General features: G+C 43.1%; 2 protein-coding genes across 2 annotated transcripts; both read right to left on the reverse strand.

Annotated features, from left to right (window-relative positions):
* Positions 1 to 948: 948 nt before the first annotated feature.
* Positions 949 to 35,603, reverse strand: si:ch1073-13h15.3 (all-trans-retinol 13,14-reductase). The gene is given in 9 exon segments (XM_067969160.1): positions 949 to 1,094; positions 4,390 to 4,549; positions 16,078 to 16,176; positions 16,178 to 16,245; positions 17,746 to 17,891; positions 20,873 to 21,011; positions 25,694 to 25,731; positions 25,877 to 26,018; positions 35,456 to 35,603. Coding segments are annotated over 9 exon segments (1,086 nt in total).
* A 21,900-nt stretch (positions 35,604 to 57,503) lies between these two features.
* On the reverse strand, positions 57,504 to 62,275 carry LOC137300150 (galactoside alpha-(1,2)-fucosyltransferase 2-like). The gene is made up of 2 exons (XM_067969233.1): positions 62,253 to 62,275; positions 57,504 to 58,648 (listed from the first exon to the last, which is right to left on the reverse strand). Exon 2 carries the CDS (start codon positions 58,587 to 58,589, stop codon positions 57,504 to 57,506), a length of 1,086 nt encoding a protein of 361 aa, XP_067825334.1. The 5' UTR covers positions 58,590 to 58,648; positions 62,253 to 62,275.
* Between the last annotated feature and the right edge of the window lie 9,814 nt (positions 62,276 to 72,089).

A 72,089-nucleotide genomic window follows, 5' to 3' on the forward strand; every position in this document is an offset into this window, starting at 1 on the left:
CTTCTGGTGGACATTCCACTCAAAGCTAGTGAAGGCTGGAGGTGTTGGAAGGGAGTTAAGAATATTATAATGGCTTTTCAAATGGGAAGACCATGACCAGAAAAGAATGCAAATGGGATTTTTTGATTAAGCCGATCCAATGTAAACTTGAGAGAGAGCAAGTGTGATTACCCTTTGAGATTAGTCTTCAGTAGGTGTGACAGTTTATTGGTACTGATTCTTATTTCCAGCCAAAACAGGAGTGTCCAAAGAGAGATAATGCAGCAACGTGGCAAGCACTGCATGCAATCTCCTTTATCTCCTAAGACGTGGTAGAGTATTAATTTATCCACTTCAGAAGGATGAAAGGCCGAGTTGAATCGTGCTGGGATTCAAACCAGCCCCACATCCGCCTCTCAACCAACTGAGTGAGTTTATCCTGCTAATCTCACTCTGATCTTTGGGGACTATTCCCTAACCCGGGACCAGTCCAGCTCCAGTTTTGACATTACTTTAGTCTCCAGAGTGTGCTATCCTGGCACACAAAAATGAGCTGTATTCAAATAGAGAAGCTGGTAGAAAAAGGTTTGGAAATGAATAGGCTCTAAAAATGTCAATAGAGAGTCATGATGTGGAGATGCCGGTGATGGACTGGGGTTGACAATTGTAAACAATTTTACAACACCAAGTTATAGTCCAGCAATTTTATTTTAAATTCACAAGCTTTCGGAGATTTTCTCCTTCATTCACAAGCTTTCGGAGATTTTCTCCTTCATTTGCCTGAGGAAGGAGAAAATCTCCGAAAGCTTGTGAATTTAAAATAAAATTGCTGGACTATAACTTGGTGTTGCAAAATTGTTTACAATAGAGAGTCAAGCAGAGAACAATCATCCTTTATTTTGTTTTACAATGCACAGAGCCATAAACATGTCCAGACAAAGGGTATTAATTAAGCCCAGAGCCAGAGTTTCACATCTCTTTTTTCATTTGTATTTTCTTAAGTCTCCTTTTAAGAAGAATAAGGTCCACATACAGAATTCGACCCAAAATAGCAGATGTGCAAATGAATTCTCTGTGCATAGCTCCAGCTAATCGATTGGAGGAAACAAACTGATCTGCACAGGGATAAGAGAATGTTACAGACTACAGGTCTGGAAATCCCCTAGAAATATTAACCAGGGCCTGAGAAACTGTTTGAGATAATTTTGGAATTTCTGTTAGGTTTTTTAGAAAATGAATAACATTTTAAATGCCCTGTAACAATGGAGATAGCCGTGGAAGAGTTTGGACATGCCATGGCTATTATTTCTTCGAAGATAATCTTGATTTAAAATGTCAGAGTTTGAACACGAAATGGTCATCTGAATAGGGTCCATGCAGTGAGAATAATTGCCGAAGCCTAATAGTGTAGCAGCCCCGACCTCTCCCTGTCGAACATTGTTAAATCAGCAATCTGATGAAATTGGTTTGTCTCGTGCTGAGAGCACATTTTTGTGAAGAAGTCTAAACTTTGCACTAGAGCTGAGACTGAAGAGATAAAAATGACAAGCAATAAACTACAAATTTTACTGCACGTCCTATTGCCTAGGAGAGCCAGTCTTGGCCAAGAATTGCTTGTGTCAGGCAGAAGGTATAAAAGGAGAAACATGAACAGTCGAACAGAAAGAGGCAAACTCAACTAGGAAAAGGATTTAATCCAGCCCATGTCCTCAGACAGTTTACAGCTCCAGTATACTGAGCTCTAGAAGTTGAGACATGGCCAATTCATTTTTGTTTCCTTATTACTCATGACTCAATGACCGTTTCATCATTCCAGAGAAAAAAGGTACAATATTGTGCAAGATGTGATGATCAAGGCATAAAGGTAAACTGCCGCTGAACAGAGTCCAGGGGGGTAATTTTAACACCAAAGAACTGGTGGTCTGGGGGTGGGTGGGTAGTCAAAATTGTAGATTTTACCAGCGAGACCTCAACCTGGCTCCAATGCACCCACTTCCGGGTTTAACCCAGGCACGTTTGGATCAGCGCGCATCCAAAACCCGGAAGTCCCGTCCCCACTTAAAGCCCGCGGGCAATTGTTAAAGGAGCAATCCACCTCATTGAAATCGTTGAGGTACTCAATTTTGGTTGATTCTAATTCTGAAACTAATTTAACCTCATCTGCACGGGTTTCCCGAGATTTGTGAATCTTGGCTGGTGAGAGGAGGCGAGAAGGGCCGGATCCATTAGTTAAATGTCTTTATAGTTCTGTTTGTGGGCCAGGAGGAGCAAGAGTGATCCTCCAGGCCCAACAAGCCTACCTGCCATGCTCAGACACCCCCCCCTCACATGTGCGAGACCCCTCCCAATGGTAGACCCCCTGATGGGAGATCACTTCCAATGGGAGACCCCCATGTCCGAGACCCCCCTGATGGGAGACCCCCCAAAGAGAGATCACCCCCGATGGGAGTTCTCCCCAATGTCTGAGACTCGCCCCGAGGGAGATCCTCCGATGGCCGAGACCCCCTGATGGCCAAGAATCCCCTCCCTCTCTCCAACTCTTCTGATGGTTCCCGATCGACTCTTCCGATGACTCCCAATCTCCAACTCTTCCGATGATTCCCGATCGACTCTTCCGATGACTCCCAATCTCCAACTCTTCCGATGATTTCCGATCGACTCTTCCGATGACTCCCAATCTTCAACTCTTCCGATAACTCGATCATCTCCCGCCGCACGATCTTCTCCATGGCACGCCCCCCCTTCCCCGATCTGCACCTCCGACATCAGACACCTCCCCCATGTCCTCCACAGCATCAGACCTCCCCTCCCCCACCCCCGCTGATGTCCTCCAGGGCCCATGATCTCCCTCTCCCCCATCTCTCCGATTTCTGGCTCCTTTCCCCTTCGACAGGCAGCCAGCTTGTCAATGTGGCTGAGAAGCCCGAAAGCAAAAATAATTACCTTTAATTGAGTTGCGATCGTAGATTCCAACGCACTCAACTCACTTCCGGGTATCCCACGTGAGTATCTACCCACCTGCTCGGTTCCCAGCTCCAGGCCAAAATCATGCCCCAAATGTCATATTCATTCTTCCCTGTAATGGTGACATAATGGGTTACCAGAGTAAATACAAATACTTAAATAGAGAGACATAGAGGAGAAAGAAATGGTAAAGAGGGAGAAGGAGAAGAGGAGCAGAGAAATTTAAAATCATAGAGGGTGAATGGGGTGGGGTTGTGTAGTTGGTGACATCTCCTCTCATTATGTGTCCTTGTTGACAAAGCCAGGACGAGCAGGGGTTATAGCCCTTTGCTACAAAAAAAACTCTGCGAGTGGCTCCACATTTTATAGAAGAAGTCTTGCTAGATGTATGCACATTCCAGACATATGGTCCCGTGAATTGTGAACATTGGGTTTCTCTCTGATATCAGGATACGTTTCAGGGCAATGAGAGCATATTAAAGTATTAGCTAAGACAACGGAAGCAGTCCCTGTCCTAGTGAGATACTGAAGGCAGCCACATGACTGGAGCACCCATGACTTGATGGATAAGCTGTAGTATCCTGCCCCAAAAGTCTCACACTAAAGTAATCCCAGATATATACTCGTGATCGCTACTTAACACATTCCAGCCAACATTCTGGAGTGAGCTGAGGATACACCCAGCTCAGCAACATTTGGGCCCTTAAATATAGTAAAGCGATTGAAATTGGGTCTTTTTCAATTGCTTTAAACCCAAAGTTTATCTTTACCATGACACTACATGACACTACAATACCAAAAAAAAGTGCAATTCCATATTTTGGTGTGCCAAATTTTGAATGAAAATCATTCATTAATTATAACACAAAGAAAATCTAATAAGCACATTTGACATAAAGGCAAACAAATACCAGCAGAGTGAGAAAGCCCATGTAATATTCATAGGGATAACCTCAGAACAAAATTCTTTTCCACATGTACCATTAAAAAAATCAGGAACACATCTCTTATCAATTCAATTTAATAATTTTTTTTGGCCTTCTAGTGATCCATTATTTTGTGCCTCCTTTCTCACTCAAGAGCTGCTACGATGATGTCCGTTATGGATACAAACTCAATGGCTTTCACACTGGCTCCATGTACTCAGACCTTCCCAGATATCCATTTGGAGGCATCCAAGCCATTAAAATGTAGGGATTCTATATCCTGTTGTGCAACAATATGTTTGAAGTGTGGCAATCAGGGTAGTGACTATAGCTGCTCTGAGAAGCCTCCATCGCTGAAGTCACTGGCTGCTCCAGGTACAAGAAGAGTTCCAAAATTAGGAGAAAAGTACTTGACTAAACTCTTCCCATTTGGTTTATTTCTGCTTTTCAAATTGGAAATCTGGAGAGTTCTTCATATTGAAAGTACTCCTACTTGGCATTGCTTCTACAAACTCCTTACCTGTTAGGTAGAGGCTTTTCACTGGAGTTGTTGCTCTGATAGAAGCAACAACTTCAGGAGTGAACCTGGTGAGATTCTGGTCCATGCCATAAATCTCTCCACGAGGTGCTGCAAAGTAGTATTGATTAGTGAGCAGGGGTGCAGCTTCAAGGTATTCAATCTAGAATTTTCACACATACACAATAAACAGTTACTTCTCATAATACCATTGACATGATTGTGTTGATTTCCATTGTCAGTCAGCCCTGTTACAATAACATCACATCACAGCTGGTCAGGCTGAAGCACAGATTATGAATATGGGGTAACAGTGTTTGCTCTTTAAAGAAACATTCTCATTTGGGTAATTGTCTTGCAGTAGATTTGTCGATTGACTTGTAAGACCATTTATAATGAGACAGAAATTACTGTCGTCGGGACGCAGTTCCATAATGGCGTCCTCTTTCCCCGCTGGCGAATTGATGGAGTGAGTTCATGAATGTGCACATGCGCACTGAAACCCGGAAATCGTGAACTTGCTCCCATTGGTTCGCCAGCAGTTTCACGGCTGCGAATGAAAGGGGCATGATATGCTACAATCACTCAAATCAATGAACATTCATAAACGTACCCATCTGGAACGAAAATACTTACGCCACCAAAAGGTATGCTGAAAAATACCAGCTCGACATTACTTTCTAAAAGTGCGATGATTGTGAAAAAACTAAAAATTAAATTTTAAAAATGTGGAATGTCATATTACTCTTATTTTAATATCTTTTGATCATTAAAATTTTTTTAAACATTAAAATTTGAAAAATAAATTTTTACTTTTTACTTCTGTCTGTTTCATTTAATGAAACAGACAGAAGTAAAAAGTGAAAATTTTTATTTGCTTGGCTTTTTATAAGAAGATTGTAAAGGAAAATTGATCGGGGTGATGGGCTGCCGATCTAACATTGCCCATTTTACGTCACTGCCAAAAGCTAAAAATACCCCCATGTATCAAATCACTGAGAAAAGTGGTTTTGTACATTTCTATGAACATCTGGTTCTGCTGTGGCAAATCCACACTATTCAAGATCCTAATTTCTCCCTCTTAGTTTTAAAACTAAACATGGAAATGTAGGAACATCCCCCACTGGGGGATATGCTTTTAAACTGTTCCTTTCTTTAAGCTTTGGCAGGGAAATGGGGAACAGCATGAAATAATTCTACCTGTGTGGTAAAATTACAGTTTTAAGCTTATTCTTAAAATTTAACACTTAAAAGAAAACCCATTATTTCTGAGGTCAAGGCTTTGAGCTAATGCACCTTTTCTGTCAGTCCGGCAATAATTCTCCATCAGGATACTGGGAGAGATGGGCTGATGCCAGGAGTAAAATGTAGTCATTGATGGCAATAATACTGCTTACCACCAGTTGGAAAAATTTAGCAATTCCCCACTTCCCCATTCATAAGCAAGGGGAACATTTTCACTTTCCTTCTTACACTGTTACTAGTAAGGGGTTAAAACCTCCTTTTAATTGAGCAATATTACATTTGAAGGACAGAGTTAACTGTGTCCCTTTTCAACATTAAACTAGTCATTGGAAAAGCTTTCAGGACTTTATAACAGGGCTTGTAAAAATAACCAAAAAATTATTGAAGAATGAAACAGGATATGCAAGGTCATAAATAAAGATAATAAAGAGGCCTCCCACGTTCCAATGGTTTCAGCTCACTGCATATAAGAACATAAGAAATAGGAGCAGGAGTATGCCAATCGGCCCCATGAGCCTGCTCCGCCATTCAATAAGATCATGGCTGATCTGATCCTAACCTCAAATCTAAATTCATGTCCAATTTCCTGCCCGCTCCCCGTAACCCCTAATTCCCTTTACTTCTAGGAAACTGTCTATTTCTGTTTTAAATTTATTTAATGATGTGGCTTCCACAGCTTCCTGGGGCAGCAAATTCCACAGACCTACTACCCTCTGAGTGAAGAAGTTTCTCCTCATCTCAGTTTTGAAAGAGCAGCCCCTTATTCTAAGATTATGCCCCCTAGTTCTAGTTTCACCCATCCTTGGGAACATCCTTACCGCATCCACCCGATCAAGCCCCTTCACAATCTTATATGTTTCAATAAGATCGCCTCTCATTCTTCTGAACTCCAATGAGTAGAGTCCCAATCTACTCAACCTCTCCTCATATGTCCGCCCCCTCATCCCCGCAATTAACCGAGCGAACCTTCTTTGTACTGCCTCGAGAGCAAGTATGTCTTTTCTTAAGTATGGACACCAAAACTGTATGCAGTATTCCAGGTGCGGTCTCACCAATACCTTATATAACTGCAGCAATACCTCCCTGTTTTTATATTCTATCCCCCTAGCAATAAAAGCCAACATTCCATTGGCCTTCTTGATCACCTGCTGCACCTGCATACTAACGTTTTGATTTTCTTGCACTGGGACCCCCAGATCCCTTTGTACTGCAGTACTTTCCAGTTTCTCATCATTAAGATAATAACTTGCTCTCCGATTTTTCCTGCCAAAGTGCATAACCTCACATTTTCCAATATTGTATTGCATCTGCCAAATCTCCGCCCACTCACCCAGCCTGTCTATATCCCCTTGTAGGTTTTTTATTTCCTCCTCACTCTCTACTTTCCCTCCCATCTTTGTATCATCTGCAAACTTTGATATGTTATACTCGGTCCCCTCCTCCAAATCGTTAATATAGATTGTAAAGAGTTGGGGACCCAGCACTGACCCCTGCGGAACACCACTGGCTACTGGTTGCCAGTCCGAGAATGAACCATTTATCCCAACTCTCTGCTTCCCGTTAGATAACCAATCCTCCACCCATGCCAGAATATTACCCCCAATCCAGTGATTCTTGATCTTGAGCAATAATCTTTTATGTGGCACCTTGTCGAATGCCTTCTGGAAGTCTAAATACACTACGTCCACTGGTTCCCCTTTATCCACCCTGTACATTATGTCCTCAAAGAACTCAAGCAAATTTGTCAGACATGACTTCCCCTTCGTAAAGCCATGCTGACTTTGTCCTATTAAATTATGTTTATCCAAATGTTCCGCTACTGTCTCCTTAATAATAGACTCCAAAATTTTACCCACCACAGATGTTAGGCTAACTGGTCTATAATTTCCAGCCTTCTGCCTACTACCCTTTTTAAATAAGGGTGTTACATTAGCAGTTTTCCAATCTGCTGGGACCTTTGCCGAGTCCAGAGAATTTTGGAAAATTATTACCAAAGCATCCACAATCCCTACTGCCACTTCCCTCAAGACTCTAGGATGTAAGCCATCAGGTCCAGGGGATTTATCCGCCTTGAGTCCCGTTAATTTACTGAGTACCAATTCCTTAGTGATTTTAATCGTATTCAGCTCCTCCCCCCCTAGAGCCCCCTGTTTGTCCAGTGTTGGGATATTCTTAGTGTCCTCTACTGTAAAGACTGAAACAAAATATTTGTTCAGCATTTTTGCCATCTCCATGTTTCCCACCATTAATTTCCCGGTCTCATCCTCTAAGGGACCTATGTTTGCGTTAGCCACCCTTTTACTTTTTAAAAACTATAGACACTCTTGCTATCTATTTTTATATTTTTTGCTAATTTATTTTCATAATCTATCTTCCCTTTCTTAATCAATCCTTTAGTTACTTTTTGCGGTCTTTTGATGACTTCCCAATCTTCTATCCTCCCACTAAGTTTGGCTACCTTATATGTCCTTGTTTTTAGTCAGATACTATCCTTAATTTCTTTACTTAGCCATGGATGGCTGTCATTTCTTTTACACCCTTTATTCCTCAGTGGAATATTTTTTTTTTGAAAGTTGTAAAATAACTCCTCAAATGAACACCACTGCTCATGTACCGTCTTACCCTTTAATCTATTTTCCCAGTCCACTTTAATCAATTCCACTCTCATACCATCATAGACTCCTTTATTCAAGCTCAGTACGCTTGTTTGAGAACCAACCTTCTCACCCTCTAATTGGATATGGAATGTAACCATGTTATGGTCACTCATTCCAAGGGGATCCTTAACTAGGACATTATTAATTAATCCTGGCTCATTACATAGGACCAGGTCCAAGGTTGCTTGCCCCCTTGTAGGATCAGTTACATACTGCTCAAGAAATCCATCCCTAATACACTCAATAAACTCTTCCTCAAGGCTGCCCTGCCCAATTTGATTTGTTCAGTTAATATGATAGTTAAAATCCCCCATGATTATAGCTGTTCCCTGATTTCATGCCCCAACTATTTCCTGATTAATACTTCTTCCAGCAGAGTTGCAACTATTAGGAGGCCTATATACTACGCCCACTAGTGTTTTTTTCCCCTTATTATTCCTTAACTCTACCCAAGCTGTTTCATTATCCTGATCCTTTGTCCCAATATCATTTCTCTGTATTACAGTGATTCCTTCCTTTATTAACATAGCCACCCCACCTCCCCTTCCTTCCTGCCTGTCCTTCCTGAATGTTAAATACCCTGGCATATTTAATTCCCAGTCGTTGTCACCCTGCAGCCATGTTTCTGTAATGGCCACAAGATCATACCCATACGTAGTTATTTGTGCCATGAACTCGTCCATTTTGTTATGAATGCTACGTGCATTCAGATAAAGAACTTTCAAATATGTTTTGTGACACTTAGTTCCTGCTTTTTCCTTTTTTAACACTTTACCTTTTACTCCATACCTTCTGTCCCTTCCTGACACGCTTTCCTCTGTCTCCCTGCTCAGGTTCCCAACCCCCTGCCACAGCTTTGATGCTGGGTTAATCGCCTTATGCCTTCTAGTTTTTATTTTATCTGTCGTGCCTAAAGTACACTTTCTTTCCGCTGCTCTACGCTTTTCCCTTTCACTTGTTCTTGAACAACTGTTTGTACTATTTGTATTGTAGATTTCCCCTGGGTCTTCCCTTCTCTTGCTGCTCTCAACTTTATTCCCTTCTGACTCCCCGCTCAGGTTCCCATCCCCCTGCCACTCTAGTTTAAACCTTCCCCAACAGCACTAGCAAACACCCCCGCGAGGACATCGGTCCCGGTCCTGCTCGGGTGTAACCTGTCACGCTTGTACAGGTCCCACCTTCCCCAGAACCGGTCCCAATGTCCCAGGAATCTAAATCCCTCCCTCCTACACCATCCCTGCAGCCACACATTCATCCTGTCTATTCTCCTGTTCCTATACTCACTAGCACGTGGCACCGGTAGTAATCCTGAGATCACTACCTTTGAAGTCCTGCTTTTTAATTTATCTCCTAACTCCTTAAATTCACCTTGCAGGACCTCATCCCTTTTTTTACCTATGTCGTTGGTACCAATATGGACCACGACTACTGGCTGTTCACCCTCCCCCTTCAGAATGCCCTGCAGCCGCTCCGTGACATCCTTGACCCTAGCACCAGGGAGGCAACATACCATCCTGGAGTCACATTTGCGGCCGCAGAAACGCCTATCTGTTCCCCTTACAATTGAATCCCCTATCACTATAGCCCTGCCACTCTTCTTCCTCCCCTCCTGTGTAGCAGAGCCACCATTGGTGCTCCGAACCTGGCTCTTGCTGCTTTCCCCTGATAAGCCATCTCCCCCAACAGCATCCAAAGCAGAATATCTGTTTGAGAGGGAGATGGCCCCAGGGGACTCCTGCTCTACCTGCCTAGTCCTTTTACTCTGCCTGGCAGTCACCCATTTCCTTTCTGACTGTGTAATCTTTACCTGGGGTGTGACCACCTCACTGAACGTGCTATCCACAATAGTCTCAGCATCGCGGATGCTCCACAGTGAATCCACCCGCAGCTCCAGCTCCGAAATACGATTCGTTGGTAGCTGCAGCTGGACATACTTCCTGCACACATGGTCGCCAGGGACACTGGTAGTGTCCATGACTTCCCATATAGTGCAGGAGGAGCATATCATGGGTGCGAGCAGTGCTGCCATGACTTGCCTTAGACTCTCAGACTCTCCTCCCGCTCTTGGATTTTATGGTCTTAACTACATAAAAGAGATCTAGTAATGGATGAAGCCGAGTAATAAAGGGAGCAATTAGACAAAAGGAATGCCATTTTCTCCCAATCCTATGTCCCATTGGTCCAAAACAACATAAAAGACTTTGCAATGTAAACAGTCTCTCTCTCACTGCAGTTGAAGAGCTTCCAGGAAGTTCCAACAACTGGAAGAAGAAAAGAACCTCAAGTGCCAAAGAGCTGATCACCCTTCGGGCCTCGATGAATAAAGTCCTTGGTTTAAGGTTGTATATATTACGTGATTTGCCTGATGTTTGTATTAATTGTTAAATTATTAAATAATAATGTTGTGAACTACCAAGTGTATAGCAGGTAGAGTAAGGTCATATGTATGGTTTATTTTTGCTTCCTGCATGCTTATGTGAATTAGAACATCATTAAATAATTACTTTTGATCAACAAAACTAACATGAGTGTGACTTCCTTTGACTGACTGTTATCCAGCTTCAAGAATCACTGGAAATCGTATTTTCCTTACACTAGTGGTAGAATCCATCCTTTTATTGGCCTGTCCTGAATTATTGTACACAACAGGTTTCCACTTCAGTACAAAAGTATTTCCATCGTACTCCAAGTTTCAATCCATATCGGCAATTAGTTTTGAATTACAGTTCCCCAATTTCTTTGTTCCAAGGTCCCCTAATCTTACCCCCATCCATCATTCTTCCTACTTCATTCAAGCCTGGGGTTACAGAATTTTCCATGATTGTCACTAATCTGTGACCTTCTATCTGAAGATGCCCTTGTGAGGGACAGGACTATCCTGCTAGTACATCCTGTCACAGAGATGGAAGGATAAATTCAGCAATTCCATGCTCCCAGCGAAGTGAGTGCAGGTCAGAGATAAGGCTACACTATTGCAGCACTGATTCTCTGAACTACACACCCTTTGAACATGAATCCCTGCTGGGAGTGTTAAATTTGCCCTGCAGTTTCAAACCGCCAGAACTGGTAAAGTTTCCCAAAAGGGGTAGTCAAGTTTGAATATCAGTTGATGGCTGAGATTAAAAAGCCCTCTGGGTGAGAGCCCAATGTTTTACTAGCCTTTAGAATCATAGAAGTTTACAACATGGAAACAGGCCCTTCGGCCCAACGTGTCCATGTCACCCAGTTTATACCACGAAGCTAGTCCCAACTGCCTGCACTTGGCCCATATCCCTCTATACCCATCTTACCCATGTAACTGTCCAAATGCTTCTTAAAAGATAAAATTGTACCCGCCTCTACTACTGCCTCTGGCAGCTCGTTCCAGACACTCACCACCCTTTGAGTGAAAAAATTGCCCCTCTGGACCCTCTTGTATCTCTCCCCTCTCACCTTAAATCTATGCCCCCTCGTTATAGACTCCCCTACCTTTGGGAAAAGATTTTGACTATCTACCTTATCTATGCCCCTCATTATTTTATAGACTTCTATAAGATCACCCCTAAACCTCCTACTCTCCAGGGAAAAAAGTCTCAGTCTATCCAACCTCTCCCTATAAGTCAAACCATCAAGTCCCGGTAGCATCCTAGTAAATCTTTTCTGCACTCTTTCTAGTTTAATAATATCCTTTCTATAATAGGGTGACCAGAACTGTACACAGTATTCCAAGTGTGGCCTTACTAATGTCTTGTACAACTTCAACAAGACATCCCAACTCCTGTATTCAATGTTCTGACCAATGAAACCAAGCATGCTGAATGCCTTCTTCACCACCCTATCCACCTGTGACTCCACTTTCAAGGAGCTATGAACCCATACTCCTAGATCTCTTTGTTCTATAACTCTCCCCAACGCCCTACCATTAACGGAGTAGGTCCTGGCCCGATTCGATCTACCAAAATGCATCACCTCACATTTATCTAAATTAAACTCCATCTGCCATTCATCGGCCCACTGGCCCAATTTATCAAGATCCCGTTGCAATCCTAGATAACCTTCTTCACTGTCCACAATGCCACCAATCTTGGTGTCATCTGCAAACTTACTAACCATGCCTCCTAAATTCTCATCCAAATCATTAATATAAACAACAAATAACAGCGGACCCAGCACCGATCCCTGAGGCACACCGCTGGTCACAGGCCTCCAGTTTGAAAAATAACCCTCTACAACCACCCTCTGTCTTCTGTCGTCAATCCAATTTTGTATCCAATTGGCTACCTCACCTTGGATCCCGTGAGATTTAACCTTATGTAACAACCTACCATGTGGTACCTTGTCAAAGGCTTTGCTAAAGTCCATGTAGACCACGTCTACTGCACAGCCCTCATCTATCTGCTTGGTTACCCCTTCAAAAAACTCAATCAAATTCGTGAGACATGATTTTCCATTCACAAAACCATGCTGACTGTTCCTAATCAGTCCCTGCCTCTCCAAATGCCTATAGATCCTGTCTCTCAGAATACCCTCTAACAACTTACCCACTACAGATGTCAGGCTCACCGGTCTGTAGTTCCCAGGCTTTTCCCTGCCACCCTTCTTAAACAAAGGCACAACATTTGCTACCCTCCAATCTTCAGGCACCTCACCTGTAGCTGTCGATGATTCAAATATCTCTGCTAGGGGACCCGCAATTTCCTCCCTAACCTCCCATAACGTCCTGGGATACATTTCATCAGGTCCCGGAGATTTATCCACCTTGATGCGCGTTAAGACTTCCAGCACCTCCCTCTCTGTAATATGTACACTCCTCAAGGCATCACTATTTATTTCCCCAAGTTCCCTAACATCCATGCCTTTCTCAACCGTAAATACCGATGTGAAATATTCATTCAGGATCTCACCCATCTCTTGTGGTTCCGCACATAGATGACCTTGTTGATCCTTAAGAGGCCCTACTCTCTCCCTAGTTACTCTTTTGCCCTTTATGTATTTGTAGAAGCTCTTTGGATTCTCCTTTGCCTTATCTGCCAAAGCAATCTCATGTCCCCTTTTTGCCCTCCTGATTTCTCTCTTAACTCTACTCCAGCAATCTCTATACTCTTCAAGGGATCCACTTGATCCCAGCTGCCTGTGCATGTCATATGCCTCCTTCTTCTTTTTGACTAGGGCCTCAATCTCCCGAGTCATCCAAGGTTCCCTACTTCTACCAGCCTTGCCCTTCACTTTATAAGGAATGTGCTTACCCTGAACCCTGGTTAACACACTTTTGAAAGCCTCCCACTTACCAGACGTCCCTTTGCCTGCCAACAGTCTCTCCCAATCAACTTCTGAAAGTTCCTGTCTAATACCATCAAAATTGGCCTTTTCCCAATTTAGAATTTTAACTTTTGGGCCAGACCTATCCTTCTCCATAGCTATCTTAAAACTAATGGAATTATGATCACTGGTCCCAAAGTGATCCCTCACTAACACTTCTGTCACCTGCCCTTCCTTATTTCCCAAGAGGTGGTCAAGTTTTGCCCCCTCTCTAGTCGGGCCATCCACATACTGAATGAGAAATTCCTCCTGAATACACTCAACAAATTTCTCTCCATCCAAGCTCCTAATGCTATGGCTGTCCCAGTCAATGTTGGGAAAGTCAAAGTCCCCTACTATTACCACCCTATTTTTCTTGCAGCTGTCTGTAATCTCCTTACATATTTGCTCCTCAATTTCCTGTTGACTATTTGGGGGTCTGTAGTAAAATCCTATCAAAGTGATCTCTCCCTTCTTATTTTTCATCTCTACCCACATAGACTCAGTGGGCGAACCCTCGGATATATCCCCTCTCACTACTGCTGTGATGTTCTCCCTAATCAAGAACGCAACTCCCCCTCCTCTCTTACCTCCTGCTCTATCTTTCCTATAGCATCTGTACCCTGGAACATTGAGCTGCCAGTCCTGCCCCTCCCTTAGCCATGTTTCAGTAATAGCTATAACATCCCAGTCCCATGTACCCATCCATGCCCTGAGTTCATCTGCCTTGCCCATCAGACTTCTTGCATTGAAATAAATGCAGTTTAATCGAGACTTCCCTTGGTCTTTGCCCTGCTTTCTCAGACCATCTGTCCGGTCATGTTTTGTACACGCTCCCTTACTGCCTTTTGTTTCTGTCACCACTTTACTTCCCACTGACTTCCTGCATCGGTTCCCATCCCCCTGCCACATTAGTTTAAACCCTCCCCAACAGCACTAGTCCTGCCCAGATGCAGACCGTCCAATTTGTACTGGTCCCACCTCCCCCAGAACTGGTTCCAATGGCCCAGGAATTTGAATCCCTCCCTCTTGCACCATCTCTCAAGCCACGTATTCATCCTAGCTATCCTGTCATTCCTACTCTGACTAGCCCGTGGCACTGGTAGCAATCCTGAGATTACTACCTTTGAGGTCCTACTTTTTAGTTTAACTCCTAACTCTCTAAATTCAGCTTGTAGGACCTCATCCCGTTTTTTACCTATATCGTTGGTACCTATATGCACCACGACAACTGGCTGTTCACCCTCCCCCTCCAGAATGTCCTGCAGCCGCTCCGAGACATCCCTGACCCTTGCACCAGGGAGGCAACATACCATCCTGGAGTCTCGGTTGTGTCCGCAGAAACGCCTGTCTATTCCCCTTACAATCGAGTCCCCTATCACTATAGCTCTGCCACTCTTTTTCCTGCCCTCCTGTGCAGCAGAGCCAGCCACGGTGCCATGAACCTGGCCGCTGTCACCTTCCCCTGGTGAGCCATCTCCCCCAACAGTATCCAAAACGGTATACCTGTTTGAGAGGGGATGGCCACAGGGGACCCCTGCACTACCTGCCTGCACTTCATACTCTGCCAGGTGGTCACCCATTCACTTCCTGCCTGTACACCCTTTACCTGCGGTGTGACCAACTCACTAAATGTGCTATCCACGAGTTTCTCTGCATCGCGGATGCCCCACAGTGAATCCACCCGCAGCTCCAGCTCCGAGATACGATCGGTCAGTAGCTGCAGGTGGACACACTTCCTGCACACATGGTTGGCAGGGACACTGGTAGTGTCCATGACTTCCCACATCTTGCAGGAGGGGCATATCACGGGTGCGAGGTCTGCTGCCATGACTTGCCTTAGCTTAGTTACCCCTTTTAAATTACATTGAAATTAGAAAATGTTAACTATACTAGGGACCTAGGTTCACTAAAAAAAACACTACCTGCTATAAAACCTGCAGACCTTCCCTTTCTTATTACTTTACTTACAGTAAAATGGTAGAAATTCTCACCTGAACCTACTCACCAATCAGCTGCCTCCCCTGTGCCGCGTCACTTTCTGACTGGTGACGTCACCCCGAACTCTGCCGCTGGTCGTAGAGTGTCAGTCTCAGAGTAAGTCTCGCCTTTTATACCTCCGATCCGATCCGATCCCGCTCCGGTCTCTGGTCTCGGTGATTCTCCCGCTCTCGGGCCTCCCCTTTTATACCTCCGATCCGATCCCGCTCCGGTCTCTGGTCTCGGTGATTCTCCCGCTCTCAGGCCTCGCCTTTTATCCTCCGATCCGATCCCGCTCCGGTCTCTGGTCTCGGTGATTCTCCCGCTCTCGGGCCTCGCCTTTTATACCTCTTATTATCAATTGGCTTACTGTTTAATTACCCCAATTAACCTCCCCCCTTTTAGTTTCCCAGCTCTTAGTTTAAACCAATGCCCAAATTTAGAGAAATTTACTTTTTTCTTCAAATGGTTTGGATCAATCTGTTGCACAGAAAGAAATATTTATAATATCAGTTCAAGGGTTTGGTGTTACTTAATCCTTGAGCTGTGGAAATATATATATGGTCCAGTTTATTAGTTTTCTGACAATAGCCATCTTCAAATCCTCATAATCCACTCCTCTGTTCTTTACGTTTTTTGTCTTTCCATTCCTCAAACCACTTGTAGTGTGTCATGGTCAGAATAGTCATACAGGAGTTTCCTTACAATCAGAAACATGTAAAATTATTCTGCAGATCAGCTTTCTGCAATAGAAGCCTCATAGAGGTGACGTTTTAAATGATGACAATTGCTCTTTCAAATTGGTTTCACAAGAAATGTCAAAGGTTAAAATGACATTAAAGACTGAAGACATCTTTATCTCTGCACATGACAGAAGGATTATCTGAACAAATCAAGCTTTATTTAAAGAGACAATAACCTCTTTTACATAGACAATAAGTAATAACCTTCTCCTGTTGAATTGAAAAATCAATCAAAAATATATCTGATTTTTTTTGATGTTTCTGTGACCTTTTCTCCAATTCTTCTTCTTTCCCTCTTCAGATTGCCTTCCACTAATAAGGGGATGATAAATGAGGCTCTGATTTGCTTCACAATTCCATCACTTGCCTTTCAATCATCACTGGTATGGAGTGTTCACTGTTATTTAAGTGTTTTCATCTAAATTGTTAGTGTGAGACAGTCCCTCACCTTTGAAAGTATGGTCTCAAGCCACCCTCACATACTTCAGAACTGTTTTTTTTTTAAATACAAAGGTAACTAAAGATGAGGGATGCCATTCATCCCATCTAGCTCATCTTTCCACAGGAACCCCCATCAAATATCTGCCCCTTGAATGACTTCAGGGATTTAGCCTCTGTTATCCTATCTTATCGCAAGGGGGTTGGAGTATAAGAACAAGGAGATCTTGCTACAATTATATAGGGCTCTGGTGAGACCACACCTGGAGTACAGTTTTGGTCTCCTTACCTAAGAAAGGATATACTAGCCATAGAGGGGGTGCAAGGAAGGTTCACTAGATTGATTCCTGGGGTTGTCCTATGAGGAGAGATTGAGTAGAATGGGCCTATATTCTCTGGAGTTTAGAAGAATGAGAGGTGATATCATTGAATCGCATAAAATTCTTCAAGGGCTTGACAGGGTAGGTGTTGAGAAGTTGCTTCCCCTGGCTAGAGAATCTAGAACTAGAGGTCTATCAACTCAAGATAAGGGGTTAGCCATTTAGGACTGAGATGAGGAAAAATTTCTTCACTCAGAGGGTTGTGAATCTTTGGAATTCTCTACCTCCTAGTGCTGTGGATGCTCAGTCATTGAGTGTATTCAAGACAAAGATCGATGGATATTTGGACACTAAGGGAATCAAGGGATATGGGGATAGGGCGGGAAAGTGGAGTTGAGGTAGAAGATCAGCCATGATCCTATTGCATGGCGGAGCAGGCTCGAGGGGCCGTATGGCCCACTCCTGCTCCTATTTCTTATGTTCTTATATGCAAGTCCCTTTTGGGTATTAATCACTTTATGTGAAGAAGTGCTTCCTGACATCAGTGCTGAATTTCTCTTTTAACAAATTGTACCTATGTACCCCTTCTCCTGCAGTTAGATTTAACTTGAAATAGTACTAACATTAATTAGCTTTGTTTGGTTGCAGTGAACTCAACTTACATTTGACGGTAGTTGTAGACTGATTTTTGACTCAAGCCAGGAGACCTAAGATCAGATGAGAATTCCTATTGTGACCAGAAGAGTATCTCTCCAAACAAAAGACAGCAAGGACAGTTAATAAAAAATAACATTGGAACTGCTTCAGTAAATTCCTCTCTACTTGATGAAATGGTGTGGTCCATTCTGAAACAAGAAATTCAGCTGTAGATAACACTTGCACCATTTATTCTCCACAGACACTTATCCCTTTAATTCCTTTACCAGCTTTCAGAAAATCTGCAAGTATAATTTTTAGAATATTTGAAATATTATGAAAGGTTGTTCTACTTATTAGCAAATGCTGATAGGAGCAAGTCTGCTCCATGTCTACATTTTCTCTGTTCATTTCACTGGCACTAAATTCCTGATAAGAACCAGGTATTCATTTTATTACCAATTTATATTCCTTTAGTTATGTGCAGTCTACTGACAAAGGAACTATGAGGGAAATGGCCAACTGGTAATTATTAATTAATAGATTTAGCTGCAGCTAATGAAAAGTTACTGTGTTGTGATCCATTGATTCAAAAACTTTTGTCTTAAAACCAATTTATCCCGAGGTGTTAGCTCTGTGATTTATAATAGTGAACAAGTGAATTAATAATGAGTGTAGTTCCTTTAGGTTTGTTTTATACAATTAGTTTTGCTCCTGTCAGTATGAAGAAGAATCAGTGGGTGAGGTGAGAGTGACTGCCCTTGACATCAAGGCAGCATTTGACCGAGTATGGCACCAAGGAACCCAAGTAAAATTGAAGTCAATGGGAATCAGGGGGAAAACTCTCCAGTGGCTGGAGTCATACCTAGCACAAAGGAAGATGGTAGTGGTTGTTGGAGGTCAATCATCTCAGCCCCAGGACATTGCTGCAGGAGTTCCTCAGGGCAGTGTCCTAGGCCCAACCATCTTCAGCTGCTTCATCAATGACCTTCCCTCCATCATAAGGTCAGAAATGGGGATGTTCGCTGATGACTGCACAGTGTTCAGTTCCATTCGCAACCCCTCAAATAATGAAGCAGTCCGAGCCCGCATGCAGCAAGACCTGGACAACATCCAGGCTTGGGCTCATAAGTGGCAAGTAACATTCGCGCCAGATAAGTGCCAGGCAATGACCATCTCCAACAAGAGAGAGTCTAACCACCTCCCCTTGACATTCAACGGCATTACCATCACCGAGTCCCCCACCATCAACATCCTGGTGGTCACCATTGACCAGAAACTTAACTGGACCAGCCATATAAATACTGTGGCTACGAGAGCAGGTCAGAGGCTGGGTATTCCGCGGCGAGTGACTCAACTCCTGACTCCCCAAAGCCTTTCCACCATCTACAAGGCACAAGTCAGGAGTGTGATGGAATACTCTTCACTTGCCTGGATGAGTGCAGCTCCAACAACACTCAAGAAGCTCGACACCATCCAAGATAAAGCAGCCCGCTTGATTGGCATCCCATCTACCACCCTAAACATTCACTCCCTTCACCACCGGCGCACTGTGGCTGCAGTGTGCACCATCCACAGGATGCACTGCAGCAACTCGCCAAGGCTTCTTCAACAACACCTCCCAAACCCGCGACCTCTACCACCTAGAAGGACAAGAGCAGCAGGCACATGGGAACAACACCACCTGCACGTTCCCCTCCAAGTCACACACCATCCCGACTTGGAAATATATCGCCGTTCCTTCATTGTCGCTGGGTCAAAATCCTGGAACTCCCTTCCTAACAGCACTGTGGGAGAACCATCACCACACGGACTGCAGCAGTTCAAGAAGGCGGCTCACCACCACCTTCTCGAGGGCAATTAGGGATGGGCAATAAATGCTGGCCTCACCAGCGATGCCCACATCCCGTGAACGAATAAAAAAAAAATACATCCATTGACCAAGTTAATTTGATTATACCGTGCTATTTTTCCTGGCGTTTGGTTCATTACATCCAGATTGTTAGTCCTCGACAAGATCTTTATCCACTAATGTGCGTCTGGTTTACGGTTTCATTTGAGAATATATTATTGAGCTTTCATTCGTTAAAATTAGTCTGGGTTGGGCCTAACTTGAGATGGTGTCCCTACTTCCTGTGATAGCTGCTGGATTGCGGCTGGTTGGGCACATTACAATCTTATTGCCCAGGTCTACTTATCTGAACTGGACCTTAAATTAACTTGGCATTTCTAAAAAAAAAATGGTGAAAAGTAATACAATTGAAACAGGACCCTAAATGGTTATTGCTAAAAAATTTGGGCGGGGAACAGAAAAAAAGAAACATGCTGATTAAAATCATGAGACATCAATTAATACAAGAAAGCAAGCTGAACCAAGCTGGCAACGGAATTTTTCTTATGGATTTAATATAAGATAGTCACTAATAAATCCAATAAAGAATTAAAGAGAAACTTCTTTACCCAGAGAATGGTTGGAGTGTGGAACCTTGCTATCACATGGAGTAGTTGAGGCAAATAGCATAGATGCCTTTAAAGGGAAGCTAGATAATTAACGATGAGGGAGAAAGGATAGGAGGATATGCAGATAGGTTTAGATGAAGTCGGATGGGAGGAGGCTCGTATGGAGCATAAACATTGGCAGGGACCAGTTGGGTCAAATGGTCTGTTTCTGTGCTGGAAATTCTATGTATGTAACTTTATACATGTAAGTGAAACATAACTTGATACAATGGATTTGAAGAATATTGTTTCACCCCGAAAATTGGGTTTAAGTAAAGCTCAGACTGATGGGATTTAAGACTCCTATCTCTAGTGGTTGTAGAGATCCTGAGTGAAAGGAATTTGTGAAAATCTTAACCAGATTGTAATGGGTGTGCATCACCAGCACAGGACTGTTCATAATTCATCAATCAATTAGCTTTTTATTCAAAAAGACTGCAAGGCTGCCTTGTGTGAACTTTGAAACTGTCACATTGGTACAGTGATAAATGCTTTACTGAATTTGGGGAACAGTACAAAGAGCTTTTCTTTACGAGCCATGCTTTAACTGACCTGGGCATATTTGATGTCAACGCTGGGAGCAAATAGCAGAAATATTTTCCATTCCTCAGCACTGATGCCCCACACCTTGTGGACTGCGACATTCATACTAGTAATGGGATTAACGCAGTTAAGTGCGGCAGTGGTTTACAGCTCATCCAGGTTGTTGTTTTGATAAATCCAGTAATTGGTTGCCTTCAATCCTAAGTCTGCTTTTGTACCTTTGAGCACAACAAAGACAAGGAACGATCCCATGCCGTGCTGGGCCATGCTAAACTGGGATTGAATGGCTGCATAGGAAGAAAATAAAAAAATACTGATTAGCATTATTACTATTGTGTGCTATTGCTTTGAAGAATGCCAAACCATACAAACTCTACATACTTATATAGTGGATGGGAGAAATGCAGCACATTAAGACTTAAACAGCACAGTAACCTGTCAGTAATGATGAGGCTCTTTGCCAATGTGATCACTTGATGGTTTCCAAATGACATGATAATTCCTTCTTTCTATAATAAGTGATAGTCAGTCTAGAAAAATTGGGGCAAGAGTTTCCATTCATTTGCACCAGATGTAAATGTAAGTGAGTTACCAAAAACATTCATATATTCTGTGTTCCTTTCTGCTGGTTTAAGATTCAGTTCGCTTGGATCAGGCCCCGCCCATAAAACTGGCTGCACCCCCAGGTCAATACTGTGAGATTTCACTGATTGCGCTGGTTCAGGAAGGCTCTTCAAATTGTACTCATTTTCTTAGGCCGAAAGGCACTAATAGGCACATTTTAAAAGTTTTCCGTATCAAAAAATATTTACTTTACTAAGAAACTGACTAGTGTACACCAATGAAACTAATAAATGGTTCAGTACAGTTTTTTAAAGTCATTTTCAATGATTCTAAATTAGGTCACTCAGAGACTGGGCAATCTTATTAAAAATGCTTATTTTTTGTGATAAACCCATTTTCAGCCGAATTAATAAAACTGCACCAAGTTACCACTCTTAAATACATCAATGAATACTTTTTAATAGAAAGAGAAAAAAGCAACAATCACATTCTCTTACATTGCCCAATCTTAATTCATCCAGAGAGAGCCTTAAATTCCCCAGTACAATTGTTTTTTAAATGATACCAAGGTTTTCTTTCCACTAATCTATCCAGGAGTTCAGTCCACGTATTGACTACTCTGAAGAAGAATTTCTGGATATCATACATTTGTCTTTTACTAGTTTGAATCTGCATCCTCTTGTCCCATACTTAATTTAACATAAAATAATTTTCCAGATTTATCTTTTCCATAATGTTTACCATTGTAAATATCCTTCTCCTCTCAGATGCCTCCTTTCAAGGCTCAAAAACCCAAGTTTCTCCCGTTTTTCCTTATAACTCAAACCTCGACACTGGGGGGTCAGTATCTGCATTGGCTCAAATGCTTGATTGTCTCAATTGTGTCTAAGTGACCAGGAATGGACACAGTTCTCAACGTGTGGCCTGATCAAAGCAATACACAGTTTGAATGGACCAGTTTCGGGATACTGCTAATATAAAAATAAACTTACATAATGTCTACATTTTGGACCCAAATAGTTAATGCCAGAATGGCTGGTTACCTGTTGTTTGATTAAGGAGTGTTGTTGATGCCATTGCCTACATTATTTAATTTGTCCCTGAACAGGATACAATGTGCCTTTGGACTTCCTTATTTGCAGTTGCTGAACTATTGAACATTAAAAATGTCCAAATAAACCATGATAAACAGTGGACATTTCTGAAAACTAAAATGGTCAGGTATTGGACTTTCAAATAGGAAACCAGAGTGTCAATTCCTGTCTTGTTTGATATTTGAACTCAGCTTTTCTTAGGGTGAAAAGTCGCTCATTTTAGCTGGGTAGCCTAAAGGTGAAATGAAAGTCTGATTGGAGTGGGGAAGAAATTATCTTGTTGAAAGCTGTGCTAACAGGCCTGAAGGTGGTTTGACCAAAGAATAGCACTGACAGATTCTTGAAAGCTTTATTGTCCTGCCTTTCTGGTTAAGGAGGAATCTTACAACACCAGGTTATAGTCGAACAATTTTATTTTAAAATCACAAGCTTTCGGAGATTATCCCCTTCACCTGACGAAGGGGATAATCTCCGAAAGCTTGTGATTTTAAAATAAAATTGTTGGACTATAACCTGGTGTTGTAAGATTCCTTACATTTGTCCACCCCAGTCCATCACCGGCATCTCCACATCATGGTTAAGGTGGGGCAGAGAAGGGGATAGGAAATACCAAAGAAAAACACTGTGAATTTAAACTGGACGGTCAGGCACTTAAAATGGCCACAGTGAGTTATCTCCTCTGATCCTGCTGTCCTCTCACGGGTTGCAATCTTTTGAGCAGGCGAGAGGACCGCCCATCTGAAGGCACTGGGGTCCTTCTTTAAATATGCAGATTGTGCTCCAATGGCGCGATGGAGCCTGGCTGCAACTTTAAGCCGCGGCCTGCATTTGGAAGTTGACCTGACTTTCCTGCTAAGCCAACCTGGCGGCAGGAGGAGCTGGGGCCGGAAGAGGCCCAGAAAGGTAAGTTAATTTTTTCTTGTTTCCTTGTGGGCCAGGAGGATCTGTGCTCTTTCGGGCCCCACAAGGAAACCTTGGGCATCTCCTGCCCTAGGCTTCCCTGCCCCTTCCGCGACCGCGATCCCCTCCCGACCCCCCCGCCCAACCATTTACCTGAGTAATGGGGACCATTCCTTCGGGTCCCCAGCTGCGGCCTCCTACCACTTGAAAATCCTCTCCTGCACCGGCTGGCCAGGTGATACTTTCCGACAGGTTCGGGCAGGAGACTGATCGGGGCCTGTGTAGATGAGGCGTGGGAGTTAAAATCTCTCGAGGATCATGTTGAGGAGGGCGGAACAGTTTGCCGTCCACCTCTTCCCACGCCCGCACGACTCCTGGCCAAGAGATAAAATCTGCCTTTAAAAGTGTTTGAGGAAGCAATAAGCAAAGTTCTGACAACTGGCATCTCGCATGGGATATTCAGGCAGCTACACTTCGAGTAAAACCTGCTGTAACAGCATAATACATCTTGCAGTATTGTATCACTCAAGCACAATGTGAAATGGAGCCTTTAATCTGGTCATGCATCAGAATTATAAGTCACTCCAACCTTATTTCAAGTTCCTGCTTAGGTGACAAAACTGATGTTTTAGTCAATTGCCTTGACGTAGAACACCTTGGACAATCTTAACAGTGCTTCATGTATTCCTACAATTCATAAAAGAAAAAGATGACATGGAATAATAATGCAACTTCTGGGAAAATTGATTAATTTGCACGTCAGTAGCAGTCATGCAAATCTATAGTATAGTATAACAGTTTCTTTTTAATGGATAAAAAGAAAAATGCAAATACTGAAAATCTGAAATAAAAACGGAAAGTGCTGGAAATACACAGCAGGTCTGTCAACCTCTGTAAGCTGAAAAAACAGGATAACATTCAGGTGCAGACCCTTTATCAGAAGTTGGGACATGGGAAATATGCGCACTCACTTATTTTCTAGTTCTTGGTTCTGATGAAGGGTTTGCATACAAAATGTTAACCTCTCATTTATCTTTACAGATGTTGATGAATCTGCTGTGTATTTCTAGCATTTTTCTGTTCTTTCTTAAGGACATTTTTGTCTAAGAGATTGAGATTATTCATACAGCTACCTCAAACTTTGTCTCTTCCTCCTCTCCCTTCTCTGTCCCCCAGTCTCACTTCAGCCCTAACTCCATGTCACTCTGTAACTTCTTCCTCATATTCAACTAAGCTCCCATCAAACTCATCTCCTTTATGGGACCTGCCCTCTGTTCCCTGATCCTCTCTGCCCAACTCTGCAGGCATGGGTCAATTTCCATATGCTGATGAAACCTAGCTCTACCTGTCCACCACCATGCTTAATTCCACAATCACCTCTTTATTGTGGAATTGTCTATCTAACATCATGCTTTGGATGAACGTGAATTGATTTACTGAACATTGTGAAAATGAAAGCCATCTATTTTGGTTCCCATCAAAATCTCTGCACCCTGGTTCCCGGTTCCATCCTACACCCTGGCTGCTCGGTTAGGCTGAACCAGATGGTGTGCAGCCTTGGGGTCCTGCTTACTTCTGAGCTGAGCTTCAAACCCTGTATCCAATCTATCACTAAGACCACTGACTTGTTATCCATACTTTTGTTATTTCAAGACATAACTCCTTCATCGCCAGTTAGCTCCATCCTACATAAGCTCAAGCTATTCCAAAACTCTGCTGTTTGCATCATATCCTATTTGTTCATCAGCCCTCCATTCAGTGACCTCTGCAACAGACTGAATTCAAAATCTTTGTCCTGGTTCACACATCTCTTGATGGCCTTGTCTGTTTCTACCTCCACAACTGCCTCCAGTCTTACTCCCAGCTCTGTAGTCCTCTGACTCTGGCCTTCTGTGCCTCCCAATCCTCCTCTTTCAGGGGCAGAGCCTACAGCTGCCTTGATCTCACTCTTTCGAATTCATTCCTGAACCTCTTTACCATTCCTTTAAAATCTTCCTCAAAACCTATCTTCTCAACAATACATTCAGTCATTTCTCCTCTTCTACTGTTGCTCAGCGACTTCTCTTTCCTATGTGAAGCTTCTTGGAATGTTTTATTACATTAAAGGAACTTAGATAGTGCAAGTTGTTGTGCTTTCACATAAAAGAGACAAGACTTTGAACTAAATCAAGGAAATTAACCTATTTATCTTTTGATCAAAAGGCACAGTCTGACGTTTAAGTAAAAGAAACCAGAGAACAGCAAATAGAGATCAAGAAGTCAGATTTGCCTAAGCTATTTTCACATAGAAGTAGCCAAGGGGTATAATAGCTTATCTATTTCTAGATTGTCATTCTCATTATAAGAATGATCATAAAGCCACAGCAGAGTATTCTGAGAGCTCAGTATACACATTTTAGAAATGTTGTTACCAACATCAAACTCAAATCCCTTTTCATTGAAAGTATTCCTTCAGTAATAGTATGCTGCAAAATAAACTGATGTACTTAATGCAGATGCATCAGTAAAAAATAGATTGGATGATTAATGTCTGGAGTACTTAATATTATAAACTCAGTTATATCCAGGACACATAGGATTTAGAATAATTCAACAGGGCCCCAGCTTGGTCATGTTTCTCCAGCACCACTGCACGTTTGCCAGCTTTGGCCAGAATCTCTGCCTCCGTCAATCCTCCAATTCCACTGCCAATCACAATGGCATCAAGGCTCTTGGACACTTAGCCTGTGGCAAAACCTGAAAAGACAGGGCAAAGGTAGAATATTTACCACTGGCAACAATACCTGTTGTACCAACTTTGCTTTGGATTAAACCAGCCCAAGGTGCACAATATGGAAGCTCTTCCCAAAGTTTCCTGAGTTTTAAAAGTTGAAAGATCCATTCTCAATCATGTCATTGAATTCCTTCAGTAATAGTATGCTGCAGAGTAAACTGATGTACTTAATGCAGATGCATCAGTAAAAAATAGGTTGGATGATTAAAGTCAGGAGTACTTAATATTATAAACTCAGTTATATCCAGGACACATAGGATTTAGAATAATTCAACAGGGCCCCAGTTCTCTTGCAGTAAATTGGTTTTTAATTAAACAGGAAGCAAACAATATTGTGATGGAGAATTTGTAACAAGTGCAAGCTTGCTGATCTTTTAGCATCATACATCATTATCACCTTCAGCAAGTCTTCCCTCATTAGGGATTCACCACAGAGGATTGCTTTAGCAATATCTAGAAGAGTGTAAAGTTTTGATTTCTTTACTGATTTTATTGTAATAACAAGTTGCTTAAAAATGCAAGCTCCCCCAGTAGTTAAGTGGGTGAATACACCACATCAAGCTATACAGACCAGAAGTTCCCAAGACCTAACGCAAATCAGTTTTGAGTTCACAGATCTCCAGTTCTTTGAGGCAGTGTTATAATTGGTCTCTGTTTCCACTCCTCAGATTAAGGATCCTATCAGCTAGGTGTCTCCCTCCTCATTTCTATCCAGTGACAACTGCTGGAAAGTACATATGTGTGGACAATGGGTGAGAACGGATTGTTCTCCAAGGATGTCCTCCATGGTTGATTATCTGTCAATGCTTGTTATTTGGATCACAGAGGAGGAATGACCTCTACCAAGGTACTGGAGAGCTGGCAGTTCCCGCGGAACCATACCCAGCAACAGTTGGTGCCTTCAGGAAAGGAAGGGAGAAAATTGGGAAGTATTTTTCTTTATAAAGAGATGCTTTATAAGCAGCATATGTTGCTAGATTTTCAACTTAAAGTCAAAGTAATGTTATATGTAAAATAGACTTTGCGCCATTGTGATTGGCAGTGGATTGGAGGACTGTCGGTGGCAGAGATTCTGGTCAAAGCTGGCCAACGTGCTCTGATGCTGGAGCAACATAACCAAAATAAACAAAATTCTTCAAATTAGGGTTTGATACAATGGATCCTCTTACTTCAGCACAAAGATCACAGTGTATGTTCACCGTGTGTGCAGTATGTGAATTTGACTATAGGCCAAACTCCAAAACAGACAAATAAACATTAACCTTTAACTGATTTCAAAACTACCAGGTAGTGTAATCTTATTCATATTTGAAATAGTTAGGACTAGAAATTCAGCAATGTAGCGTCCGTTGTTTCGGCGCTACCCGGCCTCCCGAAGTTCCAAAATGGTGTATGGAATGCACGTAAATGCTTCTAGCATTACATGCGCTGGATGCCATCTTGGTAAAGGGTTTCGCTCACATGCAGCTAACGAGCGCCAGCAGTATGTGAAATAGGGAGAATATGCATTAGATCAGTATGCAATGCTGATTTAAAGTGATAGACACCATTTTGGCACTTAACGCTCCACTCAACACGTTGTCTTAACTACGAACACCTGAAGATGTCTTAGAGTGCCTGGAGGACCCCCCCACCAGCGCTATTTAAAGGGATCATGCAGTTGCTGCAAATTTGTTGCTGGATTATTGCTTCTGGCTGCTGGTAGAATAGGACTTGTTTGTTAAAGCTTCCTATACTTAGAGAGCTGCTAGTGTATATTTGAGAGTCGTTTGGTTGGTACTACGTTATGGTTGGCGTAATTTACATCAATGTTTGAATAAGATTCCTGGAAACTATGGGTGTGCTAGGGCTCCCGCTGGGCATAGAACATGACTGGGAGCATGCAGAGGCCATGCAGAGGAGGTCAAGCTGTGAGGAGAGGGGGGAGGAGGAGGAGGAGGTGCAGGGCACTGAGCAGGAGGCCATATCCCATGAGGGCCTTCAGGGAACACCACTCTTACCTCCAGATGAGCGAGGACCAGTGCATCCGGCAGCTGAGGTTCACCAAAGAGGTCGTGATGGAGACCTGTCACCTGCTGCAGTCACAACTACAGCCTCAGAGCAGGGCAAGGACAGCATTACCTATGGCTGCGAATGTAACCGTGGTGCTGAACTTCTACGGCTCTGGATCCTTTCAGGCCTCTGCTGGCGATCTGTGCAACATCTCACAGTGTGCAATGCACTGTTGCATAAGGGAGGTCACGGAAGCACGATACGAGACGCGCAACAGGTTCATCATGTTCCCCCTTGATAGAGAGAAGCAGAACGAGCGAGCATGTGGGTTTGCTCGCATTGCAGGCTTGCCCATGGTGGAGGGTGCCATAGACTGCATGCATATTGCCATGCGTGCTCCACATGTCAACTCGGCCATTTTCATGAAACGGAAGAGGTTCCACTCCCTGAATGTGCAGCTGATGTGTGACCACACGCAGCGCATCATGGAGGTCAATGCCCGCTACCCTGGGAGAAGTCACGATGCCTTTGCTATGCGACAGTCCAACGTGCCAGCAATCTTTGAACCGGCTCGGCAAGTGAATGGCTGGCTACTGGGTGACAAGGGCTATCCCCTCATGAGGTGGCTCACGACCTGGTCAGTAACGCACGCACACGTGCAGAGTGGGCCTACAACGAAAGCCATGCTGCCACATGCAACGTCCTTGCGCAGACCATAGGCATCCTAAAGCAACGCTTCCGCTGCCCGGTCCGTTCTGTTGGAGTCCTGCAGTACTCAGCTGAACGGGTGTCAAGATTCGTCGTGGTATGCTGCATGCTGCACAACCTCACCATTATGAGGGAACAGCCCTTGCCAGCGATTATCCAGCAAGAACCTGAGCCAGAGGAGGAAGAAGCTGAAGAGGAGAAAGAGGCTGAGGATGAGGGAGAGGAGAAGGAGGGGGTAGTGGAGGAAGATGCAAGGGGACAACAAGGAACACTGACCCTGTCTGCCAGGGCTCTGCTTGCTCACCTGATCTGTGAGCGATATCAATAACGTCAAGGGCATCTCCCAAGTCACCAAAAGTCCTATACTCCCCACCTGTCCTCTCCCACATGACCATCAAATCGCCCTCCATCTGATTACACATTGCTTCCTCCCTCAGCTCATTGCAGAAATAAAAACCCACCACCAAATGCAAATTCAAATTCACATTTATAAACTAACACGTGAAATTATGCAAACAAAATGAGATTATTCATCCTTGTGCATCCCTTTAGTGCCTGTCGTTCATGTGCGTTTACCTATCTTAGTGCTCCTATGAGATGCATCCCCAGTGGCTGGAGCATGGGTGGTGGAAGGCTGCTGATCTTCAATAGAGGAGCATGCAGATAGCCCTGGAGGATGACCTTGAGCAGCTCTGGGCCGGGAGGGCCCGGCTTCAGACTGCACCATCTTGGCTTGAGTTGCAGCAGTCTGGCCTGGCTGGCTGATGGGCAACAGCAAGGGCACTGGTGGAGTAGCAGGGGTGGGAGCAATAATGCTGTAGTCCTGAGAGGGGACAGCAGGTTCAACTACAATGGCACCACTACCACTCGCATGGTGTGATGCCTCAGCACTCCTGGTGATCAGCTGGAGAACAGATTGCTGGAGTGCTGTGATGGCCTGGAAGCCCTGTTCCACAGTGGTCCCCAGACCCATGATAGCAGCAGTCTGCACTTCCATAACAGTAGTCTGAGCTGCCATTGCAGCAGTCTGAGCTTCAACTGGAGCTTGCAGACCTTTGATCACATCGGTTTGTGCTGCAATGGAAGTCGCGACATCGGCCATCAGACAATGCATCGTGATGGGTTCCTCAGGTGTGCTGATGGAGCTGATCACCCATTCCATGTGGCTAAGGTTGGGCTCCAAGCTCTGTGCAAAGCCCTGTGTCAAGTTCGAGGTGGACTCCTCCATGCCTCTTGACATTGTGCGCAGGCTTTCTGGCAAGCTTTCCAGTGCACTGAACATTTGGTGGTGGACGTCCATCTGCTGTAGCCTGGCCCATTGAAGTCATCATCTGACCCCTTGGCAACAGAACCATTGAGCGACCTCGCCCTCTGGTGAATTGGCACCTGTGGTATCCATTCCCCCCGCCCCGGCTTCTATGCGCTTGTGCCTGGTGTCTCACCATGTGCAGGTCTCTCCTCTAACCTAGCCTCTATAGAATACGCAGTGTCAGTGTCTGAGCTGGTGGAAGCGAGTGTCAGATCGAGTGATGGTGTGGCTTCAGTGTCCACCAGCCCCCCACCCCACCCCCGCCCCTCCTCCTCCTCCTCCTCGGACAGTGCAGACTCTAGTTCTTGGGTATCTGCAATGACAAAAGGAAACAGGTTGAGTTGTGGAGCGGGGAGAGGAGCAAATAAGACGTGCGTGCATCCGTAGCACGTGAGTCAGAAAAGATTGTGGGATGTGGGAAACGAGAAGGAGGATTAGGTATATATCATCAGGACCTCCAGTGCTGCTAGTGGCCACGTCCGCAGCGACAGCCCGCCCAATGATGCGCAACAATATCTCATCGGGGAGGGGTGGGGGGGGGGGGGGCGGGTGGTGAGGACATGTGGGCGTGCCTGTCCTCTCTCAGGTCTCTCCTGTTGCCAGCTGTTAGGTGCTACCTTCTCCTGCAAGACAGAGGGAAGCGTGTCAGTGTGTATCCTGCAAAGTGTCTGGGTGATGTGCCTGTCATAGTCGAATAGCTACCAGTGTGTGTGACATGTGAGTTGTACGGTACAATGCAAGTGTGGTACTATGTGAGGGTGAGATGCAGCATGCGAAGTGCAGCATTGCATACGGATGGGCAGCGTTTGTTGGTGGGTGGGTGACGGGGGGGTGTCGTGCATGAAGCAGTGGTGCAGTTGGTAGGATATGCCACTTGACACTTGTATTCACTCACCTTGACCACTTGTGTCAAATCATTGAACATTTTTCGGCACTGCATCCACCCATGCGGTGCAATGCTCCTGGCATTCACCTCTTAGGCCACTTCCTCCCACTGCCTGCGCAGCTGGTGTCTGGAGGGTTGGAGGGTCTTCTGCCACCCTGCGGGTAAAGGATGGCCCTCCTTTCGTCCACTCCTCCACCAGGGCCTTCAGCGACTTGTCTGAGAACCTTGGTGCGCGCTCTCTTGCCGGTCCAGCAATCCTGCCTGCCATCCTGCAATGCTCTCATTGACTGTGCACCTCCCCTTTAAGAGGTGCAGGCTGCCTTTAACTAGTGCTGGCCATGCCCCATTTCAGGCCTCCTGCTTGTTCGTGCAGCCTCTCAACAGCGCGGGTAGCGCTGGCTGCACGTAGAAATCATGTTAATAGCCAAGCAGCGCAAATCTCACGTGCTGCTTGCGTCGGAAACACTGGGCGCAGGTTAATCGCAGATGCCCGCGCCCGGATTCGGAGAATATCGAACTTAATCCCTTTAATCTTTAAGCCACACTGCATGGCAGCGATATTCAGGGTTGCCTACCCTATCCTTATATGCTAAGAGATGGAACAGTAAAATCTCTAACACAGCAATAATACTATTAGTAATAATAAGCAAGAAGGAAGTGACAGCAAAGTATTTGCTTATCATTGTACACCTATGCTCAGAGGAGTAACTTGCATGAAGTATACTGACTGGCGCATGTTTGGCGCTAACTGGTCTACGAAGCCCCCAATATGCAGGGCAGGAAGTGCGCATACATTTCCCACTGCCCATATTCCCAACCCCGGCCTCCATCAGGTTAGGGAAGTTAAAATCAAGGCCTATGATTCTACAGTAGGCAATGCACTTACCAACTGAAGGATCAGCACAGCTAAAACAGAAATGTTATTGAAATGAGCACTCCATAACATTGTTTTTTATTATTCGTTCACGGGATGTGGGCGTCGCTGGCGAGGCCAGCATTTATTGCCCATCCCTAATTGCCCTCGAGAAGGTGGTGGTGAGCCGCCTTCTTGAACCGCTGCAGTCCGTGTGGTGACGGTTCTCCCACAGTGCTGTTAGGAAGGGAGTTCCAGGATTTTGACCCAGCGACAATGAAGGAACGGCGATATATTTCCAAGTCGGGATGGTGTGTGACTTGGAGGGGAACGTGCAGGTGGTGTTGTTCCCATGCGCCTGCTGCTCTTGTCCTTCTAGGTGGTAGAGGTCGCGGGTTTGGGAGGTGCTGTCGAAGAAGCCTTGGCGAGTTGCTGCAGTGCATCCTGTGGATGGTGCACACTGCAGCCACAGTGCGCCGGTGGTGAATGGAGTGAATGTTTAGGGTGGTGGATGGGGTGCCAATCAAGCGGGCTGCTTTATCTTGGATGGTGTCGAGCTTCTTGAGTGTTGTTGGAGCTGCACTCATCCAGGCAAGTGGAGAGTATTCCATCACACTCCTGACTTGTGCCTTGTAGATGGTGGAAAGGCTTTGGGGAGTCAGGAGGTGAGTCACTCGTCGCAGAATACCCAGCCTCTGACCTGCTCTCGTAGCCACAGTATTTATATGGCTGGTCCAGTTAAGTTTCTGGTCAATGGTGACCCCCAGGATGTTGATGGTGGGGGATTCGGCAATGGTAATGCCGTTGAATGTCAAGGGGAGGTGGTTAGACTCTCTCTTGTTGGAGATGGTCATTGCCTGGCACTTATCTGGCGCGAATGTTACTTGCCACTTATGAGCCCAAGCCTGGATGTTGTCCAGGTCTTGCTGCATGCGGGCTCGGACTGCTTCATTATCTGAGGGGTTGCGAATGGAACTGAACACTGTGCAGTCATCAGCGAACATCCCCATTTCTGACCTTATGATGGAGGGAAGGTCATTGATGAAGCGGCTGAAGATGGTTGGGCCTAGGACACTGCCCTGAGGAACTCCTGCAGCAATGCCCTGGGGCTGAGATGATTGGCCTCCAACAACCACTACCATCTTCCTTTGTGCTCGGTATGACTCCAGCCACTGGAGAGTTTTCCCCCTGATTCCCATTGACTTCAATTTTACTAGGGCTCCTTGGTGCCACACTCGGTCAAATGCTGCCTTGATGTCAAGGGCAGTCACTCTCACCTCACCTCTGGAATTCAGCTCTTTTGTCCACGTTTGGACCAAGGCTGTAATGAGGTATGGAGCCGAGTGGTCCTGGCGGAACCCAAACTGAGCATCGGTGAGCAGGTTATTGGTGAGTAAGTGCCGCTTGATAGCACTGTCGACGACACCTTCCATCACTTTGCTGATGATTGAGAGTAGACTGATAGGGCGGTAATTGGTCGGATTGGATTTGTCCTGCTTTTTGTGGACAGGACATACCTGGGCAATTTTCCACATTGTCGGGTAGATGCCAGCGTTGTAGCTGTACTGGAACAGCTTGGCTAGAGGCACAGCTAGTTCTGGAGCACAAGTCTTCAGCACTACAGCTGGGATGTTGTCGGGGCCCATAGCCTTTGCTGTATCCAGTGCACTCAGCCGTTTCTTGATATCACGTGGAGTGAATCGAATTGGCCGAAGACTGGCTTCCGTGATGGGGATATCGGGAGGAGGCTGAGATGGATCATCCACTCGGCACTTTTGGCTGAAGATGGTTGCAAACGCTTCAGCCTTGTCTTTTGCACTCACGTGCTGGACTCCATCATCATTGAGAATGGGGATGTTTGCAGAGCCTCCTCCTCCTGTTAGTTGTTTAATTGTCCACCACCATTCACGACTGGATGTGGCAGGACTGCAGAGCTTTGATCTGATCCGTTGGTTGTGGAATCGCTTAGCTCTGTCTATAGCATGTTGCTTCCGCTGTTTAGCATGCCTGTAGTCCTGAGTTGTAGCTTCATCAGGTTGGCACCTCATTTTTAGGTACGCCTGGTGCTGCTCCTGGCATGCTCTTCTACAATCCTTGTTGAACCAGGGTTGATCCCCTGGCTTGTTGGTAATGGTAGAGTGAGGAATATGCCGGGCCATGAGGTTACAGATTGTGCTGGAATACAATTCTGCTGCTGCTGATGGCCCACAGCGCCTCATGGATGCCCAGTTTTGAGCTGCTAGATCCGTTCTGAATCTATCCCATTTAGCACGGTGGTAGTGCCACACAACACGTTGGATGGTGTCCTCAGTGCGAAGACGGGACTTCATCTCCGCGAGGACTGTGCGGTGGTCACTCCCACCAATACTGTCATGGACAGATGCATTTGCGACAGGTAGATTGGTGAGGACGAGGTCAAGTAAGTTTTTCCCTCATGTTGGTTCGCTCACCACCTGCCGCAGGCCCAGTCTGGCAGCTATGTCCTTCAGGACTCGGCCAGCTCGGTCAGTAGTGGTGCTGCCAAGCCACTCTTGGTGATGGACATTGAAGTCCCCCACCCAGAGTACATTTTGTGCCCTTTCTACCCTCAGTGCTTCCTCCAAGTGGTGCTCAACATGGAGGAGGACTGATTCATCAGCTGAGGGAGGACGGGTCGGTGGTAATCAGCAGGAGGTTTCCGTGCCCATTGTTTGACCTGATGCCATGAGATTTCATGGGGTCCAGAGTCAATGTTGAGGACTCCCAGGGCCACTCCCTCCTGACTGTATATCACTGTACCGCCACCTCTGGTGGGTCTGTCCTGCCGGTGGGACAGGACATACCCAGGGATGGTGATGGAAGAGTCTGGGACGTTGGCTGAAAGATATGATTCTGTAAGTATGGCTATGTCAGGCTGTTGCTTGACTGGTCTGTGGGACAGCTCTCCCAATTTTGGCACAAGTCCCCAGATGTTAGTAAGGAGGACCTTGCAAGGTCGACTGGGCTTGGTGTTTTGCCATTGTCGTGTCCGGTGCCCAGTGGTCCGATGCCGGGTGGTCCGTCCGGTTTTATTCTTATTATGACTTTTCGTAGCGAGATTTTACAACTGAGTGGCTTGCTCGGCCATTTCAGAGGGCAATTAAGAATCAACCACATTGCTGTGGGTCTGGAGTCACATTTCGGCCAGACTGGGTAAGGACGGCAGGTTTCCTTCCCTGAAGGACATTAGTGAACCATGACTGGTAGTTTCATGGCCATCATTGCTGATACTAGTATTTTAATTCCAGATTTTTATTTAATTAATTGAATTTAATTAATTAATTGAATTTAAATTCGCCGTGGCGGGATTTGAACTCATGACTCTGGATTTTCGTCCAGGCCTCTAGGATTACTAGTCCAGTAACATAACCACTATGCTACCGCTATTTGAGAATTAGGCCAGTAAGCAGCTGGGCTCTGATTGTAACAGCAAGTCATTTTTAAAATATATTTATTAATCAAAATTGGTAAAATTGCTGGAAAATAATTCTTCTGCCCGGAAAGTTCTAAGCATCAATAATCTCATGATTCTTTAAGTTAAAATGCCTTAGTTTGGCCATAATTATAGCCCAGAGCTCTTTTTATTAAAGCCTTAACTCTAACAAAGATGCTAATCAAAGTTGAAATGACATACCTCACTTAAGGATTTAGGCCCTGGCATCTTTGTTCACTACCAAAGGTTTGGTTGGTTTTCTGGTGTCAACAGCAAAAGATGAACTGAGATAAAAATAGAATAAAATAACCACAAGTAAAAGAAGTACAGGAAACAGAAAGAGCAACATGCTGATTGAACCAACAATTGACAGTAATGCAACGAGGAGTCAAAGTCAAACAAAGACTATGGGCAAGGGCCAACTGGAGCGAGAAAAGGGCAGAGAATGAAAGCAGAGTCTCGTGTTCTTTTTATATTCCATAAATGATGGATTTAAATAAAAGGGTCTTTTTATATCTTTTAATGTCACACACTCCCTGCAAAAGGCTGAAAAATCTAAGTATTACATGAAAACAATCAACGTATTGTTGACAAAAAGCAAGCATTGTCAAAATCCTCAGCGTCTCTAACAATGATTCAAATAAGCTGGGTCTCAAATTTAGGCCCGTGAGTGACTCGCAAAGCTCTCAGTCCGCCCGAAATCTGCTGAGGGCGAAAATCGACACCAATGTCTCTCAAATCTGCCTTCAACAATTTAATAAGAGTTGAGTAATAGTGAAAATGTTCATGTCATTGCTAGGGCAAGTGTATAGGGCAGACTAGTAATGCCTTTTGTTGAGTGTGATTCAAGTCTAGCAATGTGTATTGATGAGCATGAATCCAGTCTAGTGTTGTTGAGTGTGAATCCAGTTTAGTAACGTGTATTGTTGAGTGTGATTCCAGTCTAGTAACGTGTATTGTTGAGTGTGATTCCAGTCCAGTAACGTGTATTGTTGAGTGTGATTCCAGTCCAGTAATGTGTATTGTTGAGTGTGATTCCAGTCTAGTAATGTGTATTGTTGAGTGTGATTCCAGTCCAGTAATGTGTATTGTTGAGTGTGATTCCAGTCTAGTAACGTGTATTGTTGAGTGTGATTCCAGTCCAGTAACGTGTATTGTTGAGTGTGATTCCAGTCCAGTAATGTGTATTGTTGAGTGTGATTCCAGTCTAGTAACGTGCATTGTTGAGTGTGATTCCAGTCTCGTAATATGTATTGTTGAGTGTGATTCCAGTCTAGTAATATGTATTGTTGAGTGTGATTCCAGTCTAGTAATATGTATTGTTGAGTGTGATTCCAGTTTAGTAATATGTATTGTTGAGTGTGAATCCAGTTTAGTAACGTGTATTGTTGAGTGTGATTCCAGTCTAGTAACATGTATTGTTGAGTGTGATTCCAGTCTAGTAATATGTATTGTTGAGTGTGAATCCAGTCTAGTAATATGTATTGTTGTGTGAATCCAGTTTAGTAACGTGTATTGTTGAGTGTGATTCCAGTTTAGTAATATGTATTGTTGAGTGTGATTCCAGTCTAGTAATATGTATTGTTGAGTGTGATTCCAGTCTAGTAATATGTATTGTTGAGTGTGATTCCAGTCTAGTAATATGTATTGTTGAGTGTGATTCCAGTCTAGTAATGTGTATTGATGAGCATGAATCCAGTCTAGTGTTGTTGAGTGTGAATCCAGTTTAGTAACGTGTATTGTTGAGTGTGATTCCAGTTTAGTAACGTGTATTGTTGAGTGTGATTCCAGTCTAGTAATATGTATTGTTGAGTGTGATTCCAGTCTAGTAATATGTATTGTTGAGTGTGATTCCAGTCTAGTAATATGTATTGTTGAGTGTGATTCCAGTCTAGTAATATGTATTGTTGAGTGTGATTCCAGTCTAGTAATATGTATTGTTGAGTGTGATTCCAGTCTAGTAATGTGTATTGATGAGCATGAATCCAGTCTAGTGTTGTTGAGTGTGAATCCAGTTTAGTAACGTGTATTGTTGAGTGTGATTCCAGTTTAGTAACGTGTATTGTTGAGTGTGATTCCAGTCTAGTAATATGTATTGTTGAGTGTGATTCCAGTCTAGTAATATGTATTGATGAGCATGAATCCAGTCTAGTGTTGTTGAGTGTGAATCCAGTTTAGTAACGTGTATTGTTGAGTGTGATTCCAGTTTAGTAACGTGTATTGTTGAGTGTGATTCCAGTCCAGTAATGTGTATTGTTGAGTGTGATTCCAGTCTAGTAATGTGTATTGTTGAGTGTGATTCCAATCTAGTAATGTATTGTTGAGTGTGATTCCGGTCTAGTAATGTGTATTGTTGAGTGTGATTCCAGTCTAGTAACGTGTATTGTTGAGTGTGTTTCCAGTCTAGCAACGTGTATTGTTGAGTGTACTTCCTCTCTAGTAGCGCATATTGTTGAGTTTGATTTCAGACTAGTAACTTGTATTTTTTGGTATGATTCCAGTTTTGTATTGTGTATTACGCGTATTGTTGAATATGATTCCAGTCTAATTCAGTAGCCCATACATACCCAGTAATGACAATGGTGCTGGGGTTAACTGTGCAACACCAAAAGAAAGAAAGACTTGCATTTATATAGCGCCTCTCACTGCCTCATGACGTCCCAAAGCGCCTTACAGCAAATGAGGTACTTTTGGAGTATAGTCACTGTTGTAGTGTAGGAAATGCGGCCCCCTATGCAAGGTACTGGTGAACTGCCAGCTCCCAGCAAGAGTTGGTACCTTCAGGAAAGGAAGGGAGAAAATAGGGAAGAAGTTTTCTTTATAAAGAGTTGCTTTATATCGGGAAAGTATTAAATAGCATATGTTCATTGATTTTCAAATGAAAGTCAGAGTATTCTTATATTTAGAATTGACTGGAACAGGGATAAAAATGATTAAAACTAGGGTTTGATATAGTGGTTCTTCTTACTTCAGTACAAAAATCGCAGTGTATGTTCACTGTGCGTGCACTATGTAAATTTGACTATCGACCAAACTCCAAAATATAAATCTTTATCTGATTTCAAAACTTGGAGTTAGTGTGTTCTTATTCATATTAACTGTAGGCAGGCAGCCTTTTGAAACAGTTAATCTTTAAGCATACTGCGGTGTAGCTATATTCAAGATTGCCTAACCTATCCTTCTAAGGTCATGTTTAGTTCATTTCACTTTGTTGAATTTTCATTCCCTTTAATTTGTGGCAGGAAAGTAAAACTAATAGGGTTCAAATAATAATACCCTCGACATACTGCCCATATTTCCCACCAGTCTAAAGAACATGTTGCTGAGGTTCTTAAACATATTGACAGAAAAGAGCCATGCAGTGAAAAATAAATTTGATGAAACAATTATTTAAACTTGAGATTGACAGATGGGGCTGCATCAGTGCATGCACTTATGTGCGGTGAAATATTTTCAAACATTTAACAATGCCAACATTACTCAATCCTTGTGCCCAAACATGACTTCGTAAAATGACTGTTCATACAAAGTAAAACAAAACACTTTTTAAATGAGACGAAACTGTTCCAGAATTACCCAATCCCAAATACGAGTTTTGTTTTTCTGCCAACATCTCAATAGCATGACATGATATGGTTTAATTTATCACTAATAAGGTTTTATTACGCTACCACCAATGAACTGGAAAACTGTTTTTATTAACACCCCTCCTAACGATCATTGCTTGAAAAAATTCCCAGAAGATATAACGCAAGGAGTGAAGTGTTCCACATCTCTGCCAACAATTCTGTGATACCAGTGAGATTTGCAGGAGTGTATTAGATCCTCGACAAGATATTGAGCTGACCCTAATGGAATCAGTTACTTCTCTCCTATATCAGTAGTGCCCAACTCACAACCCCAGTCCTCATTCAGAAGACCTGAAACTCACTAGAAACATGATTAATGTGACTGTATTGAAATCAACTTTGGGTCCCGAGGAGGAAAAAACCATTGCTAAACAAGCATTCAGTGCAGCGGATTGCTGGTTCGAGATGCGATGGCACGCCTGAAGGTGCCAAACAAAATTACCTTTACATGTGACATTTCTTTCAGGGGCGGAATTTTAACCCCCAAGAATGGGTGGGTTGGGGGCAGGTGGGTTGTTAAAATATTTGATTTTTGGAGCACAACTGCAACCTGGCTCCAATACGCCCACTTCCGGGTTTAACGGAGGTGCGTTTGAATGTGTCAGAGTAACCTACTCGCTGCAGTCTGGACCTTAATTGGTTCAGGCGGATGGGTATTTATAGCTTCAATTAACGTCTTTGTGAGACGTTAATTAGGTCCTTTTAAACTGAATTTGACTGAACTTTAAATTTATTGTCTCCAGCACGGGTTTCCCAGGGATCGTGAATCTCGCCAGTGAAACGAAGGTGAGATTGAACCGCAGTTCATGTGGGTATTTAAACTTGTGATTGTCCCATCCGAATAAAAGCTCAGTTATTCCAGCTGGTGTCTCATTTCCCTCGGGCAAACGTTTGGCAGAGAGTTCTTGTGTTAATACAGCTTTTTCAAAACTTTGGAGCCTTTCAAACTGACAAGATCTAAATAGGGGGCGCAATGGATGTATTCGAGAGGACATCTGAGGAGGAAGAAAATGACCATCCACAACAGTGACATCTTGCTGCGTTGGGATCTGCAGGTGCACAGAGAGAGGTGCACAATCAAGATCTGGAGAACAGGAGAGAGGACAGCTGAGTGGAGAACAACAGAGAGGGGAGCAACAGAGAGGCCGAGGTCACAGGAGGCTCTACCCACATGAGAGGATATACAAACAGAGGCTGAGCTTTCTGGACCTCTCTGAAGAGCAGTGCCTCCGCAGGCTCAGATTGAGCCGGCAGGTGGTCGCAGACATCTCCAGCCTTCTTGAAGAAGAGCTGCTCCCTGCTGGACCTGATGGCCATGCATTGCCTGTCGCAGTAAAAGTCACCACTGCCGTCAATTTCTTTGCCTCTGGCTCCTTTTAGTGCACAGGAGACATCTCCAGGGTGTGTCAGTCGTCTGCACATAAATGTATAAGGCAAGTGATGGATGGGTTGTTTGCTAGGGCATCCACTTACCAGAACTTCCCCCGTGACGACAATAGCCAGAATGAGCAGACAGTCGGTTTCGCCTCTCTGGCTGGCTTTCCACCGGTGCAGCGTGCAATTGATTGCACACACATGGCAATCTGAGGACCTCCACATGAACCAGGAGTTTTCATCAACTGAAAGGGGTTTCACTCCATCAATGCACAGCTGGTGTGCAACCACAAGAAGAGATTCATGCATGTATGCGCCAGATTCTCTGGCGGCTGTCATAATGCATTTATATTGTGGCAGTCCAACATTCCAACCCTATTCCAAATAGGAGACAGACTTAAGGGCTGGCTCGTTGGAGACAAGGGATACCCCCTGCAAACTTCGCTAATGGCATCAGTGATGAACCCCACCAATGAGGTGCAAGATCGATTCAACCAGAGCCACATGACCACCAGGCATGTCATTGAGCAAGCTTTGGGCATGTTGAAGATGCCCTTCAGGTGCCTGGATAGGTCTGGAAGTGCCCTTCAGTACTCGCCAATGAGGGTGTCAAGAATCATAGCTGTGTGCTGAGTCCTGCACAACACAGTGCAGCAGAGAGATTTAGAGGTGGAGGAGGACAAAGGTGCTCGTCAATCATCCTCTGATGGCGACAGCATTGAAGAACAGGAAGAGGAGAATGAGCAATATGAAGATGGGGCACCCATTGCCAGGCCAGCCATGTACATTCCTGCCCGAAATGCCACGGGTGCCCTCATCTTTCACAAGTTCTTAGTCAGAAGAAGGGAAAAAGACACATCGAAATACTCAGGCCAGCACCCACCACCACCATCACCACCAACCACCCCCCACCCACCCACCCCCACCCTTTGCATAAAACAGTCCTTCAACCACACATACACCCATTGTACTTCCGCCCAATGGGTGCCGTCATGTATTGATGTTCATCATGAAGCAAATGAAAGGGTGAGTTGGTACTCGGGATGCAAAAATGGGCAAGATGTGGAAATGGTGCTAATCAATCAATTTTATATGCCAATATAAAAAAAGGAAACGTCACAACGTAACATTTCTTCGAACACCCTTGTGCGTACCCTTGGTGAATTACAATTGCTTGAACTTACACTTCCTACCACTTCTACGTGGTGCATCCCCTGTGGCTTCAGTAGAGGTAGAGGCAGGCTGCTCAGATCCCTGCCCTGACTGCTGAGATGCTTTTGGCCTATGACCTCTGGGTTTTGGAACCCGTGGGGGCCCCGCCAAAGACTGCTCCACCTGCACCTGTCCAAGGGCAGATTCAGCCATCGGGAGACAAGGCAGCATGTCGGGTACTGGTTGAGGAGGGAGGGGCAACAACAACAACAACTTGCATTTATATAGCGCCTTTAACATAGTAAAATGTCCCAAGGCGCTTCACAGAAGTTTAATCGAACAATATTTGACACTGAGCCATATAAGGGGATATTAGGAGGGGTGACTTGGTCAAAGAGGTAGGTTTTAAGGAGCATCTTAAAGGAGGAGAGAGAGGTAAAGAGGCAGAGAGGTTTAAGAAGGGAATTCCAGAGCTTAGGGCCTAGGCAGCTGAAGGTACGGCTGCCAATGGTGGAGTGATTAAAATCAGGGATGCGCAAGAGGCAAGAATTGGAGGAGCGCAGAGATCTCAGAGGGTTGTAGGGCTGGAGGAGGCTACAGAGATGGGGAGGGGTGAAGCCATGGAGGGATTTGAAAACAAAGATGAGAATTTTAAAATCGAGGCGTTCCTGGACTGTGAGCCAATGTAGGTCAGCGAGCACAGGGGTGATGGGTGAGCAGGACTTGGTGCGAGCAGCAGAGTTTTGGATGCGCTCAAGTTTATGGAGGGTGGAAGATGGGAAGCCGTCCAGGAGAGCTTTGGAATAGTCAAGTCTAGAAGTAACAAAGGCGCGGATGAGGGTTTCAGAATCAGGTGAGCTGAGGCGGGGAGGAGACAGGCAATGTTACAGAGGTGGAAGTAGGTGGTCTTGGTGTTGGAGCGGATATGTGGTTGGAAGCTCATCTCAGTGTCGAATAGGACGCCAAGGTTGCAAATGGTCTGGTTCAGCCTCAGACAGTGGCCGGAGAGAGGGATGGAGTCAATGGCTAGGGAATGGATATTGTGGCAGGGACCGAAGACATTTAGTTGGAGGAAATTTTTGCTTATCCAGTACTGGATGTCGGACAAGCAGTGTGACAAATCAGAGACAGTGGAGTGGTCAAGAGAGGTGGTGGTGAGGTAGAGCTGGATGTTTTCAGCCTACATGTGGAACCTGACATTGTGTTTCGGATGATGTCGCCGAAGGGCAGCACGTAGATGAGAAATAGGAGGGGGCCAAGGATAGATCCTTGGGGAACTCCATAGGGAATGGTACGGGAGTGGGAAAAGAAGCCATTGCAGGTGATTCTCTGGCTACGACTGGATAGATAAGAATGAAACCAGTCTTCCTCAGTATTAACTAAACCTCTCCAATTTGGTGTAGTCCTCAAATTTTGAAATTGTACTTCTGATTCCCGAGTCCAAATCGATTACATAAATGGTGAACAATTGTGGTCCCAGCACTGATCCTTGTGGAACACCACTTCCCACCTTTCCACCTTTTGCCAGTCTGAGCAGCTATCATAAACACCTTCTCTGTTTTCTGTTTTGTAGCCAGCTTACTATCCATCCTGCTACCTGTCCCCTGACTCCATAGGCTCTGACCTTAATCATGAGTCCACAATGCGGTATCTTATTGAAGGCCTTTTGAAAATCCAAATATATTACATCTACTACATTACCCTTGTCTACCCTTTCTGTTACTTCTTCAAAGAATTCAATAAGGTTGATCAAGCACGACTTTCCCTTTTGAAATCTGTGCTGACTACTCTTTGATGGGCCGGAAATTACTCTGAGTGGCGAAAACATAAGCCCACCGCTGGTAAGTTCTAACTCTTCTGGGGGTCAACTTGCTTTAATTGAAACCTGCAAGAAGTGCAGCGGTGTTTACTGGACTTCTCTGAGCTGTGAGAGGAGGAAAGGATCTCTGCACCCTCTTCACCAATCAGTTTGAAGCAAGCCACGCTGTGACAACCAGGAAGTGCCGTTCATTCACAAACAATGCAAACTAACAACCAGAAAGTGGCAGACAAGTTAATTAAGTGTACTATAACATTGGATAAGGAAAGCAAAATAAAGAGAGGATAAGATTAGAAGTACTGAGATAAAAGAAACAGAAAGAAAAAGTTTTTTAAAAATTTAATTAAAAATGTTCTTTTAAATGTCCAAAGACTATTAAAATCAGGGGTAATGTGACTCCACGTTTTTAAAATGTAATTTTTAGTGCCAGAGAGGCTGTTTGGCATTAATACTTACCACACTGTTAAAACTTAGTTTAGACCGAGAAAAACCTCAGCTTACCTGTTTTGTGGCGAGATTAGTTAGTTTCCAGCTGGGCAGGAGAGCAAGTTGACGCTGGTCCATTGATTGTAGCCGGCAAGGTCCCTTTAGCGTGAAGCTTTCAGATCACTGCTGAACCAGGAAGAGAAAATTCTGGATTTCCGCATTTGACTGCGCATGTGCAGTCACCAGAACCTGCTCTTTGATTTCGCCATTAATAACGGTGAGCGCTGTTAGGCTCAACATTATTTTAAAAGCAATTTCCAGCCCATTATATTTTCATTTTCTGGATGTTTATCTATTACATCTTTGAGTAAAGATTCCATTATCTTTCCTACCACTGATGTTAAGCGAACTGGTCAACAGTCCCCTGGACATATTCCATCTCCCTTTTTAAACATAGGAATCACATCAGATGTCTGCCAGTCCTCTGGCACTATTCCCTTTTCTAATGAATTTTTATATGTATGTAATACTGTCTCTGCTATCTTTTCCCTAACTTTTAATATTCGTGGATGCAATCCATCTGGATCAGGGGTTTTATCCTCTCAAAGTCTGATTAATTTATCAATTATCGCCCCCCTTTCTATCTTAAATGTCTTTATATCTTTTTTTGATCTCTTCTTTTAATGTCTTGTCCAACTTATTAGTCTCCCTGGCAAATTCTGAGGCAAAGTAACTATTCAATATTTCTGCCATTTCGCTATCATGACTTGTGAGTTTATCTTGTGCATCCCTTAGTAGCCCTATCCCTATCCTGGGAAGGAGGGCAATCAGTTTGGGAGAGATTGGGTAGCTGGCAGAAGACAGGATCGGGCAGGGCAGAGGCCGGGATCAGGAAGGGCAGAGGCCGAGATCGGGGAGGGCAGATGTCATCCTTCCTGTGAGAGGCTAACAAGCATCAGTAATTACAAAAATTCATTGCATAATGTTCCGTAATTCATAATGATTTTATTTCCAGAATTACTGGTAAGATGAAGTGTATTTATTCGCAAACATGACAGAATGCATTTCCCAGAAACAAATCCCTACAAAGTCAATCAGTAAAAATTATTATGACTCAAATAATAAACTCAATGAAAGATGTTAACAGGAGTAGTTGTACATTGGACATAATTATTGGCATCGATTAATGTTTATCTACAATTTCTTTTTTCAGGAAAGCACATGACAGATTTTGTGATAGTAATTCAAACGCATTAATTCATGAAGACAGTTACAAATAAGTCAGAATTTCCCATTCCACCCTATATCATTACAATCAGTCCATCCAATCATTCTCATCTAACATTATTTAAATAACACCATTGCTCATTTATAGAAACAGGAAATAAATACATTAACATTATTAAACAATCATATCAGCAATTGTGCCAGACATCATACTACTGAACATATATTGCACAGAATTATATAGAACATACAACATGGAAACAGGCCATTCAGCCCAACAGGTCCATGCCAAAGTTTATGCTCCACATGAGCCTCCTCCTACCCATCTTCATTTAACCCTATCAACATATCCTTCTAAGGGCAAGCAAGTTGACTAGGAGGAGGATCGAGCTACTGCAGCTGCTGGAGGCATGAAGTCACAGCCAACAGGTAAGTGATTGGCTGGTGACTGGTAAGTAGCTTTTCTTTCCTTTTTTTCTTGACATTGTAGTTGTTGTTAAGCTAACTTAAGGGTTAAGTCATGGCAGGAGATCCCAGACCCGTGTCATGTTCCTCTTGTGGGATGTGGGAATTCAGGGATCCTTCCTGTGTCCCTGGTTCCTTCACCTGCGGGAAGTGTGTCCAGCTGCAGCTACTGTTTGACCGCTTGACGGCTCTGGAGTTGCGGATGGACTCACTTTGGAGCATCCGCGATGCTGAGGAAGTCGTGGATAGCACGTTCAGTGAGTTGGTCACACCACAGATAAAAATTACTGAGGGAGATAGTGAATGGGTGACCAACAGACAGAGGAAGAGTAGGAAGGCAGTGCAGGGGTCCCCTGCGGTCATCTCCCTCCAAAACAGGTATACCGTTTTGGATACTGTTGGGGGAGATGGCTCACCAGGGGAAGGTGACAGCGGCCAGGTTCATGGCACCGTGGCTGGCTCTGCTGCACAGGAGGGCAGGAAAAAGAGTGGCAGAGCTATAGTGATAGGGGACTCGATTGTAAGGGGAATAGACAGGCGTTTCTGCGGACGCAACCGAGACTCCAGGATGGTATGTTGCCTCCCTGGTGCAAGGGTCAGGGATGTCTCGGAGCGGCTGCAGGACATTCTGGAGGGGGAGGGTGAACAGCCAGTTGTCGTGGTGCATATAGGTACCAACGATATAGGTAAAAAACGGGATGAGGTCCTACAAGCTGAATTTAGGGAGTTAGGAGTTAAACTAAAAAGTAGGACCTCAAAGGTAGTAATCTCAGGATTGCTACCAGTGCCACGGGCTAGTCAGAGTAGGAATGACAGGATAGCTAGGATGAATACGTGGCTTGAGAGATGGTGCAAGAGGGAGGGATTCAAATTCCTGGGCCATTGGAACCAGTTCTGGGGGAGGTGGGACCAGTACAAATTGGACGGTCTGCATCTGGGCAGGACTGGAACCAATGTCCTGGGGGGAGTGTTTGCTAGTGCTGTTGGGGAGGGTTTAAACTAATGTGGCAGGGGGATGGGAACCGATGCAGGAAGTCAGTGGGAAGTAAAGTGGTGACAGAAACAAAAGGCAGTAAGGGAGAGTGTACAAAACATGACCGGACAGATGGTCTGAGAAAGCAGGGCAAAGACCAAGGGAAGTCTCGATTAAACTGCATTTATTTCAATGCAAGAAGTCTGATGGGCAAGGCAGATGAACTCAGGGCATGGATGGGTACATGGGACTGGGATGTTATAGCTATTACTGAAACATGGCTAAGGGAGGGGCAGGACTGGCAGCTCAATGTTCCAGGGTACAGATGCTATAGGAAAGATAGAGCAGGAGGTAAGAGAGGAGGGGGAGTTGCGTTCTTGATTAGGGAGAACATCACAGCAGTAGTGAGAGGGGATATATCCGAGGGTTCGCCCACTGAGTCTATGTGGGTAGAGCTGAAAAATAAGAAGGGAGAGATCACTTTGATAGGATTGTACTACAGACCCCCAAATAGTCAACGGGAAATTGAGGAGCAAATATGTAAGGAGATTACAGACAGCTGCAAGAAAAATAGGGTGGTAATAGTAGGGGACTTTAACTTTCCCAACATTGACTGGGACAGCCACAGCATTAGGGGCTTGGATGGAGAGAAATTTGTTGAGTGTATTCAGGAGGAATTTCTCATTCAGTATGTGGATGGCCCGACTAGTCTGTTGGCAGGCAAAGCGACGTCTGGTGAGTGGGAGGCTTTCAAAAGTGTGTTAACCAGGGTTCAGGGTAAGCACATTCCTTATAAAGTGAAGGGCAAGGCTGGTAGAAGTTGGGAACCTTGGATGACTCGGGAGATTGAGGCCCTAGTCAAAAAGAAGAAGGAGGCATATGACATGCATAGACAGCTGGGATCAAGTGGATCCCTCGAAGAGTATAGAGATTGCCGGAGTAGAGTTAAGAGAGAAATCAGGAGGGCAAAAAGGGGACATGAGATTGCTTTGGCAGATAAGGCAAAGGAGAATCCAAAGAGCTTCTACAAATACATAAAGGGCAAAAGAGTAACTAGGGAGAGAGTAGGGCCTCTTAAGGATCTTAATCGACACAGATACCACCATCACACGAGAGGACACCACCCACCAGGTGCATGGTTCATACTCCTGTGACTCGGCCAACGTTGTCTACCTCATACGTTGCAGGAAAGGATGCCCCGGAGCATGGTACATTGGCGAGACCATGCAGACACTGCGACAATGGATGAACGGACACCGCGCAACAATCGCCAGACAGGAGGGTTCCCTCCCAGTCGGGGAACACTTCAGCAGTCAGGGACATTCAGCCACCGATCTTCGGGTAAGCGTTCTCCAAGGCGGCCTTCGAGACACACGACAACGCAAAATCGTCGAGCAGAAATTGATAGTCAAGTTCCGCACCCATGAGGACGGCCTCAACTGGGATCTTGGGTTCATGTCACGCTACACATTACCCCACCAGCGAACAAAAGCTATCTGTTTTTAATATAATGGGTCATTTGCTGACTTTCTCTGCCTTCCGGATGTTTCTGCCTCTCTCTGTTTTTTTTTCCTGTTTGTTTTTTTTTTGTTGAATGTGTATTCGGGGGTTCTGTAGGTGACACCTCTCTGTCTGAACACGGTGATTGCCTTGGCAACTGGCAGTTGCAGGGGCAGTCTGTAAACACCATGTATTGTTCTATATGTATAAATGCGTAGGCTTCGAGGAGCTCCTGAACATTTACCTGAGGAAGGAGGAAGCCTCCGAAAGCTTGTAGATTTCAAATAAAAATTGTTGGACTATAACTTGGTGTTGTAAAATTGTTTACAATTGTCAACCCCAGTCCATCACCGGCATCTCCACACCACTCTTAAGGATCAACAAGGTCATCTATGTGCGGAACCACAAGAGATGGGTGAGAAGAAAGACATGGATGTTAGGGAACTTGGGGAAATAAATAGTGATGTCTTGAGGAGTGTACATATTACAGAGAGGGAGGTGCTGGAAGTCTTAACGCGCATCAAATTAGATAAATCTCCGGGACCTGATGAAATGTATCCCAGGACGTTATGGGAGGTTAGGGAGGAAATTGCGGGTCCCCTAACAGAGATATTTGAATCATCGACAGCTACAGGTGAGGTGCCTGAAAATTGGAGGGTAGCAAATGTTGTGCCTTTGTTTAAGAAGGGCGGCAGGGAAAAGCCTGGGAACTACAGACCGGTGAGCCTGACATCTGTAGTGGGTAAGTTGTTAGAGGGTATTCTGAGAGACAGGATCTACAGGCATTTGGAGAGGCAGGGACTGATTAGGAACAGTCAGCATGGTTTTGTGAGAGGAAAATCATGTCTCACGAATTTGATTGAGTTTTTTGAAGGGGTAACCAAGAAGATAGATGAGAGCTGTGCAGTAGACGTGGTCTACATGGACTTTAGCAAAGCCTTTGACAAGGTACCGCATGGTAGGTTGTTACATAAGGTTAAATCTCACGGGATCCAAGGTGAGGTAGCCAATTGGATACAAAATTGGATTGACGACAGAAGACAGAGGGTGGTTGTGGAGGGTTGTTTTTCAAACTGGAGGCCTGTGACCAGCGGTGTGCCTCAGGGATCGGTGCTGGGTCCGCTGTTATTTGTTATTTATATTAATGATTTGGATGAGAATTTAGGAGGCATGGTTAGTAAGTTTGCAGATGACACCAAGATTGGTGGCATTGTGGACAGTGAAGAAGGTTATCTAGGATTGCAACGGGATCTTGATAAATTGGGCCAGTGGGCCGATGAATGGCAGATGGAGTTTAATTTAGATAAATGTGAGGTGATGCATTTTGGTAGATCGAATCAGGCCAGGACCTACTCCGTTAATGGTAGGGCGTTGGGGAGAGTTATAGAACAAAGAGATCTAGGTGTACAGGTTCATAGCTCCTTGAAAGTGGAGTCACAGGTGGATAGGGTGGTGAAGAAGGCATTCAGCATGCTTGGTTTCATTGGTCAGAACATTGAATACAGGAGTTGGGATGTCTTGTTGAAGTTGTACAAGACATTAGTAAGGCCACACTTGGAATACTGTGTACAGTTCTGGTCACCCTATTATAGAAAGGATATTATTAAACTAGAAAGAGTGCAGAAAAGATTTACTAGGATGCTACCGGGACTTGATGGTTTGACTTATAGGGAGAGGTTGGATAGACTGAGACTTTTTTCCCTGGAGAGTAGGAGGTTAAGGGGTGATCTTATAGAAGTCTATAAAATAATGAGGGGCATAGATAAGGTAGATAGTCAAAATCTTTTCCCAAAGGTAGGGGAGTCTATAACGAGGGGACATAGATTTAAGGTGAGAGGGGAGAGATACAAAAGGGTCCAGAGGGGCAATTTTTTCACTCAAAGGGTGGTGAGTGTCTGGAACGAGCTGCCAGAGGCAGTAGTAGAGGCAGGTACAATTTTGTCTTTTAAAAAGCATTTGGACAGTTACATGGGTAAGATGGGTATAGAGGGATATGGGCCAAGTGCAGGCAATTGGGACTAGCTTAGTGATATAAACTGGGCGACATGGACATGTTGGGCTGATGGGCCTGTTTCCATGTTGTAAACTTCTATGATTCTATGATTCTATAATCCTTTCTGCCTCATGTGTTTATCTAGCTTCCCCTTAAATGCATCTATGCTAGTCGCCTCAACTACTCCTTGTTGGAGAGAGTGCCACATTCTAACCACTCTTTGGTTGAAGAAGTTTCTCCTGAATTCCCTATTGGATTTATTAGTGACTATCTTATATTTTAGACCTAGTTTTGGTCTCCCGTGCAAGTGGAAACATCTTCTCTACATCTACCCTATCAAACCCTTTCATAATCATATCAGGTCACCCCTCAAACTTCTCTTTTCTAGAGAAAAGAGCCCCAACTTGTTCAGTCTTTCCTGATAGGTATAACCTTTCAGTTCTGGTATCATCCTAGTAAATCATTTTTGCACCTTCTCCAGTGCCTCTATATCCACTTTATAATATAGAGACCAGAACAGTTCACAGTCCTGTAAGTGTGGTCTAACCAAGGTTCTATAGAAGTTTCACATAAATTCCCTGATTTTTAATTCTATCCCTCTAGAAGTGAACCCCATTGCTTTATTTGATTTTTTTAGGGCCTTATTAACCTGTATCTTACTGTTAGTGATTTGTCTATCTGCACCCCCAGATCCCTCTGCTACTCTGTCCCATTTAGACTCTTATTTTCCAAGGAGTATACAGCCTCCTTATTCTTCCTACCAAAATGTACCACCTCACACTTATCTATATTGAAATTCATTTGCCAATTACATGCCCATTCTGCAAGTTTATTAATGTCTCCCTGTATTTTGTCGCAGTCCTCCTCGGTATTAACTATACCCCCACTTTGGTGTAGTCTGCAAATTTTGAAATTGTACTTCCGATTCCCAAGTCCAAATTGTTTATGTAAATTATGAACAACAGAGGTCCCGGCACCGATCCTTGTGGAACACCACTTCCCACCTTTTGCCAATCTGAGTAACTACCTTTAACCCCTACTTTCTTTTCTGTTTTGTAGCCAGCTTGCTATCCATTCTGCTACTTGTCCCGACTCCACACGCTCTGATCTAAGTTATAAGTCTACTATGCAGTACCTTATCGAAGGCCTTTTGAGAATCTAAATATATTACATCTATGACTTAGCCTGGTCTACCCTTTCTGTTACTTCTTCAAAGAATTCAATAAGGTTGGTCAGGCATGACCTTCCCTTTTGAAATCCATGCTGACTATTCTTTATTATATTTTCGGTTTCTAAATGTTTTTCTATTACATCTTTGAGTCAGGATTCCATTATCTTTCCTATCATCAACATTAAACTAATTGGTCTATAGTTCCCTGGACTTGTTCTATCTCCCTTTTTAAATATAGGAATCACATTAGCTGTCTGCCAGTCCTCTGGCACTTTTCCCTTTTCTAATGAATTTTTATATATATGTAATAGTGCCTCTGCTATCTTTTCCCTAACTTCTTTTAATATGCAATCTTTCTGGACCAGGGGTTTTATCCTTTCTAAGTTTGATTAGTTAATCAATTATCTCCGCCCACCCCCTTTCTATCTTAAATGTCTTTATATATTTTTTTGATCTCTTCCTTCTAATGTCATGCTGACCACATTAGTCTCCCTGGTAAATACTGAGGGAAAGTAATTATTTAATATTTCTGCCATTTCGCTGTCATTACCTGTGACTTTATCGTGTGCATCCCTTAGTCGCTCTATCCCTATCTGATTTTTCTTTTGTTATTTATGTGACTGTAGAATACTTCACTATTTCTTTTTATATCTGGAATTAAAATACTAGTATCAGTAATGGCCATGAAACTACCGGATTGTCGTAAAAACCCATCTGGTTCACTAATGTCCTTTAGGGAAGGAAACCTTCCGTCCTTACCCGGTCTGGCCTATATGTGACTCCAGACCCACAGCAATGTGGTTGATTCTTAATTGCCCTCTGAAATGGCTGAGCAAGCCACTCAGTTGTAAAAAAAATCTCACTAGGGATGGGCAATAAATGCTGGCCTTGCCAGTGACGCCCACATCCCGTGAACGAATAAAAAAAAAATCCCCTTAAAATTGGCTTTTTTCCCAATTTATTGCTTTGTTCTTTGTTTTATTTATGTCCTTCTCAATCTTTATCTTAAACCTTATTATGTTGTGACCGTTCATGTTATTTTTATTCCTTACCCTGGTCTGACCTTTACACTCATCTGTTTTTGTTATTATCAGATCCATCCCGCCATATAGGCTGCAGTTAATGAAAGCAAAAACTTAATGTTCAGGGTGCAGTCTAAATGTGAATGAATTCAGCCGGCACTAATTATAGTAAAGTGTTCACCATAACACAGCACCAAGTGCAGATCAATGTCTCAGATTTTCTTTTCACTCTTCTGTGTGAGGGAGCTTTACTGGTACTGGTGTCATTATTTGTGACAAACCTAGTCGGGCTATAATTTAAAAGCTATGATAATTCAATTTTAAAATGAAAGTTTAGAACTAACCAACAGAAAATCACAGGCTGTACATCCTCAGTGTGTTTTGTGTGAGCTGCTCCTTGCTGGTTACGCCGAATCGCAGAATCACCCCTTAAGTTCAGCGTGAACGACCACAGAGGGTCAGGCTGCAAGGAGAGATTTCTGTTCATCAGGAATTAGTTAAACTAAAGATGATTTGATTGAGGTGTGAATTGAATTGTTTACTCTATGGGCTACAGTAAGTGGCGGGTGCTTGAATCCCAGACAATATGAGTTTAATTTCTCATTAGCATTCCATGGGATCATTTCCATGCTGTTCTGATTTGATGTTGTGAGTGTCTAAGAGATTGTTTGATCGCAGTGGATTGACAGCAGTGTCTTCAAAGGAATATAAAGATATAAAACAGGAGAATAGCAATTCTAACGGTGAAATGGAACAGAAGTTTGGATTGAATCAAACTCCATGGCTATTTGGGATTCACATATTCCATGGATCACAGAATTAATGCCGTGAAATTGCATTCTTTTTACCAAGGAGCAATAGAAGGCTCATTTGAGTCAAAAAAAGGTGGGAAAAAAACTGATAGCAGAGTTTCCTATACTGTTTGGTGTTACTCACAGAAAGCATGTTGTTTGAAAAGCGTGTTGCTTGCAGACTGTTTTCAGTTTTCTTATACAAGGACTGCGAATAATTTCAAATTGTAAATAAAAATCATTAGCCTGTACAAAGTGATCCAGCATGGTCATATATTCCAACTACTAGATTGACAGATGTAGTAGACATCCTCTGTGCTCTCCAATTGGCAATTTACTGTAATTGGGATTCATCTGCAGGCCTGGGCTATGCAAACCCTTTGTGAAAAAGAATAAAAGACACAGGTATCAGTTGAAAAGAGACAGGGGGGCTAATTTTAGTGTCCTGGTGTAAAAGCAGCTGGAGGTGGGCAGGGCAAATGGTACAGCCACCTGGGGGAGGCAGAGGGGGACCTGGCCCAATTTCTGGATCATCCCTCATTTTACATGAGTTACACGAGCTGACAGCGTAAATCGTGTTTATTACAAACAGCTCGCCAACTCGGGATGGAAAATAAAGCTGCGGCTGCAGGTTCTTGAGCACCTGCAGAAATATAAAGGGGAGGTGTATTTTTTGTGACCAAAGGAGGGAAACAACACTATGGAGCTGCAGGAAGATGTTGGGGGTGGGTGGGGCAGGAAGAGCTCCCAGTGGGGCACCAAGGCTTTTGCATTCTGCTCTGGAGATGCTGGTGGAGCAAATTCGGGAGATGAAGGACATCCTCTCCCCCTCAAATGGTCAGCATGTTTCAAGGGTTGGGGGACTCTTTTGACAGCATGTAAATGTGAATGTGAATGTGAATGATATTTACACCAGGACCTGGCTGCAGTGTAGAAAAAATTTAATGACCTACTGTAAGATTCTCAAAATTCACAGATCCCCCAAAACTCGGAGAAAAACCCTAAAAAACCCTGAGTATGGGAAAACTTTGGCAATTGACTATAAACCTAAAATGGAAGGATAGTTGAGAGGTCACCAGACGAAATCAACAAAACACACACCGTGGAGCTTCAGACATGTCTCTGTTTTAATGCAAAACGGACAGCAGGGGGTCGACAATCACTCCCATTGAAAGAGGTAACTTTTCCAGACATGGTGGGGCCATGCTTTTGTTTTAAAGCAAAACCAACAACACCTAGGATGTTGGATACAAAAGGAAGCCTTATGTGACAAGCTCTAAATCAGAATTAAAACAATGACACATTGGGAGAAGCAATTTGCAATATGATTGGGACCATCAAAAGGCCATCAAAGAACTTTGTAAGAACTGTTTTAACAGACCATTGTAAGAGAGAGATCCACAAGGCGAAACCTCTCTCTCTCTCTCTGGCTTGCTGGCTTTGCTGGGCTGCTTGTCTTGGTTCTGCCTGTGTCTGGAAAGAAGAGCAGTTTCCAGGAGACAACAAGGAAAGCAGTTCGACAGGGAAGGTCAGCAGCTGTAGAAGCACGCCGACACACAAGAAGAAACCAGAGCAACAGTCCCAGTGACCGTCAGACGCCTCGCGGCAACAAGGGCCTTACGAAACAACCGACCGAATATTACCAGCAACCAACCGGGTAATATCGAGCCACCGCGACCAAAGAAAACCAACTCGGGAGAAAACCGAAGATCCGCAAAGTTTCCATCTACAATCTATTTCTGACTTACCTCTGGGTGAATTACTGTCAAGGTTTCGTTTGGTGAGCATTATCCCTGGTCCTTTAGAGTCCAACCTAACTAGTACAGTGGGATTTGGGAGGGGTGAGGTACCTTTCTACTGTTATTTCTCTCGCGTGTACTGAAGTGTTCCCCATTTTATTAGAGTGTTAAGATTGTTGTGTTGTATTTCCTCTCTTGAATAAAGGTCAAAGTTTCTTGCACCAAAACCAGTTGCCTGTTCACTTTGTCACAACCCCCAAATAAGTCCAAGGTCTAGAACCCAGGGAGTGGGAGCGATTCGGACCGCTCAGAAGTCAAAGGTGAAGCTGACACACACCACCACCCCCTACACTACCAGGAGTGCCAAGGTAAGATTTTGTGTTATACCTCACATAATCCTTATCGTTGCCTCTCTACAATCAATGATTTCCTTCTCTGAATTTCATAGTTGCCCCTAAGTCAGGAGGGAAGACTTCACTGCATCCCCTTTGTGCTTCAACTCACAACCTCAAAAACTGCTACTCTCCTCACAAATACTTCTCCCTTAGCCAAACTTGCTGCATCTTCCCGTCACAATGTACACGATGGTAATCCAGCTCAAATATGGTGAGGGTCGAAAGCTATTGCCTAGGGAAAATATTTACCCACTTTCACTTTTCTTATAGGAGAAGCTTTCCCATAACAGGAGGGAGTCAATCAGCATAGGACAAAGTCCTGACATTCCACAGACACTCATCGTTGTGGAAGAATTACCATTGTGATGAGACATGACAGGCAGTACTAGAGATGGCAAAACTGGAGGCCTAGTCACACAGCAGGGTTTGGGCATCTTCCTTACCTCTGCTCTTCATGCTTAACTCTTTCACACCCACACTCATCTCCTGAACATGACAACCTAGCGCAGACAATGATTCAATATGTGATTGCCATCATAAATATATCCCAAATCCCTTGTTCAGCTCCCCTTTCTCTAGGTCTAACAGAGGACATGGACACTAGTGCCAGGCAGAGCAAAGATGAAAGCTTTGCTAAAGAGGCACCATTATTCGTTAGTGCCATGCCAAGCATCAGCTCAGAAATCCGCACCCCATGTGACTTAGATAGTGACTTTGAGGGAATTGCACTACTGAGCAGAAGTGCGGAGGAGCAGGTGCAGGATGCAAGGAAGGCCAAGGGCTGAGCTATCTGGAGGGCCAGCTCATGTTGTGGTTCTGATAAAGAGGGTAGAAATGCAGAATTCAGAGGCCCCACTTGTTAAAAAAGAATAATTTCTGTGCACCAGAAATTGCTGGAGTCATTGGTGGAGCCTTTATGGGAGCTTCCAAAACATATTGGAGACTATGGTGCAGTCCACTACACGCTTGTGTAGGGTTCTCATGCATGGCATCAAAACTCTGTAGGAAACCATGGAGTGTGTGATCACTTCTGGGCCATTTGTAGCTGATCCTCCCATGTTAGAGCATGTGATGCCAGTAATATCATCTCTCAGGGATGCTCATACTGGAACTATGCAGGCCCTGGACTCAACCAGCTCCTTTACCTTGGACAGGGTGAAAGATCGAATGGATAAAGGCTTCACTCATCTCAATACTCAAATCATCTTTGCTCTCCCACAGATCAGTGGGAGTGTTGAACTGCAGCCCAGTAACAGGGGCAGTCATGCAATAGGAATGGAGGATGTTGCTACCTCCCACAGTGACAACACATCTGTATCCTATTGAACCCCTCAACCAGTGCCTGTCCCAGTGGTGGAAAGAAAGATGGGCCAGACTGCCCAACAGGTGTTACAGCCTGCAGCTGGGGTCTCTCAGGCCTGAGTTCACAGAAGTTTCCAACAATCTCAAAAGCCCTTGATTGAGCCTCAGCAGCCCATCTCCTCCCATGTTCCAGCCATTGGGGGAGTATCTGGTAGAAGTACTAGAATAGGTAAAAGAACATTTTTACACATCGGTCCAAAGTCACCTTTTACCTCCCAAGCATGCTACACTTACCACATGTCATATCTCAAATTACTCATATATCTTATCCCAAAATGTTTTTTTCTGAAAGAAATATATCTAATTTGTATTTCAATGAGTGAACCGCACCTAAGTGTCGAAATAGCTTTGCGTCCTGAAAATTATTGCTTTCCGACACTAACAGTAGTGTGGATGGCAAGACTGGGACAAAAGTACTGCCAAGACAGATGAAAAGAATAAAAAACCTCTGAGGACAATTCACCTCCTGCTGGAGTGAGATTCCACAGCTTCATTGGTCCCTTTATGGGGATCCATGTCAGAACCAAAAATCATGTCATTAACAAGGTCCTTTACAACATTAATTACCAGCTCTAAATGGCTGTAGCAGGAATAAATCGTAACAACGTCATAAATTCAACAATTTCCCAATCGTCATTAAGTACAATGAAGAGCCTCACAGCAAGAAGGGACTTATATCGACTTTGGCTATGCTGACGGCAGAGCGGTGCAAATCATCCAGCAATTTGTGGAGAATTGGCATATCTCTTTTACTCTGCAAATTGCTGGATTTTTAAATGATTTTTTTGCTGGAATTTCTAGCCAATAATAAAGATAAAGTCTGATTTGTACCCTGTTACTCGGATAGAAAATCCTTAAAGTATAGATGCTTTGGATTGTACAATCCTAATATTGTACTGTCTAGTTAAATGTGAACTTTATACTGTGAACCCCTTCACTGTTGTTTATTCACTATCCTAGGCAACACAACTATGATTATTTGCTGGTAGTAATTCAACATTTTGATCATTAAAATAGATTGGGCAGTGACTTTGTCAAAATGAATGCTTCAAAGTTTACATAACTGTCAGTGGACATTTCTGGAAGCTTTGTTTTTTGAACCTGATCTAAGTTATTGTCCAGAAGCTTGATTTGGTGTTCCTGATATTTTAAAAATAATTAAATGCAAACAACAAACAATTAAGGAGCATTGATGACTACAGCACCTGTAGTTATTGGGCTAATTTTGAAGCACTTTGGGGCAGAAGAGGTGAGAGATCAGCAGGAATTCCAATCCATTGAGGTAAGAAAGCCGCCTCGTATTTAAATACTTTTAGAAATTCTGATTCAGGCAAAGTAAAGTTAGTGAGGTAAATTGTCTCCCCACCAGCCAGGTAGCCAGCCCAGAAACCAAAGGTCCCTATTGTCATTATAGTGTGATTACAATGAGCAAGGATAGAAAAGTCTTGAGCTGCACTGGATTCTTTTGAATCGTCGGGAAAGAAAACATCTCCTTTGGAGTCATCAATGTTCTTCTTGCACCAATCCATTCCATTACTTGTCACTACAAAAACGACATCCTTGTACTTATTTCTGAAGTAAGCCATTGCTGTTTCTAAATATTTCTTATCAGCTATGACACCTTTCCAAACATTTGGCATGACGTGGACATAGTCTCCTCTTCGAACATGAACACCAACATATGTCACATTCTTTCGCCCTCCACTAATACGTCTAAGGAATACGTTTGTCTGTTCTGTAATAAAGTCGTGAAAGGTGAACTCAAGGAGGATTTCCTCTCGGATATGATGATAGAAGGTCCAGGAACATGGGTAGCCTGAGAACATAACGTAGTCTCCTGGAATACTGCGGTACTGATCAGTCATCCAGTCATGGAGACTATAATGCTTCCAATGCATTCTATTAGACACACTTTGATGGAGGGTAGGAAGGGTAATTTTGAAGATAGGGGACAGGTAATCGGCCATGGAAGGTAAAATGTACGCTTGATGACCATTCAATTTTGCCAATGCATATAATGTTGCGTACTCCCCCATCTGGTTGCCAAGTCGTCCAATGGAGTTAACTGTCCAAATGCCTTTTGAAGAAGTTTTCAACCTTTCGGAGTCTTTCTCTGTTTCACTTTTCAATGTGACGCCTACATTTTCAAAAAATGGAAGACATTCCGCTGGCGTGAAATAACAACTTATCTGATATTTATATGTCATGGAAACTAATACCACCGTAAAGAACAACATTATTAAAAAGATCAGTCTTATCTTGCTTTGCAAAATATGAACATTGCTCAAAAGATTCATTTCCAAAGGCTCGTCACGTTGTGATTTTTTGACTCTTTCCTCAATTCAGATAAGATTCTCTGAAACAAAAACATAGTCACAAACCTCATTACTATGGAATCAATTATGAATTTGAATAATTCTTCAAAATTTGCTGATGGATCATTTATTTTTGAGGAAGCTATTTTTGAGAAATACATATAATGTACTATTGGTGTAATTGATGGCATAAGAACTTGGTGCAGACAGTCATGTAATAGGACAGATGGGTAATGAAAATTAAACATCAGGATTAGCATCACAGGGAGGCTTGGAGAGAGCCACCATCCCATTGGCTGAATTGATACATGTACCATGTGGCACGCACTGAATCACACAGCCTGGCAGAGTCCTAGATTTGATATCAGTTAGTGGACCTCAGCTGTGGAAGTAATAAGAGGAGCCACTCAATCAAAAAAATTCAAGGTTCTTGCTCTATGCTCTTATGGAACTGGGCTGAGTCTGCCTGGACTCATTTCATATTGAACCCTGTAATCAGAGGTCACTCAATTGAACCAGGATTGTTGGAAATTGTGATAGACCGTAAGAAATCTCTGATGTATACTTGATATAATGTCTTCAAATATTTCTGTGCTTTCAGCCAACACAAACTTGCTAGACATCCTTCCTCAATACAGTTGCCATTGGTTGCTGTTAAGCCCTTCCATTATACACACACAGTAAACATAAAGATGCAATTATATTAAAAAGGGCCTGAGGAATAAAATTATTTTTCGTAACTGGGAACTGTGGATCTTTTTTGTTGAGCAGAATATGTAGGAGGTAATGAAATGATAGCATGTATACACTGATAGTACTAAACAATTTTGCAAAAGAATCAGAGGGGAGATGAGGAGATTCTTTTTCACGCAGCAAGTTGTTAAGATCTGGAAAGATCTGGAAAGGGTGGTGGAAGCAGCTGCAATAGTAACTTTCAAAAGGGAATTGGATATATACTTCAAAAGGAAAAAATTGCAGGATTATGGGGAAAGAGTAGGGCAGTGGGACTAATTGGATAGCTCTTTCAAAGTGCCGGCACAGGCACGATGGGCCGAATGGCCTCATTCTGTGCTGTAAGATTCTATGATGCCATGAAATGTTTATGATGATGTTAACTGTTCATTACAGATTCTGAAACTTTGTATGCTTCATACCTTGTAACCATAAAAATCTAATATGTGTTCACTTCATTGCAGCATCAAACTCATCTCCAAGATATATGGTTATATATATATATATATATATATATATATTACCACATATATATAATATATATATATATATATATATTACCACACAGATGCATTTTATAGGCTTAGCAGCTACGCATGTTTAGAATTTTTTTCCATGATAGCTCCTGCCTCAGCATTAAACTGACTTTCTCTTTCAGCTGCTGAGGGAACTACTTTCCATTTTCACTATTTTCTGTCATTATTTTTGTTTTATTCAGTTCCCATTACAGCTTAATCTCACCCTGCTAAAAGGTCCTGAAAATAGTCCCTGCTGAAAAAAACTTGTCTGACATGGAATTTGTCAATGTGCATGGTTCCATTTCAGATTCATTGTCAGTTTTGTTTTGTTATATGACTAGAATGGAATGATGACCTAAGGTTGGGAGTGGGCTGGAGGGATTGGATAGTACAGTGGATTAGACGCTGACATTTCTCTTCTGGAAATTAGATTTGACTAATGGGAGGAAAGTTTCCTCTGTTGGCTGGAAGGTCCTACATGAACTTTTGGGCAGTCAGTTTATTTCCTGGTATGCGTTGGCGCACACCACAAACCAAAGAATTTGGCATTATTGACACAATGCTATCATTTCACTCAGAGTGGCAACAGATGGTAAGTATGAGAAATGGAAAAATATACGACTGGTACGCAAAAGATTGCCCTACTGACATTGAGGCTGAGGCCATTGATGATTCAGAGTAGGTGGAGCTTCACTCTGCATCTGACCTGATCTGGGAATGCTTGCCAATACTGGGTGCTTGAAATAGGCCATTCAAAATCATTAGATACTCTATTCACCAGCACTGAAATCCCTTTGATGAGCACAACAATTCATTCACAAATTTTCTACAGTAGAAATTGTTACAAACTGATTATTTAAAAAATGTAATGCAAAATAAGAGCATAAATTTGTAACAAAAATATTGAAAAACTTAAAAAAAAAGTCACAGAAAAATTGACAGAAATCAATCCAAATATTTATAGGCTTTGAATCTAGATCCTATCTATTACCCATTCAAAGTGTCCATGGAGCAAAAATCCTGATCAATTCGAATATCATGTTGATTAAAAAAAAAGATTACTGTACACTGAAGAATGCTGATTGTCTCAAATATGATCACAAAGGGAGGAAAACTACAAATGATCAACTAGCATGTATCAAAAAAGGTAGCAATGAACACCCAGCAAAACAATCAATTAAATCACACAACATATTTTTCCAACGTCTTTGGCTTGCCATATTGGTGTTCAACGCACTGGCTTTACATGATAAAAATTAAGAACATACGAAATATTAAATAATTCTGAAATAAATCACTAAATTTAACTATAAACCAATCTTAGAAATTTCTGAAACAATTTCTCTCTGTGGATATCTGCACCTTTCCCCAAGGCTTAGTGCTCGAATTTTACTCCATTTTGTGAGTTTGCTTTGCTGGGCTTTCCTGCTAATATTTTTCAGGCCCTGAACATAATTAACCTCAAGTTTTCAGCCTGAAAGAAAAATACCTCACTTATCATTAAGTAAATAGGGAAGGAAAGATTTGATAAAGATTGTGAAACACAAATTCCTGACTTCATTTCTCCCAGTAGTTTCCTCATTCAGCAGGGACAGCACTAAAAGGGGAACGAAAAAGCACAGCAAACCCATCAAATCTGCCAGATTCCTCCCCAATGTTGTTAGGACCCCAACCCCTCCAGTGCTTACAGTCTCTAGTCCAGTCTCCCCTTAAATGTTACAAGATCTCCCAGTAATCCAGGCCACTTCATAATTCAATTGTTCTCAATCTCTGGACCGAATTCCCGCACAGACTATTCCCCGACCGATCATCAAAAGCAAAATACTGCTGATGCTGGAAATCTGAAACAAAAGCCGAGAACGCTGGAAACACTGAGCAAGTCAGGCAGGATCTGTAGAGAAAGAAACATCGACCTGAAACGTTAACTCTGTTTCTTTCTCCACGGGTGCCGCCTGACTTGCTGAGTATTTCCAACGTTTTCGGTTTCTGTTTGCCCTAACCGATCATGATACTCCTCTTACAATTGCCCGGGGCTTCAACAAAATTAAAACATAGAAATTCAGTACATCAGTAAATTATCATTGACTGTGTAAAATTAAAACCATTGTATGTATAACAAATGTGTGCTGGACGCACGATTCCAGGCCACTAATTTCAAGCCCAACCCGAAGCCAGAGCTCAGACTATGTCTTCCCTCCCTGTCGGTCTTCAGCTGATTAAATATAAAGAAGAAAAACGGAGCTAAGTAATACACTTGAAAACGATTAAATAAAGCAGGGATTAATGTTCCTCGGCGGTGTTTCCATAACTTAAAGTGTGACAAATGCATATTTCAAGGATCATTGAGTAAATGTTAAAGGAGATTATGCGATTCTAAAGTCCCTGCTATTCTTACCTTTGCTGCATACAGTCCTTCTTTGGGAGAATAATTGTTCACGGAAATTAAGAGTGTTCACATACTTCTCCGATGTTGAAGTCGGCAAGAGATGTTGAAGTCGGCAAGAATTGTCTTCAACCTTTATGCTCCCTTATCCTTTACACCAGCAAACGGATGTAATGTCTCCTCTCTTACAGGATATCTGTGTCTTTCAGAGATGTTAATAATTTGCAACAGGTGCGCAGTGTTGGTTCAAATCAACAGGACTTGCCCACAGTTATGATTCTCAATAAAACTGATTTCTTTCCAGATTAGGCTAATATAGTTTTAATTTCCTTCAAGCCTAAAAAATAATTTCAAATCTATCAGTCAACATTAATGCTTAAAAATGGGATTTTTAAAAAATTCGTTCATGGGATGTGGGCATCGCTGGTGAGGCCGGCATTTATTGCCCATCCCTAATTGTCCTTGAGAAGGTGGTGGTGAGCCGCCTTCTTGAACCGCTGCAGTCCGTGTGGTGAAGGTTCTCCCACAGTGCTGTTAGGAAGGGAGTTCTAGGATTTTGACCCAGCGACGATGAAGGAACGGCGATATATTTCCAAGTCGGGACGGTGTGTGTCTTGGAGGGGAACGTGCAGGTGGTGTTGTTCCCATGTACCTGCTGCTCTTGTCCTTCTAGGTGGTAGAGGTCGTGGGTTTGGGACGTGCTGTCGAAGAAGCCTTGGCTAAAGGAGAAGCACTTAAAAACAGTGTTCCCCTTTCTCAAAAGGAGAAGCACTGATAGGAAATAGTGTTCCCCCTGCTCAAGGGGAGAAGCACTTTTAAAAAAAATCTTGTGTAAGTCAGCTGATTCAACTAAGTGCAGACGTTTCTCTCACGCACCTAGCCTGGGCTGGTTATTGGGGCTAGGACCCTAAAGTAGGTGTAGAGAACACATGACGTCTTGTCCAATCAGCTGAATTATCAAGTATAGAATTGTGATAGTTAAGATAGGTCTTGATTGTTGTGTAATTACAGTGTGGAGGATTGTATAAACTATAAGCCATGGGCGCCAACGCAAGCAAAATCCCTCCAAAGGGAACACCTGCTGCTTACATGTACAGAAACTTTGGGAAAGAAACAACTGACGAGTTGATAGTTTGGTCAAAATGGACCAAAACTAAGAAATATCCCTTTCCCGAAGACAGTACATTTAATATGGATAGAGTTAAATGATTAGAAAAATGTTTGAAAGACAGAGACCCGAAAAAGAAAGGTTCTTTTGTTTCAGTGTACCGTCTCTTTAAAAAGCCTGTCCTTATTGTGAGTGTTTCCTGTCGGTGCTGTGGGCCACGCCCCCTTCTTACTGCGTCTTACGTGTTTTCTTCTTTTGTGTAATGTATCTGTTTTGTCTTGTGTTTAATTCTGATATTGCTGAATTAAAATTGGAGTTATTGAGGTTAAGTGACCTATTAAATTCTGCTTCTTATAAAATGTGAGCATGTTGAGTTCCAGACATGGGAACTTCACAAAAAAAAATTGGCATTTTGAATTTTATCTTGTGATTGGCTGTGGTTAAAAAAAATTAACGGGACAGATAAAGAAAAAAGCTATCTGGTATCACCGTGATAGGAAAAGTCGGAAAGCTGGAACAGCTCGGAGAGTTGGTTATAATCATACCCACTAAAAGTATGTGAAAAAAAAAGTGAATTGGACAGCAGATTGTGGAGCTTGCGGAGCGGTGTGAGGGTTGGGGGGAGCCTGGACAGGAGTTGGTCGCAGCAGTCTGGAGGTGCTGGACTGGCTGTGGGTTGAAGTGTACGATGGGAGATGTTGTTTCCCGGTATGAATTTTTTTTAAAAAAAGAATTTATGTGAAAATTACGTTGACGTATGCTGAGAACGCTGCGTGAATTTGATATCTGGCTCCGTCGTTTTGTTACTGAAAAAAAAAGTTAACCCCTTCCAAGGACACCGACATCTGTTTTCAATTCACCAAGACAAAATGAGGTTTAATTGTAAAAGAAAAGATAAAGTGCAGATTTAAAGAATTACAAGTTACAGTTGCAGGATGTTCTCTGGTTATAAATTAATTTGATCTTCGAAGCATTTTGTGCTATTGTGATTGATTCTTCCTCTACCCCTTAAGGTTTTTTTTAAAAAAAGAGACGGCGATAATGATAATATTGGATTTTAATTGTCGTCTGAAAGATAAGATTAGGGAAAAGGCGGTTTACAAAGCTAAAGCAGAGTCTGAAAAGAAAATAAAGAAGCTGCAGGCAAACAAGTTGGTTAATAAGAAACATTGGAGAAAACACTATGATTAAAATAAATCTCAAAAATAGTGTGCAAAATATATAGTGTAAAGGTGGAATGTTGAAACTTAATCTCAAAGGGAGAAGTAACAAATTACTGCTACCACGAGAGCCAGTTGATATTAACTCCTTCCATCCCAAGAAGCCAGACTGTCATGCCAAGAGCAGTTCAAACAGATAGAAATGACCCAGTCGGTTGAAAACTGTCTGAGGCTTGCCCAGAACACAGGTGAACATGAGGTAACAATTGGTATAGGTTATATATTATTAAAATTGACCCAATTACTCGGAAATGCCAAAGGCTACAATTGACTGAGATATAAGTTTCCACACAGACAATGCTACAGAGAGAAAAAAAAGAAAAAAAATTGATAAGAAAGGAATGTAAAACAAATCGTATGAAGAGAAAGTATAGGTTGGACAATTGGAAGTCCATTACATGAGCTATGTACTGACACAGGGTACTAAACGCCTATCAGTTTTACCCCGCCACAGTATGATAAGGAAGTTCGACAAGTTCTGGGGCTATTCAATTTTATTTGAAACTATTCACGAATAGTTGCTCCAATACAAGATCTGACCAAAGAGGGGAAGACCTTCCCTGACAAATTATATAACTCGCATTGAGAATGCTAAGAAAACTCAACAATTATATCAACACCTCCTAACTCAAGTGTTAAAACAAAGCGCGACATGGAATGGAGGTGGACATCGTAAAAGAGATAGACAAATATGGAGACGTAAAGATCTGTGATAAGTGATATAGCAACTGCCTTTAATACGGGTGCCTCAGTTGTTAACACCATTGATTTGGACATCTTGAAAACACAGAGATTAGGACTTGGAGTTGGAAATTCCAGTCTGCAGTCCTACGTACATCTGTATGTGGGAGAGACAGGGTTTATTTCAGACAGGTTGCGAGCTCCAGAGAGAGAGAGAGAGAGAGGGACTAGGCAATTTCTCTCTCCTGTTTTGTTTTCTGGATTTGTTTTGGGTAAAGGGATTATTCCTTTGGACAAAATAAATAATAAATGATGATTTGGCAAATTAACCCCTTGGGCTCTCAAGAAGAGCCGCAATGGATTTTCTGTGTTTCTTTTAAAACAGGTGACCCTGGTTTTTGGAACCACGTGAGTGTTGATGGTGCAGGATTACCAAGAGTAGTTCTTTGACATAAAATGCCTTTACAAAGTTACGGTGCAACCTTTGCTGGAGAAGTTTGGTGCAGGAAACGATCCAGTGGTGTTAAAAATTTAAGACTTTAGCTGCAGGCATCGGCAGATACCAAATGTCACAGTGTGGTGATATCAACCTGATTCTCTTCTATTGAAAACATTTTGATTTGTTTTGTTTTAACCCATTTATTGTCTTCCGAGACAGAGTGCTCGAGGTGGGAAGATATGGGAGTTACATCCAAAAGTAATTACGAGCACTTCATCTCTACTACAAAACCACAAAGCCTGGATATAATTTGTTTCTGAAATTGGAATTGATAAGAAAAATTTATATGAGTTGCTATTCAAGCACTCGAGAAAGAAAAATGTACTTGTAATTTAAGGGGATAATCAAATTATATTTTAAAATAAAAGAAGTCCAGTCTAAATGGTTCCTATTGAATGCTGTGTATCAAGGAAGAATTCTTTTCGAGAGGGAAGAAAATTTTACATTGACAAGTCCTGTCAGTCCAACAATACTGCTCTCAAGTTGGGATAATTGTGAAATGATAGAAGGGACTCGGGCACAATGTAGTGGGATATTTTGGGAAATGAAGAGCGGTTCAAGAAGAAATTACGTAAAATAAACAAATTTTGGGATATTGGAGCTGACTGTAAATATTGTATCGGACAGTAACATTGGTTTGGCAACATTAGCTCAAAAGGTCAGAGATTTAGGGTCTCGCATTAAAGATATATTTAAAAATAAATGAAAATACAGATAAGGAATTGTCTGAGGATCAAATGCTGACCATACATTTGCAAAGGATAGCTACAGTGCTAGAAACACATGCCCAAACCATTAATAAATTAATAAAAGAGGAATATAACGTATCTTAGCAGGCGGCTGCTAATGACATCTGCAGTACATATGGTAACTGGATTGTGGAACAGACACGAGAGAACCTAGCCCAGATACAGGCAGGGGAAGTACGCTTATGAATAATGAATCAACAAACCGAGGGTGAACCTGACCTGTGGGCATGATGGAGGTGGTACCTCCAAGCGACTGTTAGCAAACAAAAACATCACCCCTTGCCAATTCAGGGCAATGGTGCGGGTGTACCCCACTCAAGTGGAGTGTAAACCTGACGGAGGAGGGCTCCTAGGGTTGGTACTAATAATACCGGTGATGGCACCCGAAACCCAGGGACGAGAGGTGTAACAAGTACAGAATATTGGGGTAGTGAAGGATGGAATGCACATATCCCATCACAATATGTTACCATATGCTGAAAAAAAATTAAAGGGAATTTGGCTGGAACAGAATTAAAGGGATGTGTTACTAGACATGCTGTCACTGTGTGTCCACATAGTGTTGGACACAGCTCAGAAGCACAGTGTGGGTTTAACAATACCGGTACCAATCAGGATATTAACTGTACCATGGAGGCCTTAGAGGCGGATCTAAAACCCACTCAAGTGGCATATGCCGGAGAGGGCGAATACTGTGTTACAACTAATTTGAAAACGTTTAAATATGCCAATCTAACTTGTGATATTTTAAGTCCAGAGTTCTGCTCCATTCCTGAAGTCCCGGTTTGGATTGGACCCGAGGAACTGGTAGAGATACACTGGCATAACCTCACCACCTTACAAGTTTCTGAGGATGTCAAAAAAAGGACTTAAAAGGATATCAGGACACATTTGGGTATCTGACACCCTTGTCGCCTAAATACTTGAAAGCATTGCGAATGGAGTTACGGCTCTCCCAGAAGGTTTATTATAACCTACAACAGGACAATAAAAACATTAAGCAAATTAAAGTCACCACTTGGTAGGATGACCTCTGGGATTTGGACTGAATATACAGATCCTTCCTCAGATTAGATTAATTTCACATGTATTAGTCATAGTACAGTTTGTTGCAATATGATTCTTGGTTTTCATGCTTTGTAATAAATGTAAGTAGAGGGTGAAGGGGTGGGTCCCAATCTCGAGTTCAAAGGTCAGGCCTAGTAGTTGATTAATTAACCCATAAATCCCCATACAAGGACCCCGGCGGTGGCGGGGTATTTGGATTTTCAGAAGGTTTTCAGTAAGGTCCACACAGGAGGTTGGTGAACAAACTAAGAGCACATGGGATTGGGGGTAATATACCGGCATGAATTGAGAATTGGTTGACAGACAGAAAACAGAGAGTAGGAATAAACGGGTCTTTTTCAGGTTGGCAGACTGTGACTAGTGGGGTACCACAGAGATCGGTGCTTGGGCCCCAGCTATTCACAATCTATATCAATGATTTGGATGAGGGGACCACATGTAATATTTCCAAGTTTGCTGATGACACAAAACTAGATGGAAATGTGAGTTGTGAGGCGGATGCAAAGAGGCTTCAAGGGAATACAGACAGGCTAAGTGAGTGGGCAAGAACATGGCAGATGGAATACAATGTGGAAAAATGTGAAGTTATCCACTTTGGTAGGAAAAACAGAGAATTAGAGTATATTTTAAATGGTAAGAGATTGGGAAATGTTGATGTTCAAAGGGACCTGGTGTCCTTGTACATGAGTCACTGAAAGTTAACATGCAGGTGCAGCAAGCAATTAGGAAGGCAAATGGTATGTTGTCCTTTATTACAAGAGGATTTGAGCACAGGAGTAAAGATGTCTCACTGCAATTATATAAGGCCTTGGTGAGACAACACCTGGAGTATTGTGAACACTTTTGGTCTCCTTACCGAAGAAAGGATATTCTTGCAATAGAGGGAGTGCAACGAAGGTTCACCAGACTGATTCCTGGGATGGCGGGATTGTCGTATGAGGAGAGATTGAGTAGACTAGGCCTGTATTCTCTAGAGTGTAGAAGAATGAGAGGTGATCTCATTGAAACATACAAAATTCTTACAGGGCTTGACAGAGTAGATGCAGGGAGGATGTTTCCCCTGGCTGGGGAGTCTAGAACCAGGGGTCACAGTCTCAGAATAAGGGGTAGGCCATTTAAGACTGAGATGAGGAGAAATTTCTTCACTCAGAGGGTGGTAAATCTTTGGAATTCTCTACCCCACCCGTCCCCAACCCACCCGTTCTTGGGGGTTAAAATTTACGTCAAAGGCTCCATTTATTTACAATCTGTAACATGCTGTTGCTCGTGCATTTCACGCAATTGCCGCCGTTCCCTCCTCCTCCATCTTGACAGCCTTATTTGTAAATGACAAGTTCTGAAAGTGTGTGCGTTTGAAATTATGCCATAAAGCTGGCAGGTGGATGTGTCTTTCTGGATCTGGTTATTGTGAAGATTAACAGCGTCAATCACTTCCACTTGTGAATATGTTAATGCAAGAAAAATAATCTTTGAATTTCAGACAAGTCAAAGTTTTGAAAAATCAATTCTTTTTTAAAATAGCTCCATATTGCTCAACCAATTGCTTTGAGGGTAAATGCCACCACAGTGCGGTACTTAGCTTTACAAACCAAGACAACCACAGGTTCAATCCCCAGTCTCGACTGGGTTAGATGATCTCAGCCAGTACGGCAGTTGAGCTGCCACAATTGACCTCAGCGCCTGTGGGCTATGGAGAGAACAATAAGATCAGACATAGGTCCCATTGGTGATTGTTGGTTGTTACCCCTACTGGAGTGAGAGAAAGCAAAACTATAAATATTGGATGGCTAAGATCAGGCTCAACTGTGAAGCACCCTCTACAGTTGAATAGCCTGCCAACGTTCACTATCTAGGCTCGTACCTAAAGAATAACCAAGTGAATGAGGTAAGAGAGTGTTCCTGACATCCACGGAAGTTTATGCCAATACAAGTGCGTACCCTCAGGACAGGATAGTAGAAAATGTGACCATACCTATATTGCTGTTAAATCCACAGAGAATTTAACGAACATACAAACAATGATAGACAGCAAGGCCCATCCAGCTTGTCCCACACAATTGTGGTAGCTTGTGCATCACAATATATACACTCTCCACCCCATCAGAAACCATGTCATCTCCTGGGCAAGGCGAAAAAACAGATATAAAACCAGGCCAATTTGGGGGAATAAAATTCTGGGAGAGTCCTCTCCGATGTCCTTGGGCGATTAAATCTAGACCAGGAGATCACTAGGGCCCTGAAAATTTTATGCAGTACCTACCTTTTATGTGAGGTGACCTCCGCCTCAACCAGAAACGGGTCCAGCTCTCACTTGAAATGTATTAGTCATTCACAATCTACTGAAGTGAACACAAATAGTCATTATGCTGCTATAAAAAGCAATGTAGTTGGATGAAAGTAGAAATAGCCAAGTTAATGTTAATCAGAGAAAGCAGCAAAGGAAGATCCCATATTCGGCCCTGCCAACACTCATGATCTTATGAATGATTTATTCACTTTGAACTTTTGTTATAATATGTATAATTCTCAGGATAGGAGGGAGAGAGAATGAGCGAGAGTGAAAGCAAGAGAGGAGAGTTAGAGAGTGAGAGTGCACATGGGGGCAAGAAGAGAAAGAAAAAGAGGGAGAGAGAAAAACACAATGAAAGAAAGTCAGAATGGGAGGTTACTTGAGACAGAGGATGAGAGGGGAAAATGTGAGGAAGGGAGAGAAGGAAAGAGAAACATTTTCTATCTTCCGCCTTCTGCCTCAGTAAGTTGGATGCATGAAAACAAAAGCGCAAAGTCAATAAAATCGCTAATGAAATTGAGTGTTGGCAAATCTGCTGAAATTAAACTGACCAAAAGAAAATAGATATTCAGCAGTGACATTGGGTGCAAGTTAATACATTTTTCAGTCAGGATAAGAAAGAGCTTAGTTTGCAAGCTGCAGTTTTTAAACTGATGAGATGGCAGAACTTTCTTAAAATTATTTTGAAACTGGATTTCTTCCGTCTCTTAGCAGACAAGACGCCTCAGACTCAACAACAATTTCTTCTTTAAAAATTCAATGTAGCACCCTGATACCTCAGCAAGCTTATCTAGCGAGTGACTCAGATGTACAGCCCAGGAACATCAAAGGTCTGTGTTAAATCAGCTGCAGCACCTGTTGGAACATTACAACTGGCCTCAGTAGCAACCAGGCAAGGTTTCCGCTCCTCATCCAATGACCTATGTTAATGTGCATTTGAGTGCAACCACCCAACACCATGTTTATTGATGTCATTGGGGGTTTTGTTGATTTGTACAAGATGTTTTCACCTTCTGCCTTTGTTTGGATGCTTTCTTGTGTCGTTAAAATATGCTAGAAACCAGCCTGTTTCACCTACAGAATCTAGGCCCTCCCCACCACTCCAACCCAACTGTGGCAGCTGAGCAGAGGATGGACAACATGTTGATGGTGCAAGGCAACAATGAGCATGTGTGGGTGACACAAAACTACAAAAATCTGACATCTACAACAGAGAATGATGCATAGTTCATGTGAGTGAGGGTGAAGGGCCAAGGTTCATAGTGCAGGATAATACCAAGGTTGAAAATGAGAAAAGACAAAATGTATTTATTAAGAAGCAGTGGCTAAGCGACATTAAGTTTGAGTTTTGTAGGTTGTTGTGTTAAGTGCACACAGTTCCTAAATTTTTGGCATAAAACAAATCTTATCCCACAGTGAAACAATAGTGAACAAATCACTGAACTTAACTTTCTAAACATGACATTTTATTTCATCGTTATTCAGGTTGTCCTTATTATTTGAGCCCAATGAACATACGTAAGAACATACGAATTAAGAGCAGTAGGCCATTCAGCCCCTCAAGCCTGATCTAGCATTTGATAAGATCATGGCTGATCTGATTGTGACCTCAACCCCACTTTCCCGTCTACCAACTATAACCTTTGACTCCCTTGTTAATCAGGAATCTATCTAACTCAGCCTTAAAAGTATTCAATGACCCTGCTTTTACCGCTCTCCGGGGAAGGGAGTTGCACAGACTCACGACACTCAGAGAAAAAATTTCTCCTCATCCCCGTCTTAAATGGGAGATCCCTTATTTTTAAACCGTGGCCCTTAGTTCTAGTCTGTCTCACAAGGAGAAACATCCTCTCAACATCTACCCCTTCAAGTCCCCTCAGGATCTTATATGTTTCAATAAGATCACCACTCATTCTTCTAAACTCCAATGTATACAGGCCCAACTTGTCCAACCTTTCCTCATAAGATAACCCCCTCATCCCAGGAATCAGTCAAGTGAACCTTCTCTGAATTGCCTCTAAAGCAATTATGTCCTTTCTTAAATAAGGAGACCAAAACTGCACACAGTATTCTAGATGTGGTCTCACCAATGCACTGTACAACTGTAGCAAAACATCTCTACTTTTATATTCCATTCCCCTTGCAATAAATGACAACATTCCATTTGCCTTCCTAATCACTTACTGTATCTGAATACTAACTTTTTGTGATTCATGTACTAGGACACCCAGATC

Source organism: Heptranchias perlo, chromosome 30 (assembly GCF_035084215.1).
Source record: "Heptranchias perlo isolate sHepPer1 chromosome 30, sHepPer1.hap1, whole genome shotgun sequence".
In the NCBI taxonomy this organism is placed as follows: domain Eukaryota; kingdom Metazoa; phylum Chordata; class Chondrichthyes; order Hexanchiformes; family Hexanchidae; genus Heptranchias; species Heptranchias perlo.

What these genes read in the sequence shown, in the direction of transcription:
- LOC137300150 (XM_067969233.1), bottom strand. Translation starts at nt 58,589, where the DNA reads ATGAATCTTTTGAGCAATGTTCATATTTTGCAAAGCAAGATAAGACTG.